Below are 68,596 nucleotides of genomic sequence, written 5' to 3' on the forward strand. Positions count from 1 at the left end.
CGTTATGGGCATCAGAGCTCATTCAAGTTCCAGTTCTAATGAAGGTCTCCCATGCTCAGAGAATCTCTGTTTCCTCATTTTCAAATAAAAAATAATAATATCTGCCCTCTGCTCTGCAGGATTTGGGGATTTGGGGGTACTAAATAGCAAATGCTTTTCACATTTACTTAGTTACATGTTGATATATGTTTGGTATTTTAAAATGTTTAAGTTATACTTCCTAATTTATGCATAGGCACTTGTGATGTTAGTCCAGCCCTTTAAAATGTTTAAAAGACTTGATTTTCAAAGACAAACTATCATATTTTTTAATGAAGTATTAAATGTTCAATATTTCAATATAAAAGTCAGAGATACACTGATCAGTCTGAGAATCCAGCATGTTGAGTAATGTTGGGGATCAAATGCTTCATTTCTTTTTCTTATTCTTAGATGCACATTGGTACTAGCAGAGGATTTGTGCTTGTGTGTTTGTTTGTTTGCTTCTTTGTTTTAAAATATCTATTCCTGTGATCTCAGAGTGCCTGAACTAGATTGTCCTGGACAGAGATTTGGAAAGGAGAGCAAGATTAAATAACAGTTTGTTTATCCTCATCAGGTGATTAATGTACATTCAGAAGGAATTAGAACTTACCTAGTTGATTGGCTCAGCACTTTATGTCAATAGGACACAATCTGATAGTGCACTATAACAGAATGAACTATAAAAGCTTTACATTGATTGCAAGTTCACAGTTGACTAAGTAAAAGAGGAAGGCTTCAATGGATCCAGTTGTAGTACTGGTGATCAGTCTCTCCTGTATTCTTCTCTTCTCGCTATGGAGACAGAGATCTGGGAAGGGAAGACTCCCACCAGGACCCATGCCTCTCCCAATTCTTGGGAATATCCTGCAGATAGATGCTAAAAACATCAGCAAATCCTTAACTAATGTAAGTCTGTTGATGCTCCTCCAGTGGTGAATATATTAATCCTTTATTTTATTTTATTTATTTAGTGAATATATTAATCCTTTATTTTATTTTATTTATTTATATTAATTCTTTATTTTTAATTAAATATATGCACAAGGCAAATTATTAAAAGAGATTGTTGCACAGAAAATACTCTTTGGACATTGAGGTTTTCATTTTTTAATAGTCTTTCATTGTTACAGGTAGTGTAATGAAACAATGCATCTGGGATTAAAAAATTTATATTTAATATTTTGATGGCAATATTTAAAAGGCAAAAGTCTGGAGTAGCCCTGCTCTTCATTTTCTTATCATTATTTGCTATGATTTTCTGTTTTCTGCACAATCTAATCTGCTTGTGATTCTTTGAGTGAATTTTTATTACTTTCAGGGTGTCTTTCATTTCCAGCAGTTTTGACTAGTTTCTTTTCCATATTGCTATTTCTTTATCAAAATTGTTCCTTTTAATTCATTCCTTAGGTCTTCCTTTAGTTTACTGAACATTTTAATAATCAATTTTCTATCACTTTTCAAACTGTGGAATCTTTTACAGGGGGGATGGTGAATTAGGAGGGAAGATTTATTCATTTGGTTTCTCAAGTTTTCAGAATTCATGAAATTGCACTTCAATGGAAATGGATTCTACTTTCTATTTTACACCTATGTCCTTTTGTGTGTGTAGTTATCTATTTTGTTTTGGGGTTATTTTTTCTGTTTTTGATATATGAGTAGCTCCATAGGTGTGACCTGAGGTCCCCCTTTGGTTGATTCTCCTTTGACCTGGTTGTAAGTTTGAGATATTTTTTCTCCTTAATTTTATGTTTTGAAGTAATGTTGAGATGGAGGTGGGACTACAAGTGTGGGGTGAGATCCATTGTTACGGGGCTGAGTTGTGTGTATTGCTTGGGAGCAGGATGTCTACTCTGTGAACCTGATATGACCCACTCACTTTTCAACCCCACTTAGAGGAAGCAGTCAGCCAGGAATTGCACTATTGTTACCAAGAAATGTACAGCCTCAAGATGAATGTGCAGTATCTATTTTGATATCTGTAACACTAATTGCCACCTATAGAGTAATGGAGGGATCAACAATAAAAAGTGTGAACAAGGGTCTGGGGCTGGGGCTCAGTGGTAAAGCACTTGCAGCACATGTGTGAGGCACTGGGTTCAATTCTCAGCACCACATAAAATAAATATAGGGTCTGTTCATCTACAATTAAAATAACATTTTTTTTTAAAAAATGTGAACAACATCAGTCATTATCACTTTTCTCTGGAAAAGTGTGTTGCCAGCTGTGTTGATAATCTTGACAAGATGAATGAGGTACAAACTACATTAACTATATAATTCTATATTTAATGAAATTACAATTTGTTATGTGAAGAGAAAATAGAAAATAGAGTAGAAAGGCAGGAAAAAGTTTGAAATGTTTTAAAAAGTGAAGACAGGAGAGGCAGAAGATGGATCACAAGTGTTGATTATAAAGAAAGAGAAATAAAAAATTTAAGTATAAGTAGTTTACAAATTAAAAAAGAGGAAGCTGGAATAGGAAATATTTTGGAAAAGGTTTTTGGGAGAAAAGAGTGAAGAAGGGGCATTAAGAGGGACAAAAACTAAGGTATAGCAAACAAGCAAATGTAAGATCAAAACAGTTCAAACTCATGTAAGAATATATCCCTCCTATGTGAAACCAAGGCTATTTAATAAACAGATGCAGAAGAAAGCAGTTAAAGAGACAGCAAAATATATGAATATATACATATATTGAACCTATACATATACATAGTGCACAGTCACATCAATAGCATAATCATGAATGTTTACAGGGTAATAATGTCTGTCTGTTCTACTATTCTTCCCATGTCTAGCTGACCCACTCTGTCCCCATGCACCTCAGGACTCCCGGAGATGTAGAGAGCCTTGTTTTCTCTAATTTCTTCAACCTGAGATTTCCCTGGGGCACTGCCCCTAGTCTCTGGCATTCCACAGGCTTGCTAGATCCAGCCTGACCCAAGCAAGCCCAGCTACAATCTGATGGACCTGGGCTTCAGTTTACCCAGGCCCAGCTTGTTGCAGTCACAAGATCTCAATGCCATTTAAACCCGCAGGGAGACCACCAGGGAGGTAGCCACACAAAGGAGAAACCCCCGCAGAGAGGCAGCCAGATGGTGGCCACTAGCATTCCCAGCAGAAAGATCTCAGGTACAACCAGACCTGCAGATACCCTGACAATGTATCTCCAGGCCCTCTCTGGTGTCCCTATTCTGAGGTGGATGCAACCTGAGATGGCAACTTGTGTATTCATTTATGAGCAAAGGAAAGTCATGTCTGATTCATTCTACAGTCTCTTCTACTTCCCTACCCCCTCCTTTCCCTTCATTCCTTTTTGTCTAATCCAGTAAACTTCTATTCTTCCCCTCCCTGCCTGTTTTAGTAAGCTTTTTCACTGCTGTGACTAAAGGATCTGACCAGAGCGACTGTAAGGAGGAAGAGTTTATTTGAGGGCTCACAGCTTCAGAGTTCTTAGTCCATACAAGTCTGGCTCCTTTCCTCAGGGCATGAGGTGAAGCTGAACATCATGATGGGAGAGTGCGGCAGAGGGAAGCAGCTCACATTAAGAAGCAGAGAGAGAGACTCCAGCTCCATATACGAAGTATATACCCCATAGCTATACCCCGGATGAACACCTCCTCCAGCCACACCTCACCTGCCTCTAGTTATCACTCAGTTAATTCCATCAGGGATTAATCCACTCATTGGGTTAAATCATTATTAAATAATTTCTCCTCTGAACCTTCTTGCATTATTTCACTTGGGGGAGATGCCATATTCAAATCATAACACTACCCTTTCTTGTTGTGGTTTAGCATCCACATAGCAGAGAGAACATTTGGCCTTTGGTTTTTTGGAACTGGCTGATTTCACTTAGCATGATATTTTCCAGTTCCAGCCATTTAGTGGCATATGCCATAATGTCGTTCTTCTTAATGGCTGATTAATGTTCTAATCATTCTATATACATACCACATTTTCTTTATTTAGTGATCTGTTAAAGGACACCTAGGTTGGTTCCATAGCTTGACTATGTGAAGTGAGCTACTATAAACATTGATGTGGCTGTGTCACTATAGCATGTTTATTTTAAGTGTTTTAGGTATAAACTGAGGAGCAGGATAACTGGGTTAAATGGTGAATCCATTCCAAGTCTTCTAAGGAAAACTGCTTTCCAGAGTGGTTGTACCAATTTGCTGTACATACACCAACATATGAGGAAAACATTTCCCCCACATACTCATCAACACTTATTGTTACTTGTGTTCTTACTAATTGCCATTCTGACTGGAGTGATAAGGAATATCAGTATAGTTTTAATTTGAATTTCTCTAATGGCTGGAGAGGTTGAATATTTTTTCACATGTTTGTTGAGCATTTGTATTTCTTCTGTGAAGTACCTGTCAGTTCCTTTGCACATTTATTAATGAGGTTATTTGTTTTTTTAGTGTTAAGTTTTCTAGAGTTCTTTAATTTTAAGAAAAAGCAAACAATATATTTTCAATGGGGTATACATGGAGTAAACAAAGGAAAAATACTCATAAGAAGTAAAGGTTTTCCCTCTCCCCAACTTCTCATGAGTATGGTCTAAATTGTTGGTTGGAACGGATTTTCATTTTTCATGTTTATGTTTTGCTTTGTAACCCTAGGGTCAAGGTTTGGGCATTGTGAAGCAAGCACATTTGCATTCCTCACTAGCTAGCTGCCAGATAATGTGGCTAGGAGCCCATTTGTTGTAGTAGTGCTCAGCTTCCATTCTTCCAGTAGAGGGTGGGATCCTCTGAGGAGCGCTGACAGATTGTAAATTCTTGCCGTGGAAGTGGTGCAGAGTTCTAAATTCAAACTCCTACTACTGATAATATCCTGGAATGAGCCTGGAGGACTTAATGATGAGGGAAATAGCCACACAAAAAGACCTTCACTCCATGACCTCACACCTTACCTGTGGAATCTTACAAAGCAAAGCAAAAAGCCTCAAACTCATAGTAGTAGAAACTAGAATGATGGCTATTGAGAGCTGTGATGTGAAAGAAAAGGTGAGATGTTGGTCCCAGGGTATAAGCATTCAGTTACTTGGTGAATATTCACTGGAGACCTAAGACACATCATGGTGATGCAAGTAAATAAAGTGTCTTACACCTGAAGTTTACTAATGTGTATTCATCACACACACATGACAATGTTAACACTGAGTTGATGTATATTAATTAACTTGGCTGTGGTAATCAACTTGCAATGTCTACATCAATCAAAATAGCACATTTTATACTCTAAGTATATATATATATATATATATATATATATATATATTTATTATTTTTCAATTGTACCTCAATAAAGTATTTAAAATAAAAAGAAGACTATGGGCTGAGAACCAGCATAAGAAAATGAAGGAAAGAATTAACCATTTAGGGTCCACTGGATGGTAACAGAATCCTTGTGGGTTTTGCATAAAACTTCAGTCTGTACCCTGTGAATTACTGCTGGGTGAGAGAAATTGTTCTTCCATGAGATGCTACATGGCCTGATGCTGCCTCCTCCCTGGTACTCACTCTTTTGCTGTGTTAGATATCTGTGGCCTCAACCTATGAGTGTAAAGGTCATCTGGGGTCACTTTAAAAAATAAAGAAAAAATTTTCTGGGTGTTGGTGCAAAGGTGCATAAGCACTGGGTACTAACAAAGTGTTCAAATTTGAGAAGTTAACAAAATAAATGTTCACATTTGGGTCTTCGGTTTATTATACATGGTTCACTGCAAATGAGTTTGCAACTTTCTGACTTTGTTTCCTTTGAATGTAAAACAGAACAAGTAAGTCCCCTAAATTCATTGATATGAGAATTAATCATAACACAGATGGCCATTGCCTGAGCCAGGTATAGCACATTGCAGCCCATCCATATGTGACAGCTTAATGGCCATCACATTATATGAGAAAAATTGAGAAATATTTGAAGATTCTATGGCACAATAAAATATAAAAAATACCCATAATCTGTAACAGTCTGAATCATTCCAAACATGTAGATCAAATGCTGATCTTCCTCAGCTAATTTTTGCATTTTTCTTTCCCATTTCCAGTTTTCAAAAGTCTATGGCCCTGTGTTCACTGTGTATTTGGGTATGAGGCCCACTGTGGTGTTGCATGGATATGAAGCTGTGAAGGAAGCCCTGGTTGATCACGGAGAAGTATTTTCTGGAAGAGGCAGTTTCCCTGTGGGTGACAGGACTAGGAAAGAGCTTGGTAAGTGGGCATGCATATGAGGTGGGTGAGCAGTGGTCATGGGAAAGAGGAGCATGAAAAAGAGAAAGCCAGGTTGAGCTTGGCCATCTCTGTTGCTGCCAATCGTCAACTTCCTGTACCTCACCAGGGATATCCCTTCTAGATTCTGCTCCCTTTCATTTAGGAATCATTATAAGTAATGGAAACAGATGGAAAGTGATGAGACGCTTCTCAGTCATGACTCTGAGGAATTTTGGGATGGGGAAGAGGAGCATTGAGGACCGAGTTCAAGAAGAAGCCCGCTGCCTTGTGGAGGAGTTGAGGAAAACCAACTGTGAGTGCTTTGTGATATCACTGTTCTTAACAGACGGCTCTTTTCTGGGTCTAGTGAATACATTTCAGCAACAGCCAGGCCTTTATAATCATAGGTCCTGTCAAGACTCATGTAGTGATGGTATTAAGCAGAGAGTCAGAGTTTGTTTATCTTTGCTGGCCTGTGCACAGACATGAGTGGGCATGCATGGTAGATGTAAAAGGTCGTATAATCCTACTCTGACCAGCTTTATTGATGTTTTCAAATCATTGCATCACGAAGAGACAAAGTTTAGAGATGCATTTTTCTAAACAGTTCAAAAGCAGGGTTTCTCCATGGCACATTTGTGAGTTTCCCACTCCACAGCCTTCACCGTGGTCCATTGGACACAGCCATAGACCCTGTGGAGCTGAAGCAAAAGTGATGTGTTCTTTCACTGAATTGGACAGTGGTTGTACAGTCACTTTTGATTTCTGACTTCTCTCAGGGTTTCTTTCAAGGCCAGTGCCTACAATATGCAGTAATTATATAATCAATGGGTTTACATTCATTTGCATATCTCCTGGAAATTCTCATTAATCTTGCATATGGTAATCACTTACCTCTCCTTGTCTTCTCTACTAACCCATGAAGTGTTCTGCTGCATCTCTCTACCCTCTTCACCACCCTATCTCCAGTAATCACTCTTCTACCTTCAGGCTCACGTTCGTTTTGAACACATTCATCTTCCATACATGAGAGACGCCATGCAATATTTGACTTTCTGTTTCTGATCTCTTACCATAAGTTCCCCCAGTTCTCTCTTCTTTGCAGCAAATGACAAGATTTCCTTTTTGTTATGACTAAATACAAATACATAATGTTGTATTTATAACAGATTTTCTTTATCCACTCATCTGATGATAAGCACATAAATATGATATCTTAGCTATTGTGAATAGTGTCCTAGTTATCCTGAACATGCAGGAATCTATGTTGTATGTTGATTTCATTTCTTTCATCTATGTGCCAAGAAACAGGACACTTAGATCATATGGAAGATCTCTTTATGTTTCAGGGAACTGCATACTTTTTTACATAATGACTATCCGAATGCACATTCCCACCAACAGTTATAAGGTGTACTTTTTTTGTCACACCTCTCCAAAATTTGTTAGTTGTTGTTGTGGTGGTGGTAATATGTGTTTCTTATTTTTGTTTTCATGTTTTTATGATAGCCATTTTAACCTGAGCAAAATGATATCTCTTGGTCGTTTTGATTTGCATTTGCCTGATACCTAATGATATTGAGAATTTTTAAAAAGTGCTTATTGATCATTATATTTCTTCTTTTGGGAAGTACCTATTAAGATTATTTGCCCATTTTTAATTGTATTACTTGTGGTTTGTTGTTAAGTTTTTATTTTTTTTTGTTCTTTATGTACTGTTGATTTTAATCCTCTGTGAGATGAATAATTGGCAAATATTATCTCTCCTTCTGTAGAATGTCTCTTCACTCTATTGACTGTTGTGTAAGAGCTTTTCAACTCCATGTTATCTATTTGCCTATTTTTGCTTTTAGGGTCATATAGAAAAAAAATTATCACTTGTATTCATCTTGAGGTATTCCCCCTATGTTTTCTTCTGGTTCACTGAGGGTTTCAGAACCTACAGTAAGGTCTCCGAGCCATTTTTGAGTTGGATTCTGTACAGGGTAAGAGATGAGGTTCAAGTCACAATCTTCTGTCTGCTCCATTTATTGAAGAGGGTCTCCTTTTTCTACCATAAGTTTTAGTAACTTTGTTTAGAATCAGTGGACTATAGATGCATTTTCCCCTCCTCCAGGATCTCGTTTCTCTTTGATTATTCTATTTTCCTGTTTTTATGCCAATGCCATGCTGTTTTGTTTACTGTGGCTGTGTTGTATGGCTTAAAGTCAGGAATTGTCTTGCCTCCAGCTTTGCCCTTTTGCTCAAGACTGTGTTGACTATATAAATATATTTTCAAGTCTCTCTCTATATGAAATCTCTTTCTCTCTCTCTCTCTCTCTGTGTATATATATATATATATATATATATATATATATATATATATATATGTGCTTCCACATGAATTTTAGGGTTTTTTTTCTAGTTCTGTGAAGAATGTCTTTGGTGTTATCATGAGAATTAATTTCAGCCTAAATTTGATTTGGGTAGTATAATACTTTTAACAATGTTAATCCTCCATTTATTTGTATATTCTTCAATTTCTTTCATCAGCATTTTGTAATTTTTATTGTAGATACCTTACCTTTTTGGTAATTTTTTTTATCAAGTAAAGTTTAATTAAATATAAAAATCTACTTGTTTTATCAAATAAACTGTAATTTAAAAAATATAGTTGTGTCTTCGGATTCTTTTTTTTAACAAATGATATTTATTGATCACTTAATTGTAATTTCACTTTTATACATTCCTACAAAAGTGAAAACCTTATTGTATGTTAATTTCTCTACCTACAATATGACAGTATTGACTATAGGGATGACCAGCATTTGTCGCCATCTGTCCTAGCTGGCGACCTAGTGCTGGGTTCACAAAATCTGACTATTCCAATAAATCAAGAAAATGACAAAGAAAGCACACAACCACACAGAAATATCTTTTCAGCAATCCAGAGATGGCTCTGCAACCTTAAGTGTCCTTGGAAAGAGAAAGAGCCATTGGACTTCTTTATTCTTATACAGGAAACACACAAGGAGTTTCCATGGAACATTCTATCCCCAAAGAAGGAAAGGGGTAGGATTACAAAGGAACAGGTGAGTGTCGCTGAACCCCCTTGGGTGATGTCTACACCTGGAGCCACACCTTGCTCCCCAGCTGGGACAACACCCAAGTCACTACAAAATGTAGTCATTGGTCAGAGCCCCCAGGGCATGGGGACTTGAAGGCCTGTTCATTCAAAGCAGCTCCCAACAAACATTCATATTTCCTAAAATATACTTGTGACTACATGATTCAGAGAAATGTTCCAGAATTTCACAACAAGGCAGGATTTCCAAATAGATTAAATAATGAGGTATTTGAAGATGATGGGCTCTATTTCCTAAAGCGAAAAAATTTCCCTTAGTCAGTCTCTCTCTTCTCTCTCTTACTCTCTCTCTTTCTGTCTAATAAATAAAGAGATTGCATTTATGAACTAAACCTTTGTGTTACCTTGAATTTACTTTAAAATAAATTTTTGTTACCTTTATTTTTGTCAACAAATGTCATTATTTATGTGTTTGCCTTTCTTCCTCATAAAACATGAATGTTTTCTGCTTATATTCATTTGTTCCACAAGTAGACAAATCTGTACATAGTTACTCTCGATTTATTCTTTACCTCTGCAGTTTTTACACATAAATGTTTCAGTGATATAAAACGAATGTCCTTTAACTTTTTTCTCTTTCTACCTAATTCCTAATTTTCTACAGGTTTGATGACAACTATGATTCAGCACGGAAATTGAATTAACAAGTGTTTTTAAAGTGATCTTTTAAAATGTTTTCCAAAATAAATGTGACTTTCAGTTAGAATGGCTTAAAAAGGCAGTAGATTTGAATGGAGCATTAGGAAAATCACTATGAAACTGGCTACAAGGTTAAACTCAATTTGAGTTTAAGGTAAAAGTGGTACTGATTTTTAGCATGCTGAATATTTTTCATGTGAAAGAAATTTCTAGATAGATATTGCTTAGAGTTTCTACAATTACCTTTTCCTGTTATCTCAAAGATAAGGACATTTGTATGAATTTTTAAATATTTAATGTGGATTTTTAATGTTTCTACTTCTTTAGCCTCACCCTGTGATCCTACTTTTCTCCTGGGCTGTGCTCCCTGCAATGTGATCTGCTCTGTTATCTTCCATAATCGTTTTGATTATAAAGATCAGCATTTTCTATACTTTATGGGGAAATTTAATGAAAATGTGAAGATTCTGAGTTCCCCATGGATCCAGGTGAGACAAAAATCCCATCCCCCTTTCCTGAGAAAATACACCATCTTTACTATGACATGTAAGACCTTCTAGTGATCCAAGCAGTCAAGTGAGTCTAAACACCACAGTCTGGCCCAGAATTGGATGTCATGGAGTGAGTATCAGGAAACCATGACTGAGGCCTTTACTTTATGCACTGGAAAATGAATGCCTTCATGTAGAGATGATAGGAAATCCCCTTTGACTCTCTGGCCAGTGCTTCTCCCAGTAACCCCCAAAGCCTCCTATTTATAAAGTACTTTAATAACTGCATTTGAGCAAGGTCAAGACACTCAATGAGCATCCAGGGGCCTGAGGAGGAATCATCAAGGGCTGCACTCCAATCACCACTTAGAGATTTCATCACTTTACTTGTCAGAAATACAGTTTTCTGGTATTTGACAAAGTTTTCAAAAAACATGTTAGAGAAAACATAGTCTTTTGAAATGGTGACGGGAAACTGGAAATCTGTATGTGATGGAATGAAATTGAACCCCTATCTCTCATCCTGCACAAAACTCAACTCAAAGTGGATCAAAGACCTAGGACTTAGACCAGAAAATACACCTGCTAGAAGAAAATGTAGGCCCACACTCCAATGTATTAGCTCAGGAACTGACTTCTTCAACAAGACTCTTAAAATGCCAGTGAGAACATTAAAAATTATAATAACAAATGGGATGATATCTAGTTAAAAATCTTCTTCACAGTAAAGGAAACAGTCAAGAATGTAAAGAGAGAGCCTACAGGATTGGTAGAAAGTCTTTGCCACTTGTTCTTCAGATAAGGCATCTATATTCAGGATATGCAAAGAACTCGTAAAATTTAACACCCCAAACCCATATAACCCAATCAATAAATGATAAAGGAACTAAGGAGATACTTCTCAAAGGAAAAAATACTAATGGCCAATACATATATGGAAGAAATGTTCAACATGTCTAGCATTTAGAGAAAGGTAAATTGAAACTACATTGAGATTCTATCTCACTGCAGTCAGAATAGCAATTATCAAGAATACAAGTCACAATACATTTTAGCCAGAATGTGGGGAAAATGTGTACATTGTTTGTGGGACTGCAAATTAGTGCAATTACTCTGGAAAGCAGTATAGACTTTCCTCAAAAACTATGAATGGAACCACAATTTGTCCCAGTTATTTTACTCGTTAGTATACATCCAAAGGATTTAAAATCAGCATACTACAGTGATGCAGGCACTTCAACATTTATAACAGCACAAGTTACAATAATTAAGCTATGGAGACATACTAGGTGCCCTTCAAAGGATGAATGGATAAAGAAAGTGTGAAATATAGACACTGAAGTATTACTCAGCCATAATGAAGAATGACATTATGTCATTTTTTAGTAAATGGATACATTTGAAGAATATCATGCTAAGTCAAATAATCTAGTGCCACAAAATCAAAGTTTGAATGTTTTCTCTGATATGCAGAAGCTAATCCAAAATAAGGTGGCACACATAAAAAAAAAAAAGAATAGAAGAAAGATCAGTGAAATAGTCAAAGTGGAATGAAGAAAAGCGAGGAGAGAAGGGATATTGAAAGAGAATGGATTGAATCTGTCTGTTTGTTCAGGGTTGTACACACTGAAATGCAATCAGGGTTAGGCTAATGAAATGATTGCATTTCAGTGTGTACAACCATGAACAGTTTTACCCTATGTTTAGCTGGCAGGTTCTGCATTCTTCATAAAAGTCAGATCTTCAGAAATCTCCTAACTATTTTTGTGCACAGTTACTTCTCCATAGAATGCCCAACTGCATTTCATGTACTTTGAAAATCTCCCCTGTAGTAACTTTTATTTATGAGGCTGCTTCTTATAAGAAAAGGCAGCCAACAGCATTGTGCTCTTTTTCAATGAAAAAATGTTATTAGTTCTTTTTAGTTATATATAAAAATAAATTCATTTTGAAATAATTATACAAGCATGGAATATAATATGTTCTATTTCAGTCCCGACCACTCCCCCTTTCCCTCTCCTCTTCCCTCCTCGTCTTCCTTCTACTCTATTGAGCATAATTCACTATTACCAAGCATTGTACTCTTTCTCTAGTGACCCAAACTCCCTTAAATTCTGTTCTCATCTACAGAGCACCAGTCATGCTAATTCATGCCAATCTGTATTTCCAGATTGTAGGGAAAAATTGGTTTGAAAAAGAAGAGAACTTAAATAAACTTATTTTTATCTCTAAAGATGACATAGGAGTATAGAAAATGATTATCATTTCTGATAACCTCTGGTCATAATTCTCTCCCACAAATCTTTCTATAAGCTTGGGAATTATTATATATGTACAGTAAAAATTTCTCTATCAAGAGAAACACCAACTTTTAAAATTTTTACATCTCTATTTATAAGAAGGACTATACATAATATTCATGTCTTTATTATCTGTTTCTAGTTAATAAATATTTTTTATTTTGTAGATCTGCAACAATTTTCCTGCTCTCATTGATTATTTCCCAGGGAGTCATAAAAAACTTTTAAAGAATATTGGCGATGTGAAACAGTATGTTTTGGAGAAAGTACAAGAACACCAAGAATCCTTGGATATGGACAATCCTCGGGACTTCATCGACTGCTTCCTGATCAAAATGAATGAGGTAGGATGTGAACAACAGCTCAGTTATCTGATTACCTCTAGATTTTGTGATTCACTGGTTAGTTCTATGGTTCCTAGTGAGTCACTGATTAATCCTATGGTTCCTAGTGATGATTAAGTAGTCAGGCAAGAAATTTTTGACAGGCATTTCAAACACATCTTTTCCTTATGGATCTGTAAGAATTATCATAGAAGAAATAAAATCCAATTACTAAATAGACAGAATACCTGGATCCTTTTCTATAGATACTAATAATCTACCTGAGGAAAGACAAAATTCACACCTCAGATGTTTTATCTCATATGTAGTAGTGAGAGAGAAATGAAAAAGTAAAGGGATCTCATCAAAATGGAAAAAAAGACAAGAACAGTAGAGAAAGAGAAATGGTGGAAAAAGGAAAAGAAGGAAAGAGGAAGAACGGGAAAGAAATTGACAAATTTGTACTATGTGCATATATAATTTGTGTCTCTTTTCTTAGTTTGGTTAAAGTTTACCAGTCTAGTTTAAACTTTTCAAAGAACAAAGTCTTTGTTTCACTGATCTTTAGTACTTTTTTATTCTCTCATTAATTTCAGCTTGCATCTTAATTATTTCCTTCTTTCTACAATATTTGGGATTGTTCCTAATTTTCTAAGGCCTAGAGATGCATTATTAAGGATTATTATCTGGGATTGTTCTGAATTTTAAGGTATCCATTCCTAGCTTATAAACTCTTGTCTTAGAACTGCCTTCCTAGTATTTCAGAGATTCTGGCACATTGAATCTCTATTGTTTTTTTGATTCTAGAAATTTTAATTTTCTCCCCTCATTTTCTCAATGATCCAGTCATTGTTGAAAAGTGTATTATTGAATCTCTATGTCCTTATGTAATTTCTATGGTTATTTTCTTGCTGTTGACCTGATAAGATGTAAGCAAGGGGTTATACTAATTTTAAAAGAATATTTTCTAAGACTTACTACTTTGTGTCCTAAAATATAGTCAATTTGGAGACAGTTGAATGGTCAGCTGATAAGAAGTTGAATTTAGTTATTGTTCGATGAAATATTCTATTAATGAGTGCTAAGTCCATTTGATCTATAATACTTTTAAATCTGAAAAGTCTTTAGTGATTTTTTGTGTGGATGACCTGTCTCAAAGGGAAAGAGTTCTATTTAAACTAGCCAGTATTATTTTATTGTAGCCTATTTGAATCTCTACATTGAATAGCAGCTGCTTGATGTAATTAGGTGCACTGATGTTTAGGGATATAAACACTATCACTACTTTTTGGCTGAATTGTTTTCTACCAGTATGAATTGCCTTTTTCTTGCCTCTTCTGATTGATTTTGGCTTGAAATCAGCTTTGTTTGTTCTGAGAGGACCTACTCCTGCATGTTTTGGTTCTCTATTATTCATGAAATATATTTTTCCATCCTTTCTCTTTTAGACATTTTATGAATGTCTTTACCTGTAAGATGAGTCTCTTACAAACCGTATATAGTTGGTGTCTTTATTTTTAAATCCAATCTGCCAGCCTATGAATTTTAATGTGAGAGTTGAGACTATTTTCACTCATGTATTTTTGCCAGACATTTTTGTTGTTATGATCAAAAATCTGATAACAACATAGAAGAGGAAATGCCCATGTTGGCCTAAGGTTTTAGAGGGTCAGTCCGTAGGTGGTTGAATCCAAAGCTCTGGGCCCAAGATAAGGCAGAATATCATGGCAGAAGTGCATACTGGCAGAAACTAGATCAGGACATGTCAAGCAGGAAGCAGAGAGTGCTCTGCTCACCAAGGACAAAATATAAATCCCAAAAGCATGCCCCCAATAACCTATTTCCTCTATCCATACCTTGCTGCCTAGTTATTGCTCAGTCAATCCACATCAGTGATTAATGAACTGATTATGTTATTCCTCTCATAATTGAATCATTTCATCTCTGAAAATTCTTGCATTGTCACATACATGACCTTTTGGGGAGTCCCTCAGCTGTAAATCAAAACATTCCAGCACTGTCCCCCCAAATCTCATGCCCTTTGACAGTACAAAATACATAGACTTTAATTCCAAGAATTCCACAATTTTACAACTTAACTTCAGTATTGTCTAAAAGTCAAAGTCCAACATCTCTTCTGAGATTCAAGGGCCAACATGTGGAGTGAGCCCCTAAAAAATCAAAAGGAAGTTATATATATCCAATATGTATTGGAACAGAATAAATATTTCCATTGCACAAGGCAGAAATAGAGGTGCAGAATTAGAGGCCCAGAAAGAAGGAATGGGACGAAAAGAAAACAAAATCCATCTGGGCAAATAAGTCCTATAGCTTCATGTCTAACTTCTAGGGCATGTGGCATCATGCTGTTATTTCTAAAGGGCTTTTGCAGCTTCACCCCTCTGGTTTTGCTGATTACAGTCCATATGGCCTCTCTCTTGGTTTGTTTCTGCTTAACTCCTATGGTGTTCCTTGGCAGATGTTTCATGTTATTAGTGTTTCTTAAGCCCTGGGCTTTCCACTATAACTTCAGCTTTCTGTTCACATTTTCATGCATTGCATTTTCAGGGGGCTGTCTGCACAAAATCTGATTCTGCTCCATTTTGCCTGGCCTACAAGACCTTCCTTTAAAATCTTGGTGGAGGCCTCCATGACCCCCTAATTGTACTATCTGGCATTAATACAGTACCAGCAGTAGATGGTGGACACCAAGATTTGCCACCATCTGGAGCAGCAACCAAGCCTCCACGGACCATGGTTGCAGCCATCTCTGTGTCTGTACTATCCTGTACATTGAAATATCTTCCAAGACCCTTGTGCAAGTAGGGTGTTCCCATGGTCCTTTCTCAAAGGAATTTTTACTTTTACACCCTTAAGCCCGAGAGGAGTGTAATCTTGCCAATTACTGAGAAGCCCTCAAGCCAATTTTCTTATTGTCCTTTTTAAAAGGACTTAGCATCTATTTAGTGGCTGTAATCTGTCTAACAACCACAAATTCTGTAGCCCCAGTTTTACTTGGATTTTTCTGGTAAAAATTCAAATTTTCATATCTTTCTGCTTTCTGCTTCTGATTGTCACAGTGACCTTCACTAAAGGTCACTAGCAATATCCTTGACACGGCATGAATGCTGAATTGTCTTGAAATTTCTTCTGCCAGATTAATTAGTTTAGCACTGTTAAATTCAGCCTCACAGAAAACCTCAGGACATGTACAAAATGTAGAAAATTTCTTTGCTTAAAAATAACATGAACATCCTCTAGTTTAATTTCCAAGAGTTCCATCCTTCAAAACCTGATGAGCCCTATCTTAACTGTCCACAGTCCTATCAGCATTATAGCCTTCCAAGTTCCCACCAGAATCACCCATTAAGCTCCATTTACAACATTTTAAAGCTTTTTCATCTTGCACATCTAAACTTCAAAAATTTTCCTCCATCAAACCAATTCCAAAGACTTCTGAACCACATGGAATGGTTAGTCACATCAATGGCCCCACTTTCAATACCATTTTCTCTTTTAGTCAACTTTTTCTTTGTTGTGACCACCGATCTGACAAGAACATAGAGGAGAAAACATTTATTTTGGCTCATGGTTTCAGAGGTTCAGTCTATGGTTGGATGACTGCATACCTCTGGATCTGAGGTGAAGCAAAACATGGCAGAAGGGTAAGTTGGAGTAAAACAGTTCAAAAGATGACAATTGGGAAGCAGAGAGAGAGTTCCACTCACCAAAAACAAAATATAAATCCAATGGCACATTCCCTAGTAACCTACTTCATCCAGCCATAGCCTGCTTGCATACAGTTACTACCCATGTGAACCATATCAATGGATTAATTTATAGTCTAGGCTATATCTCTCATAATATAGTTATTTTACTTCTGAGAATTATTGCACTTTCTCACATGTGATCTTTGGGGGGGACATCTCATATTTAAACTATAACAGTTATTATAAAGAAGTATTTATTAATTACTTTAATTTTGATTTGTTTCTAATATTTAATTTGTTCCTGTTTCTCATTTGGTGATCTAGTCTTTTAATGAGATTTATCTATTTGCTGGTTCTGAAGTTAGTTTTTAACTTCTGTATATAGAATTTTTTTTCTTTATTCTTTGTAGTTGATGACATAGTAGTCATGGATTCTTTTAGTTTCTGCTCATCTGGAAAGGTCTTTATTTCCCATCAATTATGAAGAATAGTTTTACTTGATATGGTAATCTTGATAGGCAATTATTTTCTTTCAAGGCTCTGAATACATCATTCCAATTCCTCCTATCTTTTAGAGTCTCAACTAAGAAATCAGATGTCATTCTGGCTGGATTACCAGTAAATTAGACATAATGTTATCTCTTGAGATCTTGAGGTCTCTAGAATTATTTTTTTCTGTATGTTAGGTATTTAAGTATGATGTGTCCTGGATAGTTTTTTTAAAAAAAATCCTGATTATTTGGTGTTCTGAATGTCTCCTATTGGGAGTCCTTTTCACTCCAAATGTGTGGAAATATCTCTGAAATATTTCACTGAAAAGGTTATCTTTGCCTTTAGCTTTTATATCAATTCCCTCTTTAATCCCAATGATTCTTAAGTCTGATCTCTTAAAATTGTCTCAGATTTCTTTATATTTTGATTATGGTTTCTTCTTTTCTTTTCTTTATTGCTCACTGAGTTTTAATGTACACACTCCTTGTCCTAAAGCCCTGGAATTCTGTCTTCTATGTGATTTAATTTATTGGTGAGACTTTTAACTGAATATTTATTTGATTTACTTAATCTTTCATTTTCATAATTTTTGTATATTCTTTTTTCAGAATCTCTCTTTATTGAAAATTACTTTCACTTCTTATATTTTTTTCTCCCTTTTCATTCCTTAGATCTTCTTTTTAGTTCATTTATCATTTTAACCATTAAAGTTTTAATTCTTTGACATTCTACCTGCATCTAAATCTATGGATGCAGTTATTGGTAAGTTAAATATTTTTGTAGATGTTTTGTTGGACTGTTTGCTCATGTTATCTGAGGACCTGTTTTGTGTATCTGTTGAGATGGATTTCTGTTTTATATATGGGGTCCTTTGTAAGTAGTTCTCTCTTAATAATAAAACCTTGACTAGGGATATACCTTAGTTTCAGCATATCCTATTAGAATTTAAAAACTTTAATTCAAATATGGGAACCCCTTTGAAAAGATAGAGTACCAATCATACAAACGTAATTGAAAAGCAAACTTATATTAACATAATATTTACAGAAGTTATTATTAGTGACCACTATGTCTCTATTGATCAAAGAGGATTGGTTTATAATATCTGAGAAGAATAAGTGTTAATAGTAGTATATTAAATTTCATTGGAAAAGGGATAAAATAGAAAGATTATGAAGACAGTAGAATAACAATGAAAAAGAAAAAAGAGGATGGTAGAGAGAATGGAGACACAACTAAAATGAGGTGAATATAAAAAATAAAGGACATGGGATGGGAATGGACATCAAGGAGATAAAAAAATTAAGATATGATCCAATTAATTGAGAAAATACATAAAATTAGAGATAATTCTGAAAAAAACACAAAATTTTAGCAGACACTGGAAACAGTATCAAGTGGTTGATGCAATATCGGCCTTATTGAAAAAAAGTTTTCCTTGCTTGGATTTTTGAAATAGAAACCATTTCCTCCCAGAGTTTCAATTCCAACATCTTCTAAGAGGAAGATTGTTTTTCCCATTCTGTTTTAGTGTCCATTCTATGTCCAGACTGATTCACAGGATGGGCACTAAACAACTGAGTTAAAATAAAATAGTGCAATAAGAAAGACACAGGTAAATTGCAGGGATTTCTAGTTTGAAACCTTTTAAGAAGTTCCAACAGCTTTTCTGAGCTTCATGGTTTATGGTTTGTCTACTTCAACTCTTTCCACTGGTGGATGCTTGGAATTTCTCCCATTCTAGTTCAGCTTGCTGATTTTTTTTTTTTGTGTGTGTGTATGTATAATGCTATGTCCATGTATTACATACTACATTGTGTCCTGCACATACATGTACAAATATATGCATATAGGTATATATAGGCATAATTTGGTAGATTTTGAGTTTCAGTAATTCCCATGTGCCGTCCCCTCTTTTCTCCCTCTGATCACCTTCCTCCATTATATGGTTTTCCCTCCTATTTCTTCTCTCTCTTTTCTCTACAAAACCACTCAACTTTTGACTTTCTGATTCTGGCTACTTTTAGCATGATATTCTTCAGTTTCATCCACTGACCAGCAAGTGACAAAATCTCATTCTTCTTAGGATAGATTGAAACTTTATTGTGTATATTCATCATATTTGCTTTCTCCATTGAGGGACATCTAGGATGTTTCCGTAACTGGGTAATTGTAAATTCATTGTTATAAACATGGGTATGCATACATCACTACAGTATACTGTATTTTAGTTCTTTTGGGTAAATACCAAAGAGTGGAAGTGCTATGTCATAGATGGTTCCATTCCTGGTTTTTGCAGATCTCCACATTGCTTTCCAAAGTGGTCGTACCAATTTCTACCTACCAAGAATGTATGAGTGTACTTTTCCCAGGATATCCTCCAAAGCAATTATTGTTATTTGTATTTTTGATGGGTGACATACTAACTGGAGTGTGATGATATTTCAGTTTAACTTTGATGTGCTTGATCACAAGGGATACTGGACATGTTTTAATATATTTGTTGGCCATTTACATTTCTTCTTTTGATAAATGTCTGTTTAGTTTATTTGCCCATTTACTTATCGGGTTATTCATTTGTTTGGTGTTAAGATTGTATCTTCTAAGTTTTTATATTCTGGATATTAATTCCCTCTCGGAAGAGTACCTGGAAAAGGTTTTCTCCAATTCTGTGAGTTTTTCATGCTCCTGTTTTCTTTGTTGTGAAGAAGCTTTTTTAATTTGCTGCCATCCCACTTATTGATTCTTGGTTGAGCTTTAGGTATTCAGGAAGTTGGATCCTGTGCCAATTTGTTAGATTCCTGACTTAGGTTTTCTTCTAGCCATTCTAGATTTTCTGATCTAATTCCTACATCATTGATCCACTTTGAGTTTACTTTTGTGGAGGGTGAGTGATAGCAATCAAGTTTCAGTCTTCTATATATGGATATCCAGTTTTATCAGCATCATTTGTTAAAAATAATATATTTTCTCCAACATATGTTATTGGCAGTTTTGTCAAGTACCAGATGACTGCATCTATGTAGATGTCTCTGTCTTTTGTACTGTATCATTGGTCTTAATGTCTTCTTTTTAAACTTTTTATAGTTAGTTATACATGACAGAAGAATGCATTTTGATTCATTGTACACAAATGGAGCACAATTTTTCATTTTTCTGGTTGTACATGATGTAAAGTCACATCACATGTGCAGTTATCATACATGTACCTAAGGTAACAATGTTCGTCTAATTTCACCATCTTCACTGCTCCCATGCCCCCTCCTATTCTCTCCCCTTCTCCACTTTGCCCAATCACAGTTCTTCCATTTTCCCCATGCTCCCCCTTTATTATGGATCAGCATCCACTTATCAGAGAGAGCATTTGGCCTTTGATTTTTTGGGATTGGTTTACTTTGCTTAGCATAATATTCTCCAACTCCATCCATTTATCTGCAAAAAACATACTTTCATTCTCTTTTAATGCTGAGTAATATTTCATTGTGTAAATATTCCAGCGTTTCTTTATTCATTCATCTGTTGAAGGGCATCTAGGTTAGTTCCACAGTTTAGCTATTGTGAATTGAGCTGCCATGATGTGGCCTTGTCACTATAGTATTCTGATTTTAAGTCCTTTATGTATAGAGCGAAGAGTGGGATAGCTGGGTCAAATGATGGTTCCATTCCAAGTTTTCTAAGAAATCTTTATACTGCTCTCCATAGTGGTTACACCAATTTGCAAAGCCACCAGCAATGTATGAGTGTACCTTTTTCTTCACATCCTCGCCAACACTTATTATTGCTTGTATGCTTGATAATTGCTGTTCTGACTAGAGTGAGATGAAATCTTAGAATAGTTTTGATTTGCATTTCTCTAATTATGAGAGAAGTTGAACATTTTTTTCATATATTTGTTGATCACTTGTGTGTCTTCTTTTGAGAAATGTCTATTTAGTTCCTTATTCCATTTATTGATTGGGTTATTATTATTATTATTATTATTATTTTGGTGTTATGTTTTTTGAGATCTTTGTGTATCCTTGAGATTAATGCTCTGTCTAAGGTGCATGAAGTAAAGATGTTCTCCCAACCTATGTGCACTCTCTTCACGTTCTTGATTGTTTCCTTTGCTGAGAAGAAGCTTTTTAGTTTAAATCCATCCCATTTATTAATTCTTGATTTTATTTCTTGCACTTTAGAGGTCTGGTTAAGGAAGTCAGGACCTAATATGATGTGATCTGAGCTCATTTTCTGCTCACAATGTGACTTGTTGGACAATGATGTCTATCTTTCTTAAACTTGATAGGAAAGATTCATTTGTTTCATGGAAGGAGAGCTTCCTCTCCCTTCTGAGTCACCACACACTGGGTGCTGCTCATTTCTGTTGCTTTTATTAATTCCCTTTCTGCTGAAGAACCTGATGTTTTTGATATTCACCTCTCTGCTATCTCTGTGAAAAAATTTAGTTTTTTACCTCAGTTTATCTCTGTAGAACTAATGTTTTAATTCATGCTTGGGAGCTGCTACAATATTGTGGGTTCCTCTGGTCTTTCACTTTCCTTATTTTTAGTACTTCCATCTTAAGTTTACTAAATGTTTTCCTCTATATCATGGAATATGCTCCCATTTGGTCTCTTTGAAATGCTGATTGGACAATCTTAGAAAACTGTCAGATCAGGCAAGGCGGGCAGTGACCAAAGGAGACAGATTTATTGAGATATCACTCCCAGGTGGAACTTGATCAGACCCTTCCTCAGGGGAAGGGCCTGAGGAGAAACCACGAGGAAGCTTGACCCGACTGGACTTTTATTGGGCTTACAACAGATATAGACAATATGTCTATTGAGATAGCTGTGTCTAAATATTGATTACTTTTTATTGGCGAGCCTATAGTCCACCTGGAGATTATACAAGCCCCATAAAATAAATTCTTGCTATGGATTAGTTATAAAATTACCGAATTTATATGTAATTCATGTGTTAGGTTTATTTTGTATTTTCAAATCTTCTCTAGTCAGTATTTAAAATTAACCTTTGTTGATGTCAAGTCTGTATCAAATAATTCCCTCAATCCTAAAACAACATTAGTTGTTTTTTTTATCAAGTACCTTCTTAATTACCAATGTATGAAAGCTCTTTTGAGTCAGCCCCTTATCCTCAGAAGCTGCATTATCCCTACTCTGTCATTTAAATGAACAGTTAAGTCCTAAACCCTCTGTCTTCATGTTTGTGGTGTCTTTTTCCATTTGTGTCTTAAGCAGGGTGAATTTCATGGTGAATTTATTCTTGTAATTTTTTCCTAAATTATTTGTTGTCTCTCATCTGGAATATGTTCTGTCTTTACAATTCATTCACGTTTTGTTTACTCTATTTTAGACTGTGTTGTCATATTGTCTTTTGCATATTTTCTAGTTCCTAATGAGTATAGAAATATATAGGAAATCTTATGTCCAAGTAAATTCTTTATTGGAAGAAGAAAACTGCATATTCTTGATTTAAGTTATTTTATCTTCCATGATATGGTCCTATTTTACCCATTTTTTATCAGTTAAAACATATTTTTCTTCAAATAAGAGAAAAACCCAATGACCAGAGCTTAAAATAATGGATTTAGTCATCTTACATACAAGGAAAACTTGTGGTGGGCTAGACTAGGTTTAGTACAATAACCCAGAAATATCAGAGACTCAGGTGCCTTCCATTTTCCTTCACCATATGTTATGGGTTGCATGTGGTGTGTCCCCTCAAAAATTTATGCTGAAAGTTGTTCCCCAATGTAACAGTGTTGAGACTTCCTGGGACAACTATTGTTTACGAATCTGGTTGTGTGTTACAGAAACAGAAAATGAACTAAAAAAATTGTACTTAATATACTAGCTTTTATCTTTATGATTAAATTTTGCAATCTTAAAACAATTTCTGTCTTACCTACACTGTGTGTCTATATTTTGAGTAGAAAGAAGGAAAGAGAAGTGGAACCAACAGACTTTCCCTTGTATTTTATTGCTAAGTAATATATTCCTTGTTCTTTCTAGGTACAAAAATGATGGTGGACACAAAATTTAGGTGACAAGGGCTAAGAAAGTGGGAAATGAAGATTTGATGAATTAATCTGTAGTTTACCATACCACACAATAACTATTTATGATACTATATTCTTTTATTTCTATGTTAGCTTAACTTTATAACCATCTGATTTCTTTTGAAATTATTATAATTAAATACTAAATTAATTGTGAAATAAATACATTGATTTATTCCTAGGAAAAGGGCAATCAACAGACTGAGTTTACCACAGAAGCCTTAATATACATTGTGACTGATCTTTTTGTAGCTGGGACAGAGACAACAAGCACTACTCTGAGATATGGTCTCCTGCTTCTGTTGAAGCACCCAGAGGTCACAGGTATGACTTCAGACGGTGAGCCGGGTGAATTTCACAACAGAAACTTGGCAAGACACTGCTGGTGTCCTCCATCTTATTTCTCTTGAGGATAAACTTTATTGAAATTTCTGTGTTGCCAGTTATAATTTGTCCACAATAAATTAAGGAATAAAAATAAGGAAACTTTGCACAGTAGGGAACAGTGACTGAGAGAAGTGAAGGACAGAATGGGCAAGAGCAAAGCAGTAGAGCTCTGGTCATGTCTGGATTCTACTGGGAAGTGACTTGTAGCATGCAACAGCTAGCATGAGTTGGCCTAAGACTGCACATTGCACTTTTTAAGGAGAAGATACTTGGATTATTTGGTGTTTTCTTGCAAGATTTCTGTGGAAATCTCTCCTTATTCTGAAAATTTCATGCTCTAATGCTAGATAGGAAAAATAAAAACTCTTAATTGGAGTGTAAATAAAAGCTTTAGAAATGTAATGAGGTGGCAGGGATATTACTAGCGTCTGAGAAGTTTTCTAAAAGGTTATAGTCAAAAGGAAGGTATTGCTACTTAGAAGAATTGCCTAAAGGAATATTATTATTCCAGAAGTATGTTTCCATTGATTTTATCTTTTATGAACAACTCTATTTAGAAATGTCCCTTTAAAGAGTTTCAGTAATGCAACTCTGATTAGAAGCAAACACCACCTTTTCCTGTTTCAGAACCCCTTCAAAACTATCATAAAGTAATCCCAAATGAGAATTATTTCTTTTGAACTGGGAGAAGATGAGTACAGGAAACAGCCAACAAACCTTCAACAAATTTCAGAAACACAGAGAGCTGAAGGAAGGGACATAACTCAGCAGAGAGGATCAAGCTGTGGCTTATCTGAGCTTATATGTCAGAAGAAATATTAGTGTGAGAAAGCCAAAGTGTGTCCCTAAAAATATTCTAAATGGTCAGCATTTAGAAGCACCACATGTCAAACAAGTTGGGAGAAACTGAGGCAAAATAGGGGTCCCTCTGTTCTCAGGTGCTCTCTACAACCTCTTTGAGCAGTTAAGTGTTTTCATCTCATAGGAAGAGAAGTTTACTCTCAAGACAAACTGAGAGGTGCTGTGATCAATTTTAAAACACCAAAGCAAAGTTAAAAATAACATAAACTTTCAGAAATAAACCAGGTGTTTTATAAAGAATTACGAAGCAGAAGGGCATCAGAATTCTAAAGAGCAACTGTTATTGTGTGGGTGATAGAAAATGTAAGAGTCAGGTTGGTGGCATAAACCTATAATGCCAGCTATTCTGAGATTAAAGCAGGAAGTTCAGGCAAATTCAAGGCTAGCCTGCGCCAGCCTGTCTCAAAATAAAACAAAAGGGCTGTGGATGTGGCTCAGAGGTAGAATGCTTCTGGGTCAATCTCAGGACAAACAAAACAAAACAAAATAAAACAATAAAAAACACACCAAAAGCAAACAAAAAACAAACTCCAAACAACAACAATAAAACAAACAAAAAAAATCAATAACATGAAACATGTTTTTAGATCCATGCTTTCTACAAAATTTATTCCCCTTTTTCACTTTCACAGAAAGATACTAGAGCATATGATGCATCCAAATATTTGAAATCAAGTCAGAGGCAGTCACAGGTTCCAGGAATCAGAAGACCTTATGTATAAGGATGATAGTTTAAGGGAGGGTCCTGGGCACCAGGCCTAGGAAAGAAAATAATGGTCCATGTTAAGTAGATAAAGCAGTTGTAATGGAACAAATGAAAAATGATAGAATCTAAAGTTTAAGCATTTAGAAAATTATTGCAAGGAGTTTGAGACATCAACCTAAGCATTTGGATACAATATAAGATAAGAAATCAGAGAGTTGGAAATTGGTATAAGTTGTTCAAATATAAGTTAAACATATGCAATGAAGGAAACATACACTTACCAGTGAACAGTAGTTATGTGGTCATAATGGTGTAAACAAAGCATATTGATATAATCAAAACTTGTGATCAAAATAAAAAGCAGTAGATAGGGGAAGTATGTGAGGGATGTGGGTGTGCATATTTATTTGTAGTGTGTAGTTTACATGAGTAAAGATGGATCTTAATTTTCCTTAAAAGAGTCATTAGAAATTTTCTGAAATAAATCAAGAAACCAAAATAGATCATTATTTAGAAATGTAAACATTTCAGAAGAAACTATTAGTATGATTCAAAAATTTTACATTTAAGGAATGAGAGATTGGAAAGGGTCACACTAAAAAACACATGCACACATTGGTACACTAACACACAGACACACACAGACATGCATAGATTTATTAAAATTTAATTTTCTAAAGTCATATGATTTTAATATAAAATTCCTGTTCATTCCTACTTTTCTTTCTACAATGATATTCTTTAATTAATTATGTGACAACTTCTAAATTTGAAACATTTTATCATTTCTATTTATATTTGATATCATATATGCTAGTATGTTAGACATATAAGTTTGTAGATATATTTTAATAAAAGCTTATAGGACAGTCATAAATGTATACGACTCATGGTACATCTATGTATGTATTTATATGTCTATCAATATTTGTTGGTAGATATTGATAAATAGATATAGATAGATATAAATAATATCATGCTGATCTTTTCATATGTTCAGCAGTACTTGTAGCATATAAGTCATGTCTCTAGTATCTTTTGTCTACACACACAATGCTTCATATAACCTTGAATTATTTCAAGAAATATACTGCTATTCTCTTTTCCATTGGTCCTTATTTGTACCTTATCAGCTAAAGTCCAGGAAGAGATTGATCGAGTCATTGGCAGACACCGCAGCCCCTGCATGCAAGATAAGAACAGTATGCCTTATACAGAGGCCGTCCTGCACGAGATCCAGAGATACATTGACCTCGTTCCAATCAATCTGCCCCATGCAGTGACCTGTGACATTAAATTCAGAAACTACTTGATTCCCAAGGTAAGACTATTTTGCCCACATTGCCCTTCTGTTCTCTTGAAGTTCCTATATTCTCAGCATGGTTTCAATCTTCAGCCAAAATAAGATGAGAGAGTACAAAACTCATCCATGTAACACCTTGATGGACTCAGTGCTGGACCAGGCTAGGTCATGAAGCTCCATAATGCAGAATCAGGAACACAGTTAAGAGGGTAAAAGAAGTGTGACTTCTGTGAAAGAGTATTCCCCTTTGTCTCTTCTAAATAGAGCACTGGCCTTAAACTCATGGATTTTATGGCTTGGTTGCCTACCTGGAAACATCAGTGGTCTTCTTTGGACAAGGGTTTCTTATCATAACATCTGGACTAAGTAAATTCCAACATTTCCTCTAGCTCCATGACTTCTTTACAACTTGGTTTATCTGGGTCTGTTCATTGCAGGGCACAACCATAATGACGTCACTGACATCTGTGCTGCATGACAGCAAAGAATTCCCCAATCCAGAGAAGTTTGACCCTGGCCATTTCCTGGATAAGAGTGGCAAATTCAAGAAGAGTGACTACTTCATGCCTTTCTCGACAGGTAATAGTAATTTATTTCAATTGGTACTTTAGGAAAGAAAAAAAAAATAGCTTCACGGGATCACTTAAACTTGACAGTGATTATTTGGGGGCTGGTAGGAATGTTCTTCCACATGTCAGGAGCCCATAAACTGTCCAAGATCAGGCCACAACATGGTTACTGGGTCTGATTACTGGGGCATTGGGGAACATGGCTTAGTTCTGGTAAAGTAAGAAAGCTACAGAGAGAGTAGAGTGAGTCATGCCTCAGAATGCAACATTGCACTCCCAGAATGCTTCTTAGAAGATTAATTAATCTCCACTGTCCTCAAATGTCTGCAAAATTTATCTAACTTCACCACTTTGGTGAGTATCTTCCACATGGTGCCTCTCATTCCCCTGCTGACCTCTGGGTTTGGTAAGTATTCACAGCACAGAATGGGCCACCAATAGGGTGTCACACCCAAGTTAGCCAAGCAGATGCATAGATTGTTATAATCCAATGTGTCTAGTCCTGTAAGAGAGGGAAGAAAGGATTGGCTGTTCATGGTGGCAGAGGGAGAAGATGCCTCCTGCCTGTTCTCTCATACCACGTGGTAAGGCATAAAATGGATTGAGTGACATTCAGATAGAAGAAAGGACATTAGCACCACCTGGTAAAAGGCAAAGAGAAAGGACTGAAGAGAGGCAGGGCATTTTAAGAGACACAATGAGCCATAGGAGCAGGATGTTTGTTCCTGATCAAGGATACCAGAGCCTTCTGACTGATCAATGAGGATTAGCAAAGCTTGGGAGTCATGCAGATTCCTTTAAGGACAACAGAGTGCCTTGATCTACCTATATCTAGTTCCCTCCTTGGGACAAGGTCCCTATACACTTAAGTATTTACTGAGTCTCTGGCATATCATTGCCGAAATTTGTTCTTTGGCTCTTCAGGCTTGCTTTTAGGTCTTGCATTGTGGATACTAATATGACAAGAACTGAACTCTGCCTTAATGGAACTATGTTTTAGCAGTCTAGAAAAATAGAGAATAAGGATTCAAATAATCTGAGCTTCATTGTTGATTAAAGTCAAAGAGGATGAGTATCTACAGCCTAGAAGAATCACAAAGGGTGTAACAGAGAAATGACATTTGATCTAGAATCTGAGAGAAGCACTAAGTGCATTCTCGTCAAAGGAACTGCATGAGATAAAGCTTGAAACTGCATTGTATGGTTTAGGCTGATGAGACTGAATGGATCTGGTGAATGGGAGGAAATATCATGGCACATCAGACTGGGAACAGGGAACACAATCAGTGTGTGTTTCTGTGAAAAGATTGATGGAATCATGAAATGTCAAAAAAACAGTTTTAATGTGGACATCATTAATGAAGTTCTTGGCATAGAGTTGCTACTCAATAAATATTGATTGAATGATGAATGCTGTTAAATTATTAGGTAGATAACAGGTGTGTCCATCCTTCTGTCTAATCAGCCATATTTTTTATTTACTCTTTTCAAAAACATTTTTAAATTATGGATGGACACAATACTTTCATTGTATCCATTTATTTATTTTTGTGCTTGGGATCAAACCCAGTGCCTCACACATGCTAGGCAAGCACTCTATCATTGAGATAGAATACCAGCTCCATATTTACTCTTGGTCTATCCATCCATCCATCCATCCATCCAACATCTATCCATCTATCCAACCATCCATCCAACCATCCATCCTTCCAATCATTCATCAAATAGCGACTCTGCATTTTTTTGTGTGATAGTCATAAATGTACTGTTCAAGGAATATTTATCCTCTCTCTTGGTTATTTCAGGAAAACGAATTTGTGCAGGAGAAGGTCTGGCCCGCATGGAATTGTTCTTATTCCTGACCACCATTTTACAGAACTTTCATCTGAAATCTCTGGTTGACCCAAAGGATCTTGATACCACCCCAGTTTTCAATGGACTTATTTCTGTGCCACCTGCATACCAAATCTGCTTCATTCCTATCTGAAGAAGAACAGTCTGTTTGGCTGCTGCTGTGCTATCATCTGGAATCTTCTCTTTGGGGCATGCTCCATCTCCTTCTCTGTCAGGCATGTCTTCTCTGACCTGCTTCTCACCATTCTATTTCTTTGAAATCCAGTGACCATCCAACCCCCATTAGAGAGAGTTTCCACAAATTCATGTTTCCTATTCATATACTGTAACGCTTGCATTAGCCATTCTGTATTTTAACACTGTTGTGAGATTTTACTATGGCATCACTGTAAAAATGACAAAAACCTGGGGGGGTAATCATGGGAAGTGCAATAAATCAGGCAGAACAAGATCAATCCACATGGTTTTATTTTTATGTGAATATAAAAAAGTCATGCTTTTAGAGTAGAGATAAATAATTCTTATCAGAACTTGGGATAGGGTGACTTGTGAGAACTTGTGAGTGAATGGGGAATGACAATTAGTAGTTAAAGATCCAAAGTTTTAGGTAGACAGGAGAAGTGAGTAGTGATGGTCTAGTGCAGAACATGGTTCCTCTTGTTAACAATAATGTGTTGCATACTTGAAAATTCCTAAAAAGGGAGACATTAGATACCCTGCCCACATATAAAGGACAGGTATTTGAGATAATGACCATGTTAATTATCCTGATTGAATCATCCTACCATGTATAGATATATCACAATGTACCCCACAAATACATATGATTACTACTTGTCAATCAAAAACATATGGAAGTAGATTAAAAATAAAAACTGCAAATAAAAACTACATTGTATCCATTTTTTAACAATCTTGGTTACTAAAGGAAGATATATTAATCAGGTGTTGGCAAAAGGGAAGAACAACAGGCAGCCTTATATCCTGACAGAACAACAATTTCTCAGTAATGCTGCTCTAAGTATCTTACCAAAATCTATACTCTTCCCTTCACCACCATCTTCCCCATCATTCAACTTCTGATTCCTCTACCCTGCCTTTGTACTTTACTACATTAATTATCTTATTATTTTGGGGTTTGAAGATCTAATGTCATCTCCCCTGGGCTAAGATGATTCTGTCACCCAGGTTGGTTCCTTTTGGAGGCTCTAGGGAAGATCATTTTCCTAATTTGTTTCATCTTCTAGAGGCTGCCAGCACCCCTGGACTTCTGAGTCCTTTGTCACATCAGTTCAACCTCATGATCACATCTGCTCTCTCCTTATATCCTCTCATTTTTCTTTTACACAAACCTTACTGAATGCAGGTGTGGTGGTATACACCTGTGATTATTGCCTCAGGAGTTTGAGGTGGAATGATTACAAGTTCACAGCCAGCCTAGCAATTTAGGGAGGCCTTAAGCATCTTGTTTCAAAATAATAACTGAAAAGGGCTGAGGAAGTGGCTCAGTGGTTAAGGACACTTGGATTCAACATCTGGAATAAAAAAAAAACTCCCCCCAAATAAAGAAAGAAACACCTTGGTGATTACATTGGACACACCAGCATAATATAGTGGAATCTTTCCATTGACATAATCACATCTACAATCTCCCTTTTATCATGTAAATTAACAAATTCATGCATTTATGAGTTTCAAGTGTTAAGATGTAGATGTTCTGGGGTGTGAAGTCATTATTATACAGCCTATGTTGTTATTATTATATTCTACTATGAGCAAGATAATTCAGACAAGGCTTTGTTAAGTTCTTGTTCAGGCTCACAAGGAGGTGAATCCCAGGAACATCTGACTTTAAAATAAAGGTTTCTAGTAAATTGATTTGAATTCTTTTTGGGCTCAGTATATTTTAGTTTTATAGCTTTGTTGGCAGGTTGATTGATATACAGTTATCATTTGTTAATATTTAATGGAGAGAGAAGGTAGTTTTACATTTCAAATAAAAAAGCCAACTTTGTACCAAGGATCAAGGTTCATAAAGGAATGTAATTTCTCAAAAGCGGCACAGTACACAAGAAATTTACTAGAAATAGACCTCGAGAATTTTTGTTTCTGTTTTTTGGTACCAAGAATGGAACCAAGGGGTAATTAAACACTAAGCTACATCCAGAGACCTTTTTTATATTTTATTTAAAGACAGGTTTTTGCTGAATTATTTAGGGTCCCAGGAAGTTGCTCAAGCTATTTTTGAACTCATGATCCTCCTGCTTCAGCCTCCCAGGGTACTGGCATTGTAGGCATGCAACACTGTGCCCAGCCACCTTGAGGATTCTAAGAGAATCTATTTAAAATCTAGAAACCTAAGCTCAGACAACTTTCAACTAATTGATAAGGAAATATCAGGAAATTGATTTTCTGTAATAGTCAGGGGTCTTCAGAGAGAGAGAGGAATAGAGGGTCAAACTGATAGAGATACATGATAAATAGATGACAAGGAATGTGTTATAGGAATTGGCTCCCATGGTTGAGGAGACTGAAAAGTCCCATGCTAGGTGATCTGCGGTCTGGAGAACAAAGAAAACCAGTGGTGTGTCTCAGTGCAAATCTAAGAGCATGAGCAGAGAAATGCTTTTTTGAAAACACCCTCACAGACGTAACCAGAAATTATGCTATTGGGTATCATTTAATCCAGTCAAGTGCAAATCTAAAATTAACAATTGCATCTCCCGTGCATTTTTTTTGGGAGAGGATTGGAGTGGCATTATTCCTAACAAGAGAACAGAGGAAGACAAAAGAGAAGCTGGATGCAGACATAGAAGGTCCAAGATGATGGTCAAAGGGAAAATCTCCGAGGATGTTAAATGTTGGTCCTAAGATAAAAGATGGGCTCTGGGGTTCCAGAGAAACTGGAGGGAGAGGAAGACAAAGTCAAAGGACTAGAAGTTGCTAACCCCTTCCTCTTTTTGTGTTGCTCACTGATCTGTCAGTTGGAGTGGCCTAAAACTGAAGCTGGTTGAGGTAGCTCTCAGCTTCCCTTCTCACCAGTACAAGGTAGGATGGAATGGGAAGTACTGTAGACTGAAGTTTTGTCTGGGCAGACAAGATTGAGGCATTCCAGAGGGGAGCTGCTGCAGAGTTAAATGAGGAGGAATCCAGCAGTTGGGGCTTAAGTCTAATAAGGCCTCAGGGGTCTTGTTGGGTGGTATCTGCTCTGGAGAGATCAGACCAGCAAGCCCTGAGGACCTGGCAAATGCTGATTTGCGCTGGGAGTCTGGATGTCAGGGGGCTCCCAAGCATTCCACTTGTGCAGCAGAGGAGTCAATCCACACACTGTGCTATCCACAAACACAGACTTCTCAGTCTTAGTCCCTGAGTGTATACACCCTCCTGTTCAGTTTCCCATCTCTCTTCAACTGGTCACATGAGCTGCCAGATTTAAAGGGAAAAATGAGTTGGCTTCATATTTCTTTTTTTGACTTAAATTTCCCTGGGTGCAGTCCTTGCATTTGTTTTACTCATTCTCTGCTAGGTATACTCTAGCCCACATATAGACACTTGTTGGAACAGTATGGCCTCAGCTTTCCAGGGCCAGTTAAGAAATATAGAGAATTTTCCAAACATCAGTTTACTGTGTAGCTTCTGGAACAGCAAAGTTTAATCTGCTTTTCTGATCTCCAGATTTTACCATGCCAATTCTGTCCACTGGGTTTCTCTCTGTGTTATCCATCCTTTTTATAGAGACCCCTGCTACTGCAGTACAATGTGATTTAGCTCCAACATACTCTTTCTTGTTCTAAATTCTACACATCTAAGTTTCTAAATCTCGAAGACAATCAGACCAATATTGAATTTTAGTGAAATCCCTCTCTTATGATTTAGATATTGGGTGTCCCCCCAAAACTCATGGGTGAGACAGTGCAAGAGGATTTAAAGGTGTAATGATTGGGTTATGAGAGCATTTCCTCCACCACACTCTTCCTCCATGATACTATGCTCCAATGTAGGCCCCTAGGAATGGAGTTGTCCATTTATGGACTGAGAACCTTGAAACCATGAGCTCCCAAAGAAATTTTTTCTCCTATAAAATTATTCTTTTGTTGATGGAAAAGACAGTGATGGAAAAGCTGACTAAAACACCCTCATGCACCCACTGAGAAGGAGTACTCCTGTTGCTTGAATCCTGACTCATAGAACAACTGGAAATGTAGCCTTGTTCTAGTCCACCATCTTGAATTTGGGCTGATTTTTATATTTTTATGTATCAGTTAAAATACAATGAAAATGAATATTTTTCCTATATATTTAAGTCCCTTTTTAATAAAGATTAAATTAGAAATAACCCTGTGTATATTCTTTATCATTCTTCATTATATCCTGCATATCTGAACTATAATTTCATACTGCTTTCTTTCCTTATTATAAAGAATGGTGATATCTCTATGATTTTTTTCTTCTGAAAATGTCCTTGCTTTTAAATTTTTTATTTATTTTTATTTTTAGAAAAAAAAAGTTTATTTTCACTCCACTTAAGAGGACAGAAATCTCAAATTCGTTTCACTGAGCCAAAATCAAAATGTGGGAAGGGTTATTCTCTCTCCTTTGGAGAATTTAGGACCAGATTAAAAACAAACAAACAAAAAACAGACATGAAAGGATCACTGAAACCCAGACTGACAGACAGGAACCTTTAAAAAAAAGACAGATCTGCATGTTCAAATTTCTTCCACTTACATCACCTTTGAGAGTCCAACACAAACTGCCAGATTATACAGTAATCAAGAAAGCTATTTAAAAGCCAGATCATTACAGTAAAACATTATCTTGGACAGACTTGTATCTATAGGTGACTTTTTCTTCAACTTACCTTATTTCCGACAGACCAACTTCAACTGTAAGATGATAAAACAAAGGAAGACAGAAAGAGACAACCCTAGAGAAGCCCCACAACGGTGGCTGACAGATGGGAACTTTTAAAGTGAACAGCTTAGATCTTTCCTGAGTGACTCTCTATAGAATCAATGCAATACTGGCCAGGTCTTAAAAGGGGCAATAACAGATACAAACAGAACAGACAACCATAAGTAATTCCCCAACCTAAGGCCAAAAAACAGTTGAGAACCTAGAACAGACCAAAAAGGAGTACATATCCCTAGGTTCTCCAGTCCCTCCTGACCATGATTCCGACACCAGTGGCACCACAGATATATGGCCAGAAGTATGCATCAGATGTTCCCACAAAGAGGAATCAGATGTGTGGAATCAAGGGTCTTGGCATACACACCAAGAGACTTACCAAATAAATAAGGGTGTGGAGATTTTACTGAGTTCTGTTTCTTTTTTCTCAAAATGGACTATGATGGACTATCCCGTATCTTTCAGAAAGAGAAGGCTGGAGTCCTCTGAAGCAAAAGGGGTTTTGGCAGCTGCTCTTATTGTCCCACAGTCCTTCCCTTAACTCACAGGGAATAGCTCCTCTCATTTTGAGGAAAAGGAAAAAGAAAGTTTATTGCTTTGCTAACAAAAGACAAATCCTGTCTCAAAAGCTGTGATTCTGCCTATCAATAAGAACAGAGGACATTTAAAGAGGGGATTCAAAGGCTGTATTCCATGTATTCTCTGTTGGAGTGGTAATTCATTTGTTAATTTGGGAGATAGTCATTTCTGACATGTTCTGGTACCATCCCCAATGTCTGGATTACTTTGTTCTTATGGTGGATGTGTAATCAGGGACAGATAATTCTGCCTATGATGGGAAAGAAAGGTAATCCTGCTTTCCCTGAGATTAGGAAGTGGCAGAGAATAGGGAAGAACAGGGAGAGAGGAAGAGAAAGAAACATGTCCATTTAAAAAATAAATTGCATTGGCAGAGCAGCAAGGGCTACATTCAAAGCATAAAGAGGACCACTGTTACACTACTAACATATAAAAGATCCATAGATATTAATTTGTTGTAAATATAAAATAGTAAAACAATGATATGTGAAAGACATTTTGTGTTTGGGGTATTGAAACCAGGGTCTTACACAGACTTAAAAGACTCCACCACTGAACTATGCCTCAAGCCTCCCTCCCCCACCAAAAAAAAAAAAATGTTTTGCACAAAGACTACCACATAAAAGGAGCTCTGTAAAGAGAAGTTGAGCTAGTGTTATGATTAATCATATTTGAATATTTAAAGCTTGCTCCTTTTTCTTCCAGCTCTGAGATTCACTCTTCTGCATGGTCTATTCTATTAGAGAGACTTATAATAAACTTTTAAACATTTTTGTGTATCTTGCATTTTCAGTATATCTCCTCAGATTCTTTTCAATGTATCTTCCCCTTACTAAATTTTCCATTCACATCCTGTACTGATTTTTGTGATTAATTCTATTGTTTTCATATGTTCCTTTGTTTCTGGGTCATTTTTTGTAATCATGTTTTTTAAATTGTCTATCTGCTGTTTCACCCACTGTAATATATTTGAAGTCAGTTACTGGTGAATTATGAACTTTAGGAGGCATCATGTTACCTTGATCTTTCATATTCTTGTATTATTCTGTTGTGTTCTATGCAACTGTTAGGATGAATTTCTCTACCATTCTTAGGCAATGGCTTCTTTAGGGATCAGCTGTCTCTTGGTAAAGTGTTCTGGGAATTTCAATATATTTCCAAGAAGGCTTTATACTATAGTTTCACACTAGTTCTTCAGTGATGATCAGTGTATTTTGGTACAGTGTATAGTGTGTCTCAAATTTTGGAGATTTCACTTCCTATTTCATTCTCAAAAGAGCGGGTCATTCTTATAGATACAATAATTGTGTTGTATCCATTAGGTTATGTCAGTCACATCCTCTATGATAGCCCTTCTTCACTTCAAAGTGTATATTCTCAAGGTATAGGGGAGTGATCTAGATTGAGACACCTTTTCAGGTCTGATTTCCTCAGTCTATGTATAAATTTTTTCTTTTCTTTTCTTTTTTTTTTTTTTTTTAGTAATGAATGTCAAATTTGTGATCTAGGGGTACTCTCTGTGGTTATTCCTTCTTGCTTTCTGGTCATTGATTGGTTTAGAGTTTTTTTTGTCTCTGCTACACATAATAAGGTATCATTGGAGTTTGAAAATGGTTAGATTTGTGTGTGTGGAGCAAGGTATGATCTCTCTTTGATGGGTTTATCCAGTAGCAGTCTTTACCATGTGAACACTTCAAATAAATTTGTTCAAAGCTCTGTTCCAGAACCTTGTCATAATTTGATTCATCTTGTGAAACTCTGGAAGATCCCACATGTAGAGCTATTTAGTATTTGGACTTTGAGCTTTCCCACTACCAAATCCATATGTGGAAGACATTTTCAGGTAATATTTGAGCATCATGGATGCCTGGAGTCATGAATAACAGTTGAAGAAATTAATAAGATAACTAAAAAGCTTAAAAGAAAAAGATGGTAAATGAGATTGTCAGTATTGTCACTTCTGTGACTGAAAGACCTGACAAGAACAACTTTAGGAGAGGAGAAGTTTATTTGAAGGACAGTTTCTGAGGTCTCAGTCCATAGACACCCAGCTCCATTCCTTAAAGCTTGAGGTTAGGCTGAACATCAAGGTGGAAGAGTATGGTGGAGGGAAGCAGCTCACATGATGATCATGAAGCAGAGAGAGAGACATCTACTTACAAAAATGTACCACAGAGGTCTCTTCCTGTGCCCCACCTCCGCCAGACATACCTACTTGCCTTCAGTTACCACCCAGTTAATCCCATAAGGTGATAATTTACCCAATCATTTTTTATAAACCTTCCTGCATTTTCTCACACATGGTCTTTTGGGGGACTCCTCATAACAGAGCTGCTCATGAAAGACATTAAGGAAGTCTGACATACTCATAGGGTTTTAGAAGGCCACATATACTCAGGAAAGAAGATCCTAAGTCTTCACCTTTGGCCAAATTCATGTCTTTGTACAAACCAACCAAAAAAAAAAAGATTAAATATAACTTACCATATGATCCAGAACTCCAATTTGGGGATTATACTAAAACTAATTGAAACTAATTAAAATGGTTTAACAATGGCCAGTCCTTACTCATTCCAAGAGACACATACCTCACGAAGACATGGAAAGGTCATTCAGGCAAAAACAGTAAACATCCTTCCTTGTCAACAGTTTTGACCACCAGAGCGGAAATTTTTTTTCATTCTTCATTGAGAATTTTTTCCTTTTTTTCCCTGTGATGATTGGTGAGTGTGTGTGTGTGTGTGTGTGTGTGTGTGTGTGTGAGAGAGAGAGAGAGAGAGAGAGAGAGAGAGAGAGAATGTGTGTGCATGTGTATGTGTGTAATTGTTTCTTTTTTCTTATTTTTTTCTATGTTTTTTATGTTTCTCACTTTCCTTTATCTTGTCCCTTTGAGTTTTAGGGATTTTTATCTACGTTTGTTTTTCTTTGTGAGATAGTAACAAAGATCAGGCAATCAGCATAGATGATAGATGATGCAGTCAGAAAGATGGGGCTTGATTCCAATGGTGAGGATATAATTCTTGGTTGGCTTTGGTTTTCTTTCAGAGCTCAAAATACATTATTCTAGGACCTCCTAGCTTTGAGGATTTGGGTCTTAACCAGTTGAGATCTGAATTGGTTTCCCCATATATGTAATTTGATTTTTTTCTCTCACAGCCTTTAAGATTTTATCTTTATTCTATGTGTTAGTCATTCTCATTATAATATGTGTTGGTGTGGGTCTGCTATAATTTTGTACATTTGGGGTTCTGTAAGCCTCCTGGATTTGATTTTCCATTCCATTCTTTAGGTTTTGGAAATTTTTTGCTATTATATCATTGAAAAATTTGTACATTCCTCTAGTTTTTATCTATGCTCCTTCATCTATTTTGATAGCTCTTAAATTTGTTTTTTTCATTATCCCACAATACTTGGATGTTCTGTTTATGGTTTCTTACCATCTTCTCCACATATTCAATTCTACTTACTTTCAAGATTATATATTTTGTCTTCATTATCTGAGGTTCTGTCTTCCAAGTGATCTAGTCTGTTGGTTATGCTTTCTATTGAACTTATAATTCAGATTACTGATTTCTTCATTTCAAGGATTTCTGCTTGTTTTTTCCCCCCACAATCTCTTAACTCTTTATTGAAATGATCTTTTGTTTCCTGTATTTTTCTTTTATTTTACTCCTTATACTATCATTTTCTTCACATATCAGTTTAACTATATACAATTTGAACTCTTCTTGGACATTTCTTTTACTGTGTTATCAGTGGCTTCTGTTGTTGAAGCATCTTGGTTCATTTGGGACACTTTATTCCCTTGTTTTTTTTTTCATGTTGTTAGTGTGTTTTCCCATCTAAAATATGGATCTAAGGCAGGATAAATTCTACCCTGTAGGCATATACTTTCTCAGAAGGTTTCCAGCACTTTGCCTTTACCAGTGAGACCAATATCAAACAGCACCCAGTGTACACAATAGATAGCCTTAAACCTAATAACTCCCACTAAGGCATCTACTGCTTTCTTGGATTAAACCACAATAATGAGTTCAATAACTATCTATAGTGCAAACAGAATATTTTTAAAAATGATTTACAATTTCAAATAGTAGATGAGAGAACACAGGTAGTGTAGTATGCAATATTTGTAAGGGAGAAAGAGAGAAGCTAGAAGTAAAAATTCACAGGAAGAGTGGAAGAAGAGTCAACAGAGATTGGCTGTTGGTTGGAGAAAGGTTGGAAAGAAAATCCAAGAAAATTGACAAGAGAGAGGAAGAATTTGAACAAAGAGATAAAAATTAAAGACTTAAGAATACAACAAAAATGTAAAACACCATTCATATATCATTGTCTTCCATACATTGATGCACAAAAACCATCCTATTCCAAATATGGTAGAGAGATTAGTGAATCAAAAAATGAGATAAAATAAAACAAATCTTGCTGGGAAAGTCAAACTGTCTCTGTCAGTGTTCCAACAGTTTCTCGGATGTCTCTGACATCTCTCAGAATCACCAAACCCAGATCAGCCCTCTCGAACCCAATCTCTATCCCACCAAGCTGGGCTTCAGATACCTCAGGCTTGGTAACACTGCAGCCCCAAGATTTCAGTGCTGCTCCTACTTGCAGAGAGATCACCAGGGATACACTCACGCAAAGAAGGAACCCTGAGATGGAGCAGCAAGACAAGGGCCACCAGCACTCTTAACAGGAAGACCCCAGGCTCCTCCAAACCCACAGGCACCCCCACACTGTACCTGCAGGTCCAGCTGGAGACCCCAGACAGAGGCTGTTGTGGTGGTAAACCTAAGTTACTAAGGTCCCAGGCCTGGATGCTGTTCCAAAATGGGTGCAGCCATGTGCAACCAAAGCTGGAGTCTCCTTGGAAGAAGTCCTCTAGGCCATGGTGGCAGCAGTAGTGGCAGTAGTTGTTGGCAGTAGGCAGTGGGTCAGCAGTAGTGGTGGCTGCAGTGGCAGCAGGAACTGTAGCTGTGGGGGCAGCATTACCAGGTGATCTCTGGGGGTCAGCAGCTGTGTCGGCTTCAGTTACATCCAGGGCAGCAGTTTCTTCTGTCACAGCATCACCCAGAAAGAAGACCTCCAGGCGATCTCAGGCTGGCAGCAGCGGAATCAGAGGCAGCAGCCTCATACATTATCTTTAGAGAAAAAATAAGTTCTTATAAGTTCTCTCCTTTTTCAAACTAATTTTTTTCTTACCTATAATCTGGAAATACAGATTGGTATGAATTATCGTGATTGATGCTTTGTGGATGAGAACAGAGTCTAAGGGAATTTGGGTAACTAGAGAAAGAGCACAATGCTGTTCTCTGCTTTTTTATATACAAAGCCTCATAGAGTAATTACTATAGAAGAAGGTTTTGAAAATACCATTAAATTCAATTGGGAATTCTATGGATAAAGTAACTGTGCACAAGAGTAGTTATGAGTCAACTGACTCATTTTCTCATGCATGAACTCTTGGGGAAAAACTCAAATTTAAACCATAACAATGTTTCAGATGGCATCAATCTGACAAGGTAGTAGGGTTAGGTTAACAAAATGATTGTATTTCATTCATTACCCTATGCTTAGCTGGCAGGTTCTGCATTCTTCATTAAAGTCAATTGACTCATAACTACTCTTGTGCACAGTTATTCTTTTTTTTTCATCTACCCCGCCTTATTTTGGATTCCTTCTGCATATCAGAGAAAAGATTTAACATTTGGCTTTGTGGGACTGACTTATTTCACTTAGCCTGATAGCCTCCAGACTCCTCCATGTAATAGAAAATGCCACACATCATTCTTTTTATGGCTCAGTAATATTATGCTGTGTATATATGCCCCATTTTCTTTACCCAGTCATCTATGGAAGGGCACTTAGTTTGGTTTCAAAGATTAGTTATCGTGAATTGTGTTGCTATAATCATCGATGTGGCTACATCAATGTGGTATGCTGATTCCAAATCCGTTGAGAAGGGGGGTAACTGGGTCAAATGGTGGTTCCATTTATAGTGTTCTGAGGAATCTCCATACTCCTTTCCAGAATATTTCACCAATTTGCAGTTTCACTAACACTGTATGAGTGAAATTTGCCCCCATGTCCTCACCAACATTTATTGTTAATAAATATTGTATTCTTGACATTTGCCATTCTGGTGGCATGAGATGGAATCTCGGTGTAGTTTTAATTTGCCTTTCTCTTAGTTCTAGAGATATTGAGTGTTTTTCCATGTATTTGTTAGTCATCCATATTTCTTCTTTCAAATTGTGTCAATTTAGTTCCTTTCCCATTTATTGATTGTTTTATATATTGTTTTGGTATTAAGTTTATGAGTTGTTTTTTTGTGGGCAGACACCCATGAGCTACTTGAGGGGTCTGTACTTGGTACCAAGCCATGGAGACCTAGGTTTTTTCCTTGGGAATTATTCCAGCTTTCGGTTGCATATCAGATTGTCCAAGGCATAAGATCTCTCTCTTTGCTCTACTAGTGAGACAGCTCTGTAGCTCCAGAGTTGGGCATAACCCATTGGTAATGGGACAGCCCACCTTTTGCCTGATTTAGCAAAGAACATTCCGTGGAAAACCTTTGATGTCCCTCCCATATAAATAAAGCAAGAACAGGCTCCATCGCTCTCTTTCTAGTGTGGAAGCTAGATCCCAAAGTTTAAAGAGCTGTCCTGCCCCTGCTTTCTAAAATTACTTCCTGTGTACTGTGTTTTTTCACACCTTGTTTCAGCCCACTCCATGAAGACAGACCCCAATTTTGTCGCCTGCATGGGATGTGGGCTAGAAGTTTTACATCCTGGATATCAATGCTCTAGCTGAAGAGCAGGTGGCAAACATTTTCTTTCATTATGTAGGCTCTCGCTTCACACTCTGAATTTGCTGACATTCCACGTTTTGATTTTTAAACTTTTTTGCACTTTAGGCATCAAGTTAAGGAAGTCAGTTCCTGAGCTGACATGTTGGAGTGTGGACCTACATTTTCTTCTAGCAGGGGCAGACTTTTTTTTTGCCTAATTCATAGGTCTTGATCCTCTTTGAGTTGCATTTTGTGCAGGGTGAGAGATAGGGGTTCAATTTCATTCTACCACATATAGATTTCCAGATTTCCAGTTTTCTTTTCCATTTGTTAAAAAGGCTAACTTTTCTTCAACATATGCTTTTGGAACCTTTGTTAAGATTCAGATAACTGTATTTCTTCCAAGTAAAGTGATAAAATTTCTAAGTGTTGATTGGAGTGCAGCCCTTGAGAATGATGAGATCTTCAGAGGGGTCCAGATGTCCACTGAGTGCCAAGACCTTGCTCAAATGCAGTTACTAAAGTACTTTATAAAGATTAGGCTTTGGGGGTTTCTGGGGGAAAGCACTGGCCAGAGAGCCAATGGGCTTGCGTGTCACCTCTACATGTGGGTATTCATTTTCCTGTGTATAAAGTAAAGGACTCAGACATATTTCTTGATGCTCACTCCATGACACCCAACTCTGGGCCAGACTATGGTGTCTGGACTCACTTCACTGCTTGGAGCAGTAGACGGTTTCACTTGTCAAAATGAAGACCATCTGTGTTTTCTCAGGAAGAAAGGGTATAATTTTGTCTTACCCGGATCCATGTGGAGTTCAGAATTTCCACATTAAGTTTAGAAAAATCCTGATCTTTATAATCAAAACAATTATAGAAGAAAATGGAGCAGATCAAATGCAGGGAGCACAGCCCAGGAAAAAAGGTGGGATCACAGTGGATACATTAAAAGGTAAGATGAAAATATACACAAAAATTTATTTCTGTTCAAAACAACAGGGAAACTTTAAGAAACTCTAAACAATATCTATCTAGAAATTCCCTTGAGATAAAAAGTATTCAGCATGCTAAGACTCATTATCACCTTTACCTTAAACTGAATTGATTTTAACCTTTAGCCATTTTAATAGTGGTTTTTCTAATGCTGTGTTCAAATCCGCTGTTTTTAAAAAGAATTCTAACACAAAGTATCACTTATTTTAGAAAACATTTTAAGATATCACTTTTAAAACACCTCATATTTGTCATTAAACATGTAGGTAATTAGGAATGACATAGGAAAGAATACAAGTTAGAAATATTCATTAAAACAAATATTCATTTAAAATATGTATAAATATGCTTCCTTATGGAGGGCACTGGTACAGAAGGTAGGCGTCCTGTGTCTTTGCACAGAAACTTTACCAATGGCTAGGCATCATGTACTTTTGTACAGAAACTATCTCAGCCACCATTTTAAATATATATATATATATATATATATATATACTAAATAGAAAGTAACTAGAAATTTGTGTATTTGTGGAACAAATGAATATAAGAGTACATTTTATGCTTATATTCATGTTTATGAGAAATAAAAACAATATATATATATATAACAATGATATGTTTTTATCAAAATAAAAGTGAGAAATTTTTATTTTAAAATTAATTAAGTCAGAGGTTAAATTCATAAATCTAATCTTTATTTCTTTATTAAAGAGAGAGAGAAAGAAAGAGAAGGACATGGAGGGAAATTATTCCCACCTTAAGAAATACAACCCATTGTTGAGAGCCACAGCTGAAGGGGCCCCAGCAAACTTCCAGCTGCCAGCAAACTTCCAGCTGCCAGCTGATGATTGGCTCACAGCTGCCCCAGCAACTTCTAGCTGCCAACTGCTTGACTCCTCCGCGGTGATGCTCATTGGGCTGTTTCCCGCCCTTTCAGACCACGGGGCTGCTCATTGGGGGACTTTTTTTGGCTGCTCCCACGAGACCCAGCCAATCGGCCTCAAGAACAGGAGGAGTGAGGGAGGTTGAGAGGCTTGTGGGAAGCTGGTGGTGGCAGTTGGGCTCTGAGGGTTTTTCCTGAGGAGCTGTGTGGTTTGGAGTGTGTGGTTCTAAAAATAAAGTTTGTTTCTTTTGACAAGTGGCTCCTGAATTGTGCCCAGCCAGACTGCTGCAACCCATCATCTTCAAATGCCTCAAAATTTAATCTATTTGGCAATGTTGCCCTCTTGTGAACTTCTGGAATATTTATCTGAATAGTCACCAATATAACCAAATATATTAGTAAATTTGAATGCTGGCTATGACTTTAATCAAACTTGTTATTTTATAGGTAAAGAAATTAAAGTAGGACAAGTTTTCTTTTTTTGTGGGAATCTATAAAAATGAAATTACCATTAGGTGATCAATGAATTTAATTTATAGAAAAAATATCCAAATTCACAATTATAGATTTAATTAAAATTTACTTGGTTAAAAAGAAGTTAACTGATGTGATACAGCAATCTGTATACGGGGTAAAGTTGGGAGTTCATAACCCGCTTGAATCAAACTGTGAAATATGATGTATTAAGAACTGTGTAATGTTTTGAATGACCAACAATAAAAAAAAAAAAAGAAGTTAACCGAAGAAGTGGTAGACTACAATGAAAATTTACAAAACACTGGTGAGTGAAATTGAAGAAGACACCAAAAAATGGAAAAATGTCCCATTTTCAGAAAATGGAGGGTTAAAATTTTTAAACGTATCATATAATTCACAAAAAATTGCAGATTCAATTCAATTTCCTTGATAACACCAAAGTCATAAGAACACAGAAATAGGAAAAAAACCATCCTAAAATTTATGTGGAAGCATGAAGGAATTTGAATAGTGAAGACAATCGAGCTAGAGAGCAAAGTTGGAGGCAGAACAATTCCTGATTTCCAGCCATATTATTGAGCCACAGTAAGCAAAGAACATTCTAAAGAATCACAAAGGGAGATAGACACAACATGTAGAGGCAGAAATGGCTGCTCCTCTAAGCAGATGCATTTATTTACATCAATAGGTTACATTAGATCATTAGTGCTATAACTACATTATTGTTCATTGTATCACTAGGATTACTTATTCCACAGTTACATTCTACATTTACAATATGAAATGTTAGGAGCTTTGTGTAACTCGAGAAAATTCATTGTTTGAAGATAGTGTAAGGCAGGCAGGTCCAGGCACAGAGGAGCTTGACAAAACATTGTTGTTTTTTAGAAATAAGTTTTTTTTTTTTTAAATTCCCAGAAGCTATGTGCCTCAGATCAAAGTCAATGTTGATGACTCTAGTACAGAGCTTCCTCATGGAGGGCATTGGTGTAGAAGGTAGGCATCCTGTGTCTTTGCACAGAAACTACCTCAACAGCTAGGCATCATGTATTTTTGTACAGAAACTATCCCAGCCACCAAGCATGCCACAGCCATGAATCCATCAGAGACTTCAATCCGAAATTCAAACCCTTACACAGCATGGAACTAGCATAAAAACAATCAAATATTAACAGAACTCAATGCAAATGGTACACAGAAATGCAAATACAAATTACTCTTAAGATTTCATCTCACTCCAGTCAGAATGGCAATTATGAAGATTACAAGCAATAATAAGTATTGGTGAGGATGTGAGGAAAAAGGTAGACTTATACGTTGCTGGTGGCAAACTGATGCAACCACTCTGGAAAGCAGTATGAAGATTCTTTAGGAAACTTGGAATGGAACCACCATTTGACCCAGCTATCCCACTCCTCAGTCTATACCCAAAGGACTTAAAATCAGCATAGTGTAGTGACATAGCCACATCAATGTTTATAGCAGCTTAATTCACAATAGCTAAACAGTGGAATGAACCTAGATGCCCTTCAATAGATGAATGGATACAGAAACTGTGGTATATATACACAACGGATTATTACTTAGCAATAAAAGAGAATAAAATTATGGCATTTGCAGGTAAATGGATGGAGTTGGAGACTAGCAAGCTAAGGAAAGCAAGCCAATCTCAATAAAACCAAAGGCTGAATACTCTCTCCTATAAGTGGATGCTGATACATAATGGGGGGCAGGGAGCATAGGAGAAATGGAGGGACTTTGATTGAGTAAAGAGGAGGAAGGGGAGGGGAGGGGGTATGGGAGCAGGGAAGATTGTGGAATGAGATGGACATCATTACTCTTAGGTACATGTGTGACTGCATATATGGTATGACAATACATCATGTACAACCAAAGAAATGAAAAACTCTGTGCCATTTGTGTACAATGAATCAAAATGCATTCTGCTGTTATATATACCTAATTAGAATAAACAAATAGATTTAAAAAGTAATATTATAGTTTTATAATATTAATATTATGATGTATGAGTATTATGGCACTAATAATAACCAAATGTATGTGCTTATCATAAAATTTATAAAAAATAATTAATGTCTTTTCTTTAAAAAAAAAATCAAACAGAACTATGGAAGAGAATAGAGATCCCTGGGGAGATAGAGGGACAAAAACCCATACAACTACAATTGACTGATTCTCAACAAAGTTACCCAAACTTATGATTGAGAAAGGAGAGTCTTTTCAATAAATGTAGCATGCAGAAGATGCAGCTTGACCCTTATCTCTCACCTGTAGAAAATTCAACTCAAAATGGCTCAGAAACCTTACTGTCAGACCTGAAACCCTAAATGAACTAGAAGAAAACATGGGGGAAAACTTCAACATGGATACAAGCAATATTTTTTTTTTTGTATATGATCCTAAAAGCAAAAATAGGCAAGTAGATTAGATGAAACTGAAAAGCTCTCACACAACAGTCAACAGACTGAATAGACATCCTAAAGAACAGGAGATAATATTTGCCAATTATTCGTATCACAAAGGATTAAAATGACAAATGTAAGGAACAAAGAGAACTTAACAAAAAACACCAGGTCATACAATGAAAATGAAAAAATAATCTTAATAGGCATTTCTAAAAAGAAGAAATATGACTAACCAATAAATATATTTTTAAAATGCTCATTATCATGAGCCATCAGGGGAATGCAAATCAAAAATACCAAGAGATATCATTATTCCCTGATTAAAATGGCTAACATCAAAACACAAAAACAAAAATAAGAAACCAAAATTACCACTGTTGCCACCACAACAAATAACAAATTTTGGAGAGGTGTGAAGAAAAAGTACACCTTATACCTGTTGGTGGAAATGTACATCAGGATAGCCATTTTGGGAAAGAATATGGAGTGTCCTCAAATTTAAACAGCTCTTCCATATGATTCAGGTGTCCTGCTTCTGGTAAACAGATGGAAGAAATGAAATCAACATGCAACATATATTCTTGCATGTTCAAAATAATATGACACTATTCATAATAATTTTGATATCATATTAAATTATGTGCTTATCAACAGATGAGAATAAAGAAAATCTGTTACATATACACAATATATTTGTATTCACTCATAAAGAATAAAAAAATCTTGTCATTTGCAGCAAAGAAGAGAGAACTGAAGACCTTTGTAAGTAGAAGGTGAGAAAAAGAAAGTCAAGTATTGCATGGTCTCTCTTATGTGTGGAAGGTGAAATAAATGTGAACCTGAAAGTTGAAGAGTGATTTGTGGAAATGGGGATGTGTGTGTGCTAGTGGTGAGGAGGGTAGAGAGATGGAGAGGATAAATTTTAACAGTATGTGCTGCACACATGTGTGCGAATACCATGGTGACTTTCATTAATAGGGACTGATTACATGTTAATAAAAAACACAATAGAATAATCTAAAAACAAACAAACAAAAAAATGATGCAAATAAAGCATAGAGCATTGGGTAAGAGTAAAGCTTTCAAGTCAAGTAAAGCTTTCAAGTAAAGCTTTCAAGTAGTCCTTTGACAGGCTCTTTAAATGTTCCAGCATTCTAAGCTTCCAGAACAAAGATTTATTTCAGCTATGGAGTTAAAGGGTAATTTGGGAAGCCTGGGAATTTCTATGTGTCATTCACTTGTAAAGTCTGATTTTTAGTCTTTCTTTTTAGTTAATTTGAAAGAGAAATTTAAAAATGGAGCAATCAAGATTCAAGCTGAGAATCAGAGACACTGTGAAAAGCACTTCATGGGAGAGGTGATTACCATAATCATGATTAATGAGACTATCAAGGACTGGGAAATCCATAGATTAGTATAATTACTAGTCGAAATTGTAGGCACTGGCCTTGGAAGAAACTTTTTGAGAAGTGAGACAGCAAAAGTGACTGGACAACCACAGTCCAATACAGTGAAAGCACACAACACTTGCTTCAGCTCCACAGGGTCTAAAGCAGTTACTTCCACTGTGTCCAATGGACAATGGTGAAGCTTTGGAGTGGGAAACTAAAAAATATGCCATGGGGAAACTCTGATCTTTCAAATTTTAAGATAATACATCTCTAAACTCTGCGTCTTCATTATGCAATGATTTGAAAACATTGATAAAGCTGGTCAGAGTAGGATTATATGACCTTTTACATCCACCATGCATGCGCACTCATGCCTGTGCACAGGCAGCAAAGATAAACCAACTCAGGCTCTCTGCTTCAAATCATCCCTTCTCCATAAGGACTGAAAGGACCCATAATTATAGGTCTGGCTCTTGCTGAAATGTATCCATTAGAAACAGAAAAGAACACTCTGTTAAGAATGGCGATATGATGAATCACTCACTTTTGGTCTTCTTCAACTCCTCTACAAGGCAGCAGGCTTCCTCTTGAACTCAGTGTTCGTCTTCACTATCCCAAAATTCTGCAGAGTCATGAATGAGAAGTGCTTATCCTCTTTCCTAAATGAGAGGGAGCACAATCTAGAAGGGATATCCCAGTCGGGGTAGAGGACATTGACTAGTGACAACCTGGCTTTCTCTTTTTCATTCTTCTCCTCCCCATGACCATTGCTCAGCCACCTCACATGCATGCACACTTACCAAGTCTTTTAGTAACTCTATCAACCACAGGGAAACTGCTTCTTCCAGAAAATACTTCCCCATCAATCAGGGCTTCCTTCACAGCTTCATATCCCTGCAACACCACAGTGGGCCTCGTATCCAAATACACAGTGAACGCAGGGCCATAGACTTTTGACAACTGGAAAGGAGAAAGAAAGTGCAAATATTAGCTGAAGAAGATCAGCATTTGGTCTACATGTTCAGAATGACTCAAACTGTTATTCAGATTAGTCTCATTATATTTATTATATATTACAGTGCCATAAGAATCTTCAAATATTTCTGAATTCTGTTCACAAACTGACCGAAATCATAGCTGTCATGTATGTGCCATGCCTGGGTCAGGTGGTTGATATCTACACTATAATTAATCCTCACATTGATGCATTTACTTATTTGTCCTGTTTTATATGCAAAAGAAATGAAGTAAGAGAGTTACAAGCTCATTTATAGTATACCATGTCTAATAAACAGAAGAACCAAATTTTAACATTCATTTTTCAACTTCTGAAGTTTAACAACTTATCAGTGCCCAATGCTTATCCACCTTTGCACCAACACCCAGCTGATTTCTTCTGGGTCATTAGCAGGGCATAGAGACTTTCATTGAATAAGCTCATGATGAGTACTGGAAGTCTATATTTTTAAAAGTGACTCCAGATGATCTTAAGATTCATAGGTTGAGACCAAAGCTATTACTAACACAGCAAGAGAGTGAGTACCAGGGAGGCAGCACTAGGCCATGCAGCATATCATGGAAGAACAATTTCTCGTGCTCAGCAAAAATTCATAAGGTATAGTCCGAACATTTGTGTAAAACCCACAAAGATTCTGTTACCACCCAGTGGACCCTGAGTGGTTAATTCTTTCCTTTACTCTCTTATGCTCATTCTAAGTCCATACTTTTCTTATTATTAATTGCTTTATTGAGGTATGATGGAGAAATAAAAACTATACATATTTATAGTGTAAAACATGACATTGTGATTTATGTAGACAATGCATCCCAGCCCCAAACAATCACCATTCTAGTCTCTATTACTATGAGTTTGAGGCTTTTTGATTGGTTTTGTAAGATTCCACATGTAAGTGAGATTACATAGTGAAGAACTTTCTGTGTGTGTGGCTATTTCCCTCATCATAAAGTCCTCATTTCATGTTGTGGTAAGTAGTAGGAGGTCCTACATTTTTTTTTTTAAGGCCAAAAGATATTCTATTTTATGTGTAAATCACATTGATTTACGCATTCAGCCACCAGTGGCTGCTTAGGTTGGTGTCATTTCTTGACTATTGCAGATAATGCTGTAGTGAATATGGAGTGTGAACACCTTTTGGACATACTGATTTCATCTCTTTGGCTATATACCAAGAAGTAGGGCTACTGGATCACATGGTAGATCTATTTTTTAATATTTCGAGGAAGCTGAAAATACAGTCATTTCTGTAATGGCTCTATCAATTTACATTCCCACCACTGAATGAGATTTCTCTTCTCTACATCTTTGCCAACGTCTGCTGTGTTTTGACTTTGGTAATGGCAATCCTAACAGATGTGAGGTGATATCTCATTGTGATTTTGAATTGTCTTTATATATCTGTTGACCGTTTGCATTGTTTTTGGAAAAATATCTACTCATATTCTTTGTCAATTTTTTATTAGTTGAATTCATTTATACATAATATTTGGATTCATTTTGATTTAATGTGCTCTAATTCAGTCCCCTATGCTTCCCCTTTCCCTCCATTCTTCCTCCTCCTTTCCCTGTCTTCTTCGTCCCCCCTTTCCCTTTCTTCTACTCTACTGATGTTTCTTCTATTATTTATAAATTTTTCCCCCTTCAAATTAGATTCTTGTGGATATACCCAAAGGTAGGTTCAGAGTATTATATTCATTTAAGTACATAAAAAAGTTTGGTCAGAATTATTTCAGAGTTCTTCACTTTTCCCATGTATTCACTCTCCACTCAGTCTCTTTCCTCCACTAATTTCTTCTATTTTTGTGGAATCTCCCCTTTATTTTTTTTCCCTTATTTTGGTATAGCATCTACATAGCAGAGAATACATTCCATCCTCAAGTTTCTGGATCTGGTCTATTTTTATTTAGCATGATGGTTTCCAATTTCATTTATTTTCTACCTTGGCCGTTTTAATAAGATTTTGAAGTTTTGGTTAGTTTAATTTGTTTTTTTGTGTTGATATTTATTTGTTTTGAGTTCCTATATATTTTGGATACTAATCCCTTATTGGGAAGTTGGTTTATAAATATTTTCTTCCCTTCAATAAGTGTGTTTTTATTTTCTAGATCGTTTCATGTGGAGTGAAAAAATATTTTTAGAATGATATAATCTTACCAGTTTATTCATTTTTAAAACTTTTTTTTGCTTTTTTGGTGTCCAATTCAAAGGAGAAAGAATGAAATAAGCAAAGAAAGAAAGCATATACATATATTATATATAAATAAGCAAAGAAAGAAAGAATATATATATATATATATATATATATATATATATATATATATAGAGAGAGAGAGAGAGAGAGAGAGAGAGAGAGAATATAAAGGAGAGAAGCATGCTGTTGATACAAGACTGTTGATTGTAGGCTCAAGAATGAGGGTTGGGGCAACTTTGAGTTATGGGTACTAATATATAGATTGGAAAAAAAATAAGTCCTGAAATTATGTTGGGAAGTAGGGTAGTGATAGACAATGTACTTCTCATTTTCAAAACAGCTAGAAGAAGGGACTTTGAATATTTCATCACTAATAAATGAGAAACATTTGAGGAGATAGGTATTTTTACCTTGATTTGAACTTTACACAAAATACACAGGTATCAAAACATGAAATGGTGCCCCATAAATATGCTTGATTCTTTTTTTTTTTTGGTGTGAATATACTTTATATACAACCAAAGATATAAAAAATTTTAAAAATACAAGATTTTATTCTCTGATATAAAAGAATAATTTATTAACATAGAAAAATAAATTTAACAATCAATGCACAAAAAAATACAAAAATACAATTGTCTTTCACAGGCAGAAATAAACTTATGCATGCACATCAAGATATAATTTATTAAGACAAATAAGAAATACTATTGATTTATTATAATTCATTTGTGAAACACTCCCTTCATTTTCATACATTTATGTTGTTTATAATCACAGTTTGTAACTGGTAAAATAACACCAAATTACCCTTTTATATATAAATTAAATTATTTCTCTGGTAAAAAATGAAATTCAAAGTTTCTTATCATTATTTAACAACACTAATAATTTCTCTCACTCTCACCATAGTAGGAAAATGTTGTTCAGGACAACTTTGTCAATTTCCAAAAGTATAAGAAAGATTTAATTATAATAGAGCATTGGGAAATGATTTAGTAACATAAGGAGTCCAGGGTACAGATTATAGGTTATATATCACAGTGTATAAAGCTTAACTTGTTTAGAAATAAAAAAAAAATACACAGATTTCACCATCCCTATATGCCTGTCTCTTTGCAAAAAGACTTTCTTTTTGTTTTCATTTAGTTAGAATGTGTATTTCCACCTTGGAGTATGACTGCTAATCTTGTCATTTGTGTGGAACAGAAAAATGGAATAGAAATAAATTATGGAAATTCTTGATACTAGTTCTGCAGAAGAATGGAGTTCTCCCTTTCACTCTCTAGGCAAATTGTTCTGAGGCTGTCACGTAAAGTATACTGATTCATTCTATTCGATTATTAAAGGTCACATAAAACAGAGCTATAAACCTTGAATTCTTCTATAATTGCCATTTGATTTCCACTATACCACCAGAACAAATAATATTAGACATGTAGACCCATCTTGGAACTCCAATCACAGAACAATCAAGAGATAACTAGAACATCATTGTTCATAACAGCACAATTCACAATAGCTAGACTGTGGAACTAACCCAGATGCCCTTCAATAGATGAATGGATTAAAAAAATGTGGCATTTATACACAATGGAGTATTACTCTGCACTAAAAAATGACAAAATCATGGAATTTGCAGGGAAATGGATGGCACTAGAGCAGATTATGCTAAGAGAAGCTAGCCAATCCCTAAAAACAAATGCCAAATGTCTTCTTTGATATAAGGATATCAACTAAGAACAGAGTAGGGAGGAAGAGCATGAGAAGAAGATTAACATTAAACAGGGACGAGAGGTGGGAGGTAAAGGGAGAGAGAAAGGAAATTCATGGAAATGGAAGGAGACCCTCATTGTTATACAAAATTACATACAAGAGGAAGTAAGGGGAAAGGGAAAAAGAAACAAGGGGGATAAATGAATTACAGTAGATGGGTAGAGAAAGAAGATGTGAGGGGAGAGGGGATAGCAGAGGACAGGAAAGGCAGCAGATTACAACAGACACTATTATGGCAATATGTAAAACAGTGGATGTGTAACCAATGTGATTCTGAAATCTGTATACAGGGTAAAAATGGGAGTTCATAACCCATTTCACACATTTCAAGTGTGTGAAAAATGATATGTCAAGAACTATGTAATGTTTTGAACAACCAACAATAAAAATTAAAAAAAATAATGAAAATGTGATTAAAAATTTTTTAAAAAAGAGATGACTAGAGCTTTGAATGTGGCCCCCAACAAAACTTAGAGAAGAACAATCAAAGTCCATTCCAAATAACTTACATATAGGATTATGAACAAATTGGTTGTTTAAAGCTGAGGAATTTGTTGTTGTTTATTATGCAAAGAAGAATAAATGGTAAATTGCTAAGACATACTTTCTGAAATAAAATCTCTCCAGGAGAACATGAAATAGTCCTTTTGAATGCTAACTAATAGTAAAATAGTAAATAATATTTTTTATTGTTATGAGTTGTGTTATTTTATATTTATTATTTCCAAAAATCCCTAAAGTAACAAATTAATACTTTCTTCATATCTTCTTTATAGATACTAGAACTTTGAAAGCTATTTAAAATTTTGCACAAATTTCCACAAGAAAGATATACAAAAGAAGTCAAATCAAATATAAATTTTAAGGCAATTTTCTTACCTATTATACAACACCCTATCTTCTTCCCCTTTATTGTTTCATAAGTTCCAAATACATTGCCTATGGCAAACAGTAAAAATATCAAAAGAGAATGACAGTGCATATTAAGATGAGAGACAAATAGAAAATGGGATTTAATCAGGATTTTTTTTTAATGTTTTCTCTCTCTGCTTAGAGATTGAGAATTCCTCAACAAAATTTCAGTAGCTACTCCTATACTAAAAATGTATTATTGTGTGTGATTAACTCAATATTTATCACTTCATAAATATCAAGTGCCCAAATTCAATTGGTCCCAAAATAGAGATGTAAATAATTGGTGCTTACTCAGGAATAAAAAAATGTTTATATATTTGTGATTTATAAGTTTATGGTTTTCTTAAATTATATTTTAATTTCACCTTTGAATTATTATTTCTTTTTTTTTTATTGGTTGTTCAAAACATCACAGAGCTCAAGACATATCATCTTTCATACATTCGACTCAATTGGGTTTTGAACTCCCCAAATACATAATACAGACTCACTTCTGTTACATACTCACATTTTTACATAATGGCATATTAGTGACTGTTGTATTCTGCTACCTTTCCTATCCCCTACCATCCCCCCTCCCCTCCCCTCCCCTCCCAACATCCCTCTCTACCTCCTCTGCTGTTGTTCAATTCTCTCCCCTTTTTTCCCCCCACCCCCTTGCCCCTCATAACCTCTTATTATTTTGTGTATCACTGAAGGTCTCCTACCATTTCCATATGTTTTCCCTTCTCTCTTCCTTTCTCTCCCCCCATTCGTCTTAGTTTACTGTTAGTCTTTTCCTCATGCTCTTCCTTCCTGTTCTATTCTTAGTGGCTCTCTTTATATCAAAGAAGACATTTGACATTTGTTTTTTAGGGCTTGGCTAGCTTCACTTAGCATAATCTGCTCTAATGCCATCCATTTCCCTGCAAATTCCATGATCTTGTCATTTCTTAGTGCTGCATAATACTCCATTGTGTATAGCTGCCACAATTTTTTTATCCACTCATCTATTGAAGGGCATCTAGGTTGGTTCCACAGTCTAGCTATTGTGAATTGTGCTGCTATAATCATTGATGTGGCCGTATCCGTATAGTGTGCTCTTTTAAGGTCCTCAGGGAATAGTCCAAGAAGGGCAATAGCTGGGTCAAATGGTGGATCCATTCCCAGCTTTCCCAGGAATCTCCATACTGCTTTCCAAATTGGCCTCACCATTTTGCAGTCCCACCAGCAGTGAACAAGTGTGCCCTTTTCCCCACATCCTCGCCAACACTTATTGTTGTTTGACTTCATAATGGCTGCCAATCTTACAGGAGTGAAATGGTATCTTAGGGTGGTTTTGATTTGCATTTCTCTGATTGCTAGAGATGTTGAGCATTTTCTCATGTGCTTGTGGATTGATTGTATGTCCTCCTCTGAGAAGTGTCTGTTCAGGTCCTTGGCCCATTTGTTGATTGGATTATTTGTTATCTTATTGTTTAATTTTTTGAGTTCTTTGTACATTCTGGATATTAGGGCTCTGTCTGAGGTGTGAGGGGTAAAAATTTGTTCCCAGGATGTAGGCTCTCTATTTACCTCTTTTACTGTTTCTCTTGCTGAGAAAAAACTTTTTAGTTTAAGTAGGTCCCATTTGTTTATTCTTGTCATTAACTCTTGGGCTACGGGCGTTCTATTAAGGAATTTGGAGCCCGACCCCACAATATGTAGATCGTAGCCAACTTTTCCTTCTATCAGACGCAGTGTCTCTGTTTTTATATCTAGCTCCTTGATCCATTTTGAGTTAACTTTTGTGGCTGGCGAGAGAAAGGGATTCAATTTCATTTTGTTGCATATGGATTTCCAATTTTCCCAGCACCATTTGTTGAAGATGCTATCCTTCCTCCATTGCATGTTTTTAGCCCCTTTATCAAATATAAGATAGTTGTAACTTTGTGGATTAGTCTCTGTGTCCTCTATTCTGTACCATTGGTCCACCTGCCTGTTTTGGTATCAGTACCATGCTGTTTTTGTTACTATTGCTTTGTAGTACAGTTTGAGCTCTGGTATCGCTATACCTCCAGATTCACACTTCCTGCTTAGAATTGCTTTTGCTATTCTGGGTCTTTTGTTTTTCCATATGAATTTCATGATTGCTTTATCTATTTCTACAAGAAATGTCTTTGGGATTCTGATTGGCATCGCATTAAACCTGTAGAGAACTTTGGGTAATATCACCATTTTGATGATGTTAGTTCTGCCTATCCATGAACAGGGTACATTTTTCCATCTTCTGAGATCTTCTTCTATCTCTCTCTTTAAGGTTCTGTAGTTTTCATTGTATAAATCTTTCACCTCTTTTGTTAGGTTGATTCCCAAGTATCTTATTTTCTTTGAGGATATTGTGAATGGAGTGGTTTTCCTTATTTCCATTTCAGAGGTTTTGTTGCTGATATACAGGAATGCCTTTGATTTGTGCGTGTTGATTTTATATCCTGCCACTTTGCTGAATTCATTTATTAACTCTAGCAGCTTCTTTGTAGATCCTTTTGGGTCTGTTAAGTAAATTATCATGTCATCTGCAAATAGCGATAATTTAATTTCTTCTTTTCCTATTTTTATGCCTTTAATTTCTTTTGTCTGTCTAATTGCTCTGGCTAGTACTTTGAGAACTAAATTGAATAGAAGTGGTGATAGAGGACATCCCTGTCTTGTTCCAGATTTTAGAGGGAATGCCTTCAGTTTTTCTCCGTTTAGGATGATGCTAGCCTGAGGTTTAGCATATATAGCTTTTACAATGTTGAGGTAAGTTCCTGATATCCCTAGTTTTTCTAATGTTTTGAACATAAAGGGATGTTGTATTTTGTCAAATGCTTTTTCTGCATCTATCGAGATGATCATATGGTTCTTGTCTTTAAGCCTATTGATGTGGTGAATAGCATGTATTGATTTCCGTATATTGAACCAGCCTTGCATCCCAGGGATGAATCCTACTTGATCATGGTGCACAAGTTTTCTGATATGTTTTTGTATTCGATTCGCCAGAATTTTATTGAGAATTTTTGCATCCAAGTTCATTAGAGATATTGGTCTGTAGTTTTCTTTCTTTGAAGTGTCTTTGTCTGGTTTTGGGATCAGGGTGATGTTGGCCTCATAGAATGAATTTGGAAGAGCTCCTTCTTTTTCTATTTCTTGAAATAGTTTGAAAAGTATTGGTATTAGTTCTTCTTTGAAGGTTTTGTAGAACTCCGCTGTATACCCATCAGGTCCAGGGCTTTTCTTGGTTGGTAGACTTTGGATGGCTTCTTCTATTTCTTCCTTTGTTATTGGTCTGTTTAAATTGTGTGTGTCTTCCTGTCTCAATCTGGGCAAATCATATGCCTTAAGAAATTTATCGATATCCTCGCTATCTTCTATTTTATTAGAATATAGGGTTTCAAAATACTTTCTAATTATCTTCTGTATTTCTGTAGTGTCTGTTGTGATATTGCCTTTTTCATCCCGTATATTAGTAAATTTGAGTTCTCTCTCTTCTTCTTTTTGTTAGCATAGCTAAGGGCTTGTCTATCTTATTTATTTTTTCAAAGAACCAACTTTTAGTTTTATCAATTTTTTCAATGGTTTTTTTTGTTTCAATTTCGTTTATTTCTGCTCTAATTTTAATTATTTCTTGTCTTCTACTACAATTGCTGTTGTTTTGTTCTTCCTTTTCTAGGTTTTTGAGGTGTAGTGTGAGTTCATTTATTTGTTGGTTTTTTCTTTTTTTGATGAAAGAACTCCAGGATATGAATTTCCCTCTTAAAACTGCTTTCATTGTGTCCCATAGATTCCCGTATGTTGTGTCTGTATTATCATTTGACTCTAAGAATTTTTTTATCTCTTCCTTTATGTCTTCTGTAACCCATTGATCATTCAATAACATATTGTTCATTTTCCATGTGGTGTAGGATTTTTCCTTCCTTTTTTTATCATTGATTTCCAATTTCATTCCATTATGGTCAGATATGGTGCATGGTATTATCTCCACACTTTTATATTTACTAAGATTTGCCTTATGGCATAATATATGGTCTATTTTTGAGTAGGATCCATGTGCTGCTGAGAAGAACGTGTATCCACTTGATGATGGTTGGTATATTCTATATATGTCAGTTAGGTCTAGGTTATTGATTGTGCTGTTGAGTTCTATAGTTTCTTTATTCAGCTTTTGTCTAGAGGATCTGTCTAATGGCGAGAGCAGTGTGTTGAAGTCACCCGTAATTATTGTGTTATGGTCTATTTGACTCTTGAACTTGAGGAGCGTTTGTTTTATGTAGATTGCAGCTCCATTGTTTGGTGCATACAAATTGATAATTGTTATGTCTTGTTGGTGGATGGTCCCTTTTAACAGTATATAGTGTCCTTCTTTATCCTTCTTAATTAACTTAGGTTTGAAGTTGATTTTATTTGATATGAGTATGGCCACTCCTGCTTGCTTCCGAGGGCCATGTGAGTGGTATGATTTTTCCCAACCTTTTACCTTCAGCCTGTGTATGTCTTTTCCTATCATATGAGTCTCCTGAAGGCAGCATATTGTTGGATTTGTTTTTTTGATCCAGGTTGCTAGCCTATGTCTCTTGATTGGTGAGTTTAGGCCATTAACATTTAAAGTTACAATTGAGATATGATTTGTACTTCCAATCATGCTTCTTTATTTATTTATTTTAGTTTGGCTAGTTTTACTTTTTTGGTTATTTTCCTCCTCCTTTACTGAGATACCTCTTGTTCTTAGTTTTGGGCACTATTTTTCAATTCCTCTTCTTGTAGTATATTGCTCAGAATGCTTTGCAGTGCTGGTTTTCTTGCTGCAAATTCTTTTAGCTTTTGTTTATCGTGAAAGATTTTAATTTCGTTGTCAAATCTGAAGCTCAATTTTGCTGGATACAGTATTCTTGGTTGAAATCCATTATTTTTCAGCGTTTGAAATACATTGTTCCAGGATCTTCTCGCTTTCAAAGTCTGTGCTGAGAAATCAGTCGTTAACCTAATTGGTTTACCCCTGAATGTAATCTGTCTCTTTTCTCTGGTAGCTTTTAATATTCTCTCCTTGTCCTGTATGTTGGCTATCTTCATAATTATGTGTCTTGGAGTTGGTCTATTATAGTTTTGAATGTTTGGGGTCCTGTAGGCTTCCAGGATTTGGCAATCCATTCCATCTTTCATCTCTGGGAAGTTTTCTACAATTATTTCATTTAATATGCTGTCCATTCCTTTGGTTTGAATCTCTGTGCCTTCTTCTATCCCGATGACTCTCAAATTTGGTTTTTTAATGACATCCCATATCTCTTGAATAGATTGCTCATGGGATTTAAGCATCTTTTCTGTGTTGACTATACTCTTTTCAAGTTGATAAACCTTGTCTTCATTATCTGATGTTCTGACTTCTACTTGATCAAGTCTATTTGTAATATTCTCGTTTGAGTTTTTAATTTGGTTTATAGTCTCCTGAAATTCTAGGATTATAGTTTGATTCTTTTTTAAGATCTCTATCTCCTGGTAGAGCTCGTTCTTTGCCATTTGAATTTGTTTGTTTAATTCATTTTCAAAATATATTTTTATTGCTTGGACTTGCTGTCTCATGTCTTCTCTAATATTCCTTTCCATTTGAGTTAGGTATGCCTTGAGTTCTTTCCCTATCCCTGCTTCTGATGTTTCTATGTCCTCTTGTAGAATTAAGTTGTCTTGCATTGTTTGTACTCCTTTTTTCCCTTGTTTTCTCATGTTGTCCCCGTTGCTTTCCAGCTCTATTTGATTGTCGTGTTTCTACTCTCTTCTATAGATTTGTTTTGGTTCTGTATTACTCTGATGCCTCTCCTTAGTGTTGTTAAACTATGCCTGCTGACGTGGATTCCACTGTGAAGGAAGATCCGACGTCCGAGCTCCAGTGACGACACTACTTTGCTATGACCGGCCCCAGTTCCTTGCCTGGGTATCCTGATGAGGTGGTGTGACTGGACTGTCTCTGTTTGATTTCAGCTCCCAGTCGCGGCAGGCAGGCGGTCTCTAGCCACCCAGTATCACAGGCCGAGGGCGGGTGATCGGTCACCTGCGGCCGGGTGTTCTCCTACCGCCCAGCTATGCGGGCAGTGGGTGAACTGTCGCCGGCGGGCCTGCAATTTCCAGCTGCCCAGTCTCGAGGGCCTTGCCTCTAGCCTCCTGGTTTCTCCTGCTAGCCTTCTGTAGCCGCAGGGCAGGCCGCACGAATCAGTGGGCCTGGATCTCCGGGGTCCCACAGTTGGCGATTGGGATCCCAGGCACTCTGTCCTTTGGATTTTTCCTGCTTGCCCCTCCCCCAGCTCTAGCTAGACAGGTTTCGTTTTGGCTGCAGATGGGTAAGGGGGGTTGCAGGTCAGGTGCCTCTAGTTCCCCCCTAGTCTTTATGCAGGCTCACTCTGATTCTCCCTCCCCCGGCAAGCCTAGGAGAGAATTTATGCGAGTTCCCGATGTATGGGGGATGGGCTGAGTGCCACACACCTGTTTTGTTGTTGAGATCTGTCGGAGAATGGCGGTGGATATATCAGCTGTTCAAGATGCTGACTGCTGATTCCCTTGGTGGAGTGTCCGCTGTGGGGGATGGGACTGTACTGCTTCCTTCCCCGTCTAAACTCCCGTACTCAGCCCGGGGGTCAGTGCGGGCTTGGCTGGTGGGATTCCACCTGATTGCCACTTGATTCTTAAGTGTAAATTAAAAAGGGATTGTAAACAAAGCATTGCTAGAACAAAGCTATGGAACATCTTTCCCATGTTTTTTTTTTCTATTTTTACCTATTAAAAAGCTGCTGTGATTTGTGTTCTTCATTCTGTTAATATGTATCACATTTATTGATCTATGCATGTTGAATCATTCTTGATTATGGCGGATGATTATTATAATGAGATGAAAAACAGAAAGCTGTAGGTAAAATGCCTGTGTTCTTCCTAGCATTGGAGAAGATATTTTTGAGCTTTTACACCATGGTGTTGCTGTGGTGGACTCTTCAATCTCCTGGAACATTTTTCATTTCTAGTTATTTCTCTTATTGTTCTTCTTGAGCAAAAGGAAATGAAGAACATTGTACTTCACCATCTTACTGACAGTCTATCTCATAGGTATTTCTTAACATGAGGTACAGCCTTTTCTTCAGAGAAACTTAATTTTGATTGCTATAAAAATACTTAAAATTCATGCATCAGATGAACTAATTGCACTTTCAGTATAGTTAAACTCCAGGCAAAAAAATAACAGCAAATGACCAAAACTAAATAACAAGTACCAAAACTCCCAATTTAGAAGTCTGCACCATTCTCACTACAGAATTTACAATTTGTCAGCACTCCTCAGTGTATCCCACCCTACACTGAGAGAATGGAAATTAAGAGCTACTACAACCAGATTGGGCTCCTATTCACAATGTCTGACAGCTAGCTAAGTGAAGAATGCAAAGAAGATTGGCTTAATGATACTCAAACCTTAATCCTTGGTTTCTGAAGCAAAAAATAAATATGAAGAATGAAAATCCATCTCTCCCAAAAGTTTCCTCAGTGGAAAGAAGCCCTTTATTTCTCATGAATATTTTTACATTTTTACTCCATGTTCACTCCGTTTAAAAATATATTGTTTGCTTTATGTTTTAAAATTAAAGAACTCAAAAAACTTAATATAATATTAATAATAATCCAATCAATAAATGGGAAAAGAAACTGAATAGGTACTTCACAGAAGAAAATGGAATGCTCAAAAAAATAGGAAAAAGTCTTCCATATAATTTTATTGCTTAATTTTGAAGAGCAAACTAAAACTATACTGAGATTCCATCTCACTCTAGTCTGAATGGAAATTAGTAAGAACACTGGTGAGGATATGGGGGAATACATTGGTGTTGGTATTGCAAATTAGTGCAACTACTCTGGAAAGCAGTTTTCCTTAAAAACCTTGAAATGGAACCACCATTTAGTTCAGTTATCCCACTCCTCACATTACACCCAAAGCACTTGAAATCTGCATACTATAGTGACACAGCCACTTCAGTGTGTATAGATAGGAGCTCTATTTACAATAGCCAAGCTATGGAACCAACCTAGGTGTCTTTCAACAGATAACTGAATAAAGAAAATGTGGGATATATACACAATGATTTGAACAGCCATTAAAATAGAGTAAAATTTGCCAATAAATGGATGGAATTGGAAAATATCATGCTGAGTGAAATAAATCAGTACCAAAAAACCAAAGACCAAATATTTTCTCTGATACATGCATACTAATCCATAACAAGGAAGGGTAGAGAGAAGAAGAATAGAAGTTCATTGGATTAGACAAAGAGGAATAAAGGGAAAGGATGGGGATGTGTATAAAAAAGACAGTAGAATTAATCAGACATAACTTTTCTTTGCTTATAAATGAACATAAAACCAGTGTAACTCCATATTATGTACAACCACAAGAATGGGATTCTTAATTGGAATGGGATGTACTCCATATATGTATAATAAATCAAAATATACTCTACTGTCATGTGCATTTAAAAACAAATTTAAAAAAACTTTAATTTTTTCAAATATCATTTTATTGTTTTTTATTATTTTTTAAATTCTTTCCATTGTGCCAGATTTGTGTGTGTGTCTGTGAGGGTGTATATGTGCTTGTATGCATGTGAGTATTCTCACAGCCCAAATAGGTTGGATATATGTATATATTCACATAGTTTTGCTTTAACTTTAACTGTTTTCTTTGGTACCTGTTTATTATTTAGCATTGGTTTCACATAGGAGGGAAGTATTCATACATGGTTTTGAATTTGATCTTACCTTTGCTTGTTTGCTGTACCCTGGATTTTGTTCCTCTTATTTCTCCTTCATCACTCTCTTCTCCAAATAACAATCAAATTTTCCTATTCTCTTTTCATCTTTTTAATTGGTAAATCACTTTCCATTAATTTTTTATTTCTCTCTTTATATTCAACATTTGCAATCTATCTTCTGCCTCTCCTGTCTTCACTTTTTAAAACATTTCAAATTTTCTCTAATCTTTCTACTCTGTTTTCTTTTTCAGAAAAGAAACTATAATTTCATTAAATACAAAATTATACAGTTTATGGAATTTTTACCTCATTCATGTTGTGATGATTATTAATACAGCTGGCAATGTAGTAGACCCCTGCTGTCTAATAGTGATTTGAACATTTACCTTAAGATTGTATGACTGTTGATAACGATAGTGCTGTTCCTGGCTCACTGCTTCCTGGAAGTGGGGTTGGAAAGTGAGTGGGTCATTTCAGGTTCACAGACATCCTGCTCCCAAGCAATTCTCACAACTCAGCCCAGTAACAACAAATCTCACTTCATACATGTAGTAGCTGAACCTCAACCTCAAAATTACTTCAACACATAGAAATAAGGAGGAAAAACCTCAAGCCAACCACCAGGCCCCAAAGAGGATCAACCAGAGGGAGGCCTTAGGTCACATCCCTGGATCTACTCATATATGAAAAATACAGAGAAATCCCCAAATGAAAGAAATAACTCCACACAAAAGAACATAGTTATAAAACAGAAAGGGGAATCCATTTCAATTGTGCAAGTTGAAAGCCTCTGAAAACAATAAAACAAACAAATCTGCCCCCTCCCAAACTCATAACCCCCAAGCAAAGAATCCCATACAAGAATACAACATCTGGTAGTCCCTATGTACAGCTAGGATTAAGAAAAAATGAAGAATTTATCCAAAACATAGCTCAACATGCTGGATTCTCAGTCTGGATGAAAATTCATGACTTAGGCAAAATAAGTGTATCTCTGAATTTCATATAAAATTATTAAACTTCTGATATTACATCAAACAATAAGATAGTTTGTCTTTGAAAGTCAAGCCTCTTAAATATTTTAAAATGTTGACCTAACATCACAAGTGACTAAGCATAAACTAGGGAGTACAATATAAACATTTTGAAATACCAAAACACACATCATGACATAACTAAATGAAAGTACATAACATTTGCTATTTAGCACTCTATTCCCACCCCCAACCCCCAAATTCTGCGGAACAGTGGGCAGAGTTTCTTATTTTTTATTTGTCAAATAGGGAAACAGAGATTCTGTGAGCATGGGAGACTTTCATTCACACAGCTCACAGGGGTCCGAACTGATATTTGAATGAGCTCCAATGCCCATAATGGTGTGCTATGGCTTACATCAGAGCTGCCTCCAAAGTCACTCTAGAAAAGTAAAGTAAACACCACACTGACTCTGTTCCTAGACCAACAAGCTTCCTATCAAATCAATACCCATTATTTCACTCCAAGGATAACTGGGTCATAGATTCCACAAAAGAAAGAGGCACAGAAGAGCTTCTCCTGCTCCACCAGTACAGAGATAAAACTTACTCAGCAAAACTGAGGAAGAGACAATCTAAGAGATATGAAGGGAGAGGCTTGAGAAACTGTGGCTCTGCCAATCTCTCACTCTTCCAGTTGGGTCTGCTTCTGTTGCTGATTCGTATGTATTTAGATGTTATGGAATGAAAAATATCAGACCATAAACAATAATCCTGGAGACAGAAAAAGAGGCAGGTGTTTTAGAGGTAGATAGGAGGCAGACAGTATACTGAACAGACTCCCAGCATCCAAGAAACAATATGCAAGCTGGTATATGAGACTACTCTATTTGGAAGTTGTGAATTGCATGTCATTGGATAGCTGTAAATTACCAGATCACTAATGGTAATGCTGTACAAATAAATATGTGTCCTATAAAGATATTGTGGTATTTGTTTTAAATTGGAGAACATTGTTATTTACAATGTATTTAGTAAGGAAAATTGCTATCAAGATCCCAGATATATTATATTTAATGCTAATGTCTACAGGTATTCTCAAAATAAGCATGTAATTTCATACATATCACTTTTGATTTTCTTAATTGCCTTTAACTAAAGTGAAATTATTTCCATTTAAGAAATGATGAAGCTGGGCCTCAGAGATGCAATGACTTGGCCAAGGGCACACAGACTGTACGTGGTAGAGGTAAGACTGGGCACCATATGCCCTCGAGTCATATAGTTTCCTCAAAACAGAAATACGGTTCAAACAAGTTCAGTGTTTACCAAACTTGCCTTATTTTTGCAGTTCTGCCTAATTACACTGATCAATGACTTTCGTAATAGTTATTGGCAATAATTGCAAAATACATTGTTTAAAAAGGGGTCAGAATTGTTTGATTTTTTTTAACCTTTAGAATTTGCCTTCACTGTGAAGCTGAAGCAGTGATTTGCTATGTGACTCAGAACTGTGACCTGTAAACTAACAATCTCAGGTCCTAAACACTGAGAAATCCACACTTTTTAAAAAAGATTTAATAAAATAAACTTAACAACTTAAAATTTTAGCAGACAGCTGTGGTGGAGAGCTGTCATACACAGGTCACATTGGAGCTTGATGTTGTAAGAACCTGAGAGATCATAGCAAATATTGACACAATATCCTGGTTAACATCTACCATGTGGCCTGGGTACTCCTGAGAGAACACAGTTATAATAGGCACAGAGAAAATTGTACCCAAGGGATCAAGTAAGAGACCTGGAGCTGAGTGCAATTTACTATCCCTTTGTCTCCTGGCATTTGTGACTAGGTGAAAAAATGGTTAAGCTGAACAGAAAGGCATGCCTGCATTTGGGGACTATACCTTGGAAATCCATATCTATAGATTGTGGAGTGTGTGAGATCTGCCATGCCCTATCCACTCAATGCTGTTGGTTATGTTGCTCTGTGATAGAACTCTCAAAAGACCCATGAAAGTCAAATGCCCAACAAAGATTAGTATATGCTTGATCCTAGGAATGTGTTGATCTAAAATCTCCAAAGTATATACCACCTGAATAAGTTTCTGTGTTTAGATAAGAACTAGACTCCAGCCACAGAAACATCCCATTTATAACTCTGCTTTATCCCTGCCCTGGGAGAGCATCAATCTTGTCTCTCTGAACAAAAGTCCAATATATATAGTACATCCCATTCCATCCTACCTTGAACTGGTGTGCAGAGAAATTGAGGATCATTTCAACCAGTTTTGGTTCCAGGCTTCTTCAGTAAGTAGTTTGGTAAGAAAAAAGAGAGAGAGAGAGAGAGAGAGAGAGAGAGAGAGAGAGAGAGAGAGAGAGAGAGAGAGAGAGAGAGAAACAGTTTAAGAACCCCCAGACCTTGTTTTCTTTAAGGGATACACAGACAAAAAGAAATGAAAAAAAAGTACAGTCTGACAATAGGAAATGAATGTCCATACTTATCCAAAGTTTCAACCATCTCCAGTGGAGAGAATAGTTTCATTTTTCATTAAGAATTTTCAGTTGTTCTTGTTATATTTGCTAGTTGGTACATGTATATACATATGTCAATACATTTTTATTAGTGGGTTTTGTTTTGTTTTTGTTTCTCTTGCTACACTTTTTCATCTTTCTTTTCCCTATAATAACCAAAGTATCTAGCTATTCATATATCTATTTTTTCATTAATTTGTTTTTTTCTCACTGTTTATGGACTTCACTTGCTACTTCTGTTTGCTTTCTCCTTTTGGCCTCTTCAGTATGCAAAAACTTTCTTTTGCCTTTATCTATTTTCTTTTTATTTTTAATGAATTATGTTTTCTAGTATGACCTATACAACAATGGATCAATAAACAAAACAGAGAGGTCAGTTGGCTGGTGAAATTAAAGGACTGAAGAAATATTGAGAAATAAGACACAAAGATATGAAAAATAATTTCAAAACAGAGGGCCTGGTGGGTGTATCAGACCCAATGGGTAATAACTCTAACAAAGGAAAAAGCCCACCAATCCTTTATTTAAAGTGAAGCACATCAAAGAGATTTATTGTCAGGAAAGGTTTTACAAGGGAGACATAGTCAGCAGGAGCAGACTAATTGGGGCGTATCTACTTGTGTGATATCTTCATCTTGCTTCAGATACCTGGCACCTCATGGCTGTTCAGCATGCCTATATTTCTTTCACACTATGGCAGCAGGCATCTGAAGCAATAGAACTTATAAATCCCACACAAGACACAGAATCTTTGTCATTAAGAGTGGCCACCTGCAAATGAGCATGTCTTTTAACACTGTTGTATGAGAGAAACCCAAAAGGGCAATCTAGTTGTCCAAGGTGAAAAAGTTCAAAGCAATGATTCATTTGCCACTGCCAACAATGTTTTTAACATCCTTTACATTACTTAGTTTATATAATTTCTCTCCCCATTATATATGCTGTCATAGTTATGAATACTGTGTATTCCATAATTGACACCTGGAGTTTATTTTAATGCTATCTCTAGTTCACAGTTATTTGTTGTTGCTGTTATTAATAGCTGACTTCAATATGCCTGTTTGTGTGGTTATTAGTGCCATAGATGTTATACTAGGGACTGTTTTTCAAAATGCTTAATATTGTTTGTTGCTCTTGTTATTCTTCCATTTTCTTTTTTAAAAATTAAATTATTTATTTATTCTAATTTGTTATGTACAATGGCAGAATGTGATTCATTTCATATTACACATATAGAACACAATTTTTCAAGTCACTGATTGTACACAAAGCATTTTCACATCATTTGTGTCTTCATACATGTATTTAGGGTAATGATGTCTAACTCATTCCACCATCATTGCTACCCCTTTTCCCCTCCCTTCTCCTTCCTCCCCTTTGCCCTATCTAAAGTTCCTCCATTCCTTCCATGCTCCCTCCCTCATTGCCATTATTAGTCAGCATCCTCATATCAAAGAAAACATTCAGCCCTTGATTTTTGGGGATTGGCTTGCCTCACTTAGCATTATATTCTCCAACTCCCTCCATTTACCAGCAAATGCTATGATTTTATTTTCTTGTAATGCTGAGTAATGTTCCATTGTGTATATACACCAAAGTTTCCCTATCCATTCATCTACTGAAGGGCATCTGGGTTGGTTCCACAATTTAGCTTTTGTGAATTGAAGTTGCTATAAACATTGATATGGCTATATATCTGCAATATTCTGTTTTTAAGTCCTTTGGGTATTCTTCCATTTTTCTATGTGGTGCTGAAAATCTAGTATGAGACCACAAATTTCCATAGTAGGCACTGTGCTGCTGAGTTAAGCCCCCAAGCAACTAAGAGAATGCACTTTGTTGCACACACAACCTAACCCCACTCGAATTTCAGCAAAATTGTAACAAAAAGAATAAGGAAAAAATCCTATTCTTTTTGTTACAATCCTACCAGGTCCTGAGTAGAAATGGTTAGGACAAGCCTCAGGTCCTACTAATGGTCCCCTGCTCCTACAGCAACAGAAGAGAAAAATAACAAAAAGACCATGGATATCAAATCCACAGAGGGCCTCCAGTTATATTACTCCCATGCCCTTTTGGCTTTTAGAGAATACAGAGTTTTCAAGTCTAAAAAAGCAATAACAGATGGTGTATCCCAGATACTAAGCTGTACACAACACAATTGCCTGACCTACTAGAAAGACCCAGATCTTGTGAGATAAAGAAAGTGGCATCCTCATGTTCTAACAACAAAAACAACAAATATATATATATATATATATATATATATATATATATATATATATATATATATATATAATCTCCTGATATTCCAGAACACTTCATCAAAAGATGGCCCTAAAAAGTCCTAAAAAGGAAAAGAATTGTCAACTAAGGTTGATAAATCAGGCAGAACTATCCTTCAGAATTGAAGGAAATATTAAAAAAAAAAAAACTTTCAAAGTGAGCAGAAAGCAAAACAATTGATGAGTTCTAGGCCAGCACATCACAAAAGACTTAAAGCAAACAGAAGCCATTATATACAAACTTTAGAACGAATGAATGGTTGAATCTCATTTAAGAAAATAGCTAATCAAATGGTAAATATGATAAAATTAAACATTAGAAAATATCAAAATGACAGGAATTAATAAACATTTATGCATAATAACACTGAATATAAATGGTTTTAATTTTCCAAATTAAAAAAATGAACTAAAAAATAGATATATGTTGCTTGCAAGACACTCATAGTCAATCAGAGCCATAAGCTAAAATTGAAAGAATGGGAAAATATTTCATGCAAATGGAGTCCCACAACGAGTATGTATTTTCATATCGACAAAACAAGCATCCATTTAATTAATCAAAAGAGACAAAGAATGTCAATTTATACCTTAGGGAACAACCCCAAAA

General features: G+C 36.1%; 1 protein-coding gene across 1 annotated transcript; it reads left to right on the plus strand.

Moving 5' to 3' along the window:
- Positions 1-747: 747 nt before the first annotated feature.
- LOC101977482 (cytochrome P450 2C18) lies at positions 748-29,956 on the plus strand. Its single transcript, XM_005335304.4, has 9 exons — positions 748-930; positions 6,086-6,248; positions 6,412-6,561; positions 10,339-10,499; positions 12,970-13,146; positions 23,571-23,712; positions 26,476-26,663; positions 27,083-27,224; positions 29,020-29,956. Exons 1-9 carry the CDS (start codon positions 763-765, stop codon positions 29,199-29,201), a joined length of 1,473 nt encoding a protein of 490 aa, XP_005335361.3. The 5' UTR covers positions 748-762; the 3' UTR covers positions 29,202-29,956.
- The last annotated feature ends 38,640 nt before the right edge of the window (positions 29,957-68,596 follow it).

The sequence above is a fragment of the Ictidomys tridecemlineatus genome, chromosome 1 (genome assembly GCF_052094955.1).
Source record: "Ictidomys tridecemlineatus isolate mIctTri1 chromosome 1, mIctTri1.hap1, whole genome shotgun sequence".
Lineage (NCBI taxonomy): Eukaryota > Metazoa > Chordata > Mammalia > Rodentia > Sciuridae > Ictidomys > Ictidomys tridecemlineatus.

What these genes read in the sequence shown, in the direction of transcription:
- LOC101977482 (XM_005335304.4), top strand. Translation starts at nt 763, where the DNA reads ATGGATCCAGTTGTAGTACTGGTGATCAGTCTCTCCTGTATTCTTCTC. An exon ending in TGAGTTCCCCATGGATCCAG is followed by an intron (nt 10,500 to 12,969) that starts GTGAGACAAAAA and finishes TTTATTTTGTAG; the next exon opens with ATCTGCAACAATTTTCCTGC. An exon ending in CTTCATGCCTTTCTCGACAG is followed by an intron (nt 27,225 to 29,019) that starts GTAATAGTAATT and finishes TGGTTATTTCAG; the next exon opens with GAAAACGAATTTGTGCAGGA.